Genomic DNA, 68,999 nt, shown 5'->3' with positions numbered 1-68,999 from the left:
TCATCTATCTTTAATCCAACCTCAATTAAATTAAATAAAAATTATTTTAGTTGGTTCAATTGACACCAAATATTTGATAAATAAGGTGAACTTAACATCTGTTGTTGTACTACTACTAGGTAGTACATCATAACAATAGACCTTTTATTTTCCATCAATAAAATTTAAATTATTAAAAAAATTAAATAGATGGCTCGTGATTTATTGTATACCGAGTTGATTTATTTTTTTTAACTTAAAAAACAATTTTCAAGTGTAAATAGGATGTTTTAAAGAATAAAAGAATTTCATTCACTCAAGTCATAAACCTTATTGTATACAATAAGTTTTAATTTAATTATATATAATAATAATAAAAAAACAATGACATTAAATGCATCGATTTTAATTTGGGTTAACATTCGTGCTTATAATCTAAGTTATGAAATTAAAATTATTATATATAAAAAAATTATGAAATCAAATTCTCAATAATCCAAAGTTAAAAGATGAAATTCAAAAAAAAAAATCAATTTTGAAAAAAAAAAATCCAAAGAAAAATACAAAAAGTAGTTAAAAGAATAAAGACTAAATTTGATACAAAAATAAAATGAAATAAAACAACGTAAAAGCCTAGAGTCCATTAAAATTAGCATGGAAAACTTGTGATATGGGTCAAGAGGCTAGATTAGCCTCATAGAAGCAGAATAAAAAATAAATAAAGAAGTTGATTTCTTAATAAATTTTTTATTGAAAGATAAAATTGAAAAACAAATCAGTTTAAAAAAATTAAAAAAACCAATGGCAATCTGGATTAGTATTTAATGCATGCGAGTTGGGTTATGAGATTGGGACCATTGTATTGAAAAAAATTATGAACTTAATTTTTAAATAATCTAATGTTGAAGGATGAAAATAAAAAAAGAAAGTCAATTTATAAAACAAATCCAAAAAAAAAAAAAGGCAATTAAAAGAATGATAATAAAATTTGATATAAAAATAAAATGATGTAAAAATCCTAAGCCAAACCAAGTTAGCATGAAAAATTTTCAACTTAGATTGTGAGACCGATTATCTTTATAGAAAATAAATTAAAAAAAAAACTTAGTATTCAATAAATCTAATATTAAAGGATAAAATTGAATAAACAGTCATTGTAAAAAAAAACCCAATATCAATTCGGACTAATACTTCATACTCGTGACTCAGATTATAAAATCAAGATTACTGTACAAAAAAAACATACAAAACTCAATTCTCAACAATGTTAAAGAACCAAACTAAAAAACTAAAATCAATTTCAAAAAAGAATCCAAAGCAAAAACAAATATTAAAAGAATAAGAATTAAATTTAACATAAAATAAAATTAATTAAAATAATGAGTGATGAAATTAAAAAAATCAATTAATAAATTGATATAAAAAATAACAATAAAAAATAAAAATCATATTTGATATAAAGACCAAATAAAACTAAGTGTGAATGGATGAAAATGAAAAAAAAAATAATTTTTTTTAAAACAAATAAATAACAATTAAAATAATTAGAATTACAATAAAGATAAAAAGAAAATGGGAGGACATCATTTTATTTTGCTAGACTTGAGAAAAGAAAAACAAAATGGGAGAATAAATGAGTGGAAAGAGGGGGAAAAAAGAAGAAGAAGAAAAAAATTCTATCACTTGTAAACTGTCATTTAGAAGACCACACACGCTACCCTATTGAATGCACTGTAACTTGACCCATGTGATATATTAGAAAAGTTTTTTATTTTTATTTTTATTTTTTTAAGGGTATAAAAATAAATGTAAAAACTAATTTGTCTCTGATTAATTTGATAGTCATCAATGAACTATTAGAAAAAAGAATATATGAACAGTGAGTGACTTAGCTCGTAAAGTGAATGTGGGGCAAGAGATATGCTCCATATGCGGTTTCACAAAAACTAACCTAAGATATCTGACATATTAACAAAAGATTATATTATCCTTAAAATAAGTTAATGAATCTGTTTGAGAAGGGTAAATGATTATTTAACTGCAAACTTTTATTAAAATGTGAGTGTGTGCAGTAAAAAGCAATATCTTTTAGTTTTTTTTTTTTTTTTTTAAATTGAAATTATAATGTAATTGTAATTGTTCCAACGCATATATAATTATATATCCATTATGGTGTAACTGTTCCCTATAGTTGCCAAATAGCCCAAACGTGTCAGCTATTGAATGCCCAAGCAGACACCTCTCTCTCTCTCTCTCTCTCTCTCTCTCTCTCTCTCTCTCTCTCTCTCTCCCTGTCATCATATGCGAAACCAAAAGGCCCCCTAACCGCTTGTCTACGCGTAAGCATTTTGGCAAACACCTACTGTGCAAACTCTCCTTCTGATGCCTTCACTCTCTTCTACTCAATCTTGATGAGATCCCATTTCACCCAATGAGGAATGCCTTTGTCTATCTCAAGCGTCACCGCCAACTCTCTCTTCTCTCCAATGGCACCGCCTCCACAATCATCCGAAATTTCACTTCTCAGCGCAATCAATTTCCGCATCAAAAATCGTGAGTGAATGTTGACTCGAAGAGAATTTTTAACATTTTTTAAAAGAATTTTAGAGTTTACCATCATTTCTCTCATTTTGTTCTTTATTTGTTTTGCAGGTTTTCTACGGCGTATACGAGTGTACACGGCGGAAGGCCGTCGGCGGAGTATGCGAAACTGAGGAAAGAATCACTGGAAAGTGAATTTAAACAAGCTCTTAGTTATAGCTCTAAAAAAGATTCAATAATTTATAGATTCGGTCCCTTTTTAGCTTTATATAGAGCAACTATCATTTCCTTTCATGTTTTGAAACTTACCGCCTGGCAGTTGTTCGTACACGACATCAAAAAACGTGCTGTTAAGGTATATTAATTTTGTTGTTTCTGTCTTTCTTTTATGCTTGACACGTAATAAATCACGTCACTTGCTTGTTTGATTATTTTTTTTTTTCAATTTTGATTATTTGAAAAAGAGGAAATTTATTGCAATTGGGTTATGATTTTTGTGCAGTTTCGTGAAACTTTGATCCACCTGGGACCTTTTTACGTCAAGGAAAGTGCAATTCTTTTGAATTTGTTTCTAATTCTTTTTCGTTCCGCATCTTACGTTGCCATGTGAAGTTATCATGCTAAATGCTACTGGAAATGTCATCAGTTTGTTTTCCATTCTAGGGGGTGATGAAAAAATTAGTAAGTTGTTGCTTAATTGGAAAAGTTGGCAAGCTACATGAATGTCTAGGAGCTAGCATTTGGCAGTTGTTCTTTCATATGTGGATGTGTGAAACTTTGGAACATCATCTGCATAGTGCATTGAATGGAATGAGGCGTAAATCATAATAATAATTGCAGCATAATAGTTTCTTCAGTTTTGGATCGATAGTTATTAGGATTGAAGAATTAAACAGCATAAAATTCTGTAACGGGATAGAATTGCTCTCTTATTCAATCCTTTTGAATTTACAGCTTGGACAGGCTCTGAGCACTAGACCAGATATATTGCCGACTGTGTATTGTCAAGAGCTTGCTAAACTACAGGTATGGCTTCCTTCTTCCACAAGTGATTCCATTTGTGGGTTGTATGATCTGATTTCACAACTTAGACTTTACAAATGGGATTTTGTAATTTTTTACTAATTTTCTTGGTCTTACAGTTCAAGTCCTTCTCTTATTGCTAGGATCAAATTCCACCATTTTCAACTCATGTTGCAATTAAATCAATTGAATCCCAGCTGGGTCGCCCTATTACACAAATATTTGCTGACATTAGTCCAAAGCCTATTGCTGCAGCGTCTTTGGGACAGGTGTATAAAGGTTAGATGATCTCTTCTGTTTAGTGGGAAGATTACATACCCTTATTTTAATTGTATAAAATATCAACTTACCTTTATAATTAAGAGGAGTATCTTGGTGTTTGGGAGATGATCTTTTTGTTTTGACTTTTAAGAAAGTAAACTAAATCTTTCCACTTGTTTCAAGTATTGCAGCTCATCTGCATTCTGGTGAACTCGTAGCTGTTAAAGTGCAGAGACCTGGTATGCATCTTTTATTAACTCTTGATGCCCTGTTATTCCGCATGGTTGGCGGCCAATTAAAGCGTTTTGCAAAGGCACGCAAGGATCTATTAGTAGCAGTGAATGAGATGGTGAGATATGCAAGAAAGTTCATAGAAGTACTGCGTGCATATCATACACATGAATTCCAAAAACTTTTTTGGAGTAGATTAAATTCATCTTGCTGGACCAGACTTTTTGGACCGTGAAAAAATATATCAATTTCTATTTGCCAGTTTAAAGGGTTTCATATTTTATTAGCTATTATGAAAGCACTCGCTGTACTTGGCACAATGTTAGCTTGCCTAACTGGTTAAGTCAGTCACTTGAAAGGGTTTAAGGTGACCCAGCATCAATCTGGCTCCCACCAAGCACACTAGGATTTGAGGGAGAGGGATTGAGAGGGTGGGCTATCCCTACTGTGTAGTTTGAAGCCCAATAGGCCTCCCAATGAACCCCAAAAAAATGCTGACATTCTTGAATTCAATGAAAGATCAGGCTGGGCAGCTTGGTGCTTGGAATTTTGAACACGTCTAGGAAAAAAGCTTTGATAATTCTTTTGATATGCTAACAAAGAATTTAAGTTTCAGTACTAAGGTCTGTTCTGTGTGTCTTTGAATAGATTTAGCTAATGGCCTACGTGAGGCCAGGTGTTGGGAGATGTACTATTGATACAATATTTCCTTTGTCCCCACCTTTGTAGTTCCATAATATTTAGATAATTGTAGGGTAAAGTACATCTCAGATCTAGATTACCAAGTTTTTCTGTTCTAAGTTATATGACAATAGGAAATCATAACAAGAGGAGCTTACTTTTCACTGAACAGACAAAAAGGAAATTTAAGGAGTGGCCTCCCCCCCCCCACGTTCACACAAACAAGAACACATATGGACATGAATTGCTTAGAATTTTATTCATGCTACGTATTCCTCTCAGTTTTTTATGCGCATAGCATCTTCACATTCTTTTTAATGAGGTTGTACATGCTTATGGACATCCTCAGGTCTATCTTGAATGAACAGGTCAGGCACATGTTTGATGAAATTGATTACATCCTGGAGGGGGGAAATGCTGAACGCTTTGCTTCTCTATATGGTGATGACCTATGCGTGTTCTTTCACCCTTATTACTCATGTTTAGATGATTAAGTTGACAAAGGCCATTACTAGTATGTCCTATATGACTTTCAGTGTCCTGTTTGAATTCTGAAGTTTTTAACCCTTGTATAACGACGCATTGCAATCAATCCACTGGTGAGGTATCTTCTTCATTCCAAGGTGTAAATTAACTATTGAACAACAAACCCAAAAAGCATTCCTATATTTATATTTTGCAAGTTAAATTTGAATCATGAAAAGCCAATGGTCAAATGTAGCATGTGAGGAAATTGCATTTATAACTCTTGTGCTGCCTATAAGTTCAATTATGAAAACTCATTAGTCACTCATGGTGTATGAGGTTAATTTCCATTTTCCCCCCATCAGTGAGTATTGCCATGTGTTGCCTGTTATTATACGTATCCCATGATTTTCATCTGGTGATCTAGTAACTTTCTCAAGCATGCAAATTCAGATTAATGAACTCTGCTTGTTTTCATCAGGTAATGATCCAAAAAGTCATCAAAATGCTACAATTGGTAATACTGTGAAGAATGAGAAAGAAAATTGCATTAAAGTTCCTAAAATATATTGGGAATTCACTTGCAAGGCTGTTCTTACAATGGAATGGATAGATGGAATCAAACTAACTGATCAAGCTGCCCTGGAGAGGGCATGTTTGAACAGAAGGAAACTGATTGACCTGGTAGGTTGCTATAGGGCAGTCCTAATTATTTACCTCAACAGGTCATAATGATCATCCTTTGTTCCTTGTCTGTGTTAACTAAATACCCAAGCCTTTCAGATTATGGATTAGTAGATGAACTATTAATCTTTTTATTGGTTTTATAGGGATTATACTGCTCTTTGAGGCAGTTGCTTGAGGAGGGATTTTTCCATGCTGATCCTCATCCAGGGAACCTTGTTGCTACTGACAGCGGCTCTCTCGCATATTTTGACTTTGGAATGATGGGGGATATTCCTCGCCATTACCGTGTGGGACTTATTCAAGTGGTAATGACTTCTATTAGTAATTTTCTTGTATACCAACTCTAACCTTTTGATATGCATGTAGACCTTTTACTAATCAAACTTTTCTAAGTATTCTTGTAGATAGCATATTAGTTGTTAAATATTTCCAGTCTGGACAGTTTCTGATGAATTCAAATGTGAGTTTCATTCCTTATCACAGCCATATTTTAACACGACTTGTCAATTTAAGTGATTGGCTTATCATGCTTTCATTTTTGTCACTAAAACTACCACATGCTACTTCATGTGATGTTGAAACTTCCGTGGCTTGAGAGCGCATGTACTTTTGATGAATTCTTTTGTGCAAATTTACTTGTCTTTGATATATACTGCTGCTGCTGAATGCTTCGATGCAATTTTCTATGGAATTGAGATTTTGCATTTGTTGATGCATTTGCATTTCTTTCAGCTTGTGCACTTTGTTAATCGTGACTCTCTGGGTTTGGCAAATGACTTTCTTTCTTTGGGATTTATTCCTGAAGGGATTGACATACAATCAGTTTCAGATGCACTGCAAGCATCCTTTGGTGATGGGACAAGACAATCTCGAGATTTTGAGGTTTGCACCTGTAGTCCATGTTCCCTTGTATGCATACACAAAAAAAAAAGGAAAAAAAAGGGAAGAATTTATGTAAATTTGTATGATGTTGAAGCACTGAATAGCGAGCCTCATGGCTTAATGGATTTTTAGGAATCTGCTATGCCTCTGATCTCTCTTTCTCTTGTTCTGCAAAGCTCATGTTCACCTTTTGCCTTGGTTTCAGGCCATAATGAACCAACTATATGATGTTATGTATGAATTCAACTTCTCACTTCCCCCAGACTATGCACTGGTGATAAGAGCACTTGGATCACTTGAAGGCACAGCAAAACTTCTGGACTCTAATTTCAAAGTTGTTGAAAAAGCATATCCCTTCGTAATAGGGAGGCTTTTGGCAGACTCAAATCCTGATATGAGAAGAATTTTGAGAGAACTTCTCATCTGCAATGATGGATCTATAAGATGGAATCGGCTAGAGCGCCTGGTGGGTTACTTCAGAACTCACAATTCGACAGACTTCTAATGCCATAGTGCTTGCATTGTTTATCTTATAGTGAAAGACATTCCTGCCACTATAATTTTTCCTCTTCTTTTATTTTAATAATGTTTTCAAAGGTTGATTATAATATGGAATTTAATATGGTTGATCAAATTAATGTACCTCTGCTCTGTGTAATCTCCTGAAGTCGTTTCTATCTTGTTCCAGGGGGAAGCAATATCTGAACAAGCTTCAGACTCAGCTGAAGAGTCCCCTGATTCTGAAGGAAATTCTTCAGATCCGCTGGGATGGAAATCATTTGACATGCGTGCTGTTGTTAATGCTACAGAAGATCTTTTGCTATTCATTCTATCTGAAAAAGGTGGCAGGGTGCGTGTTTTTCTTCTCCGTGATGTGATTAAAGCAGCAGATGTTTTTCTACAGGATGAAGTTGCTGGCGTGTTAAATGAGAAACCTGAAGCAAGAGAGGCATCAGACTCTGAGGTTTGTTAAAATTCACTTTGTTGCTCTAGTCTTATAATCTGGCTATTGATAGCTTAGAGAATTCATCATGCTGTAGACCCTAGAATAAATTCCTGAATGCAGTTTGAAACAGATGAATGTCGGTTGCAACTCTGTTACAAATAAACCACACGTAACTATAGGAAGTTCAATTTAGAGTTCTATTGATTGGTTAGAATATTGCATAGGAAGATTTTGTGTTGTCATGTTTGGAGAGGTTGCTATTAGGTTTTGTTATTTGCTTACTAACCTCAACTTTGCAGGTAAATGCCACGCACACGAGAGTTGCCAAGGGTTTTCACTATCTACGTCAAGCAGTAAAGCTGGCCCCAGAGTTGTGGACCGCAATGCTTATACGCATGGCATTGAAGCCTGAGGTTCATAGATTTTCCTTCGACATCATTTCAGCATTAATTACGCACTTAAGCCATAAACTTCCTGAAACTTTTTGGATTTGTATGTCTAGACATCTCCACAAGTTGGTGAGAAACCACACGTCTGATGAACTATAATATCTGATACAACCAATCTAGCAGCTCCTTTATGATCATCGTGTCTCTTATGTTTCTCAAAGTGACAAGACATGCAAGTTCTTGGCATGCAATGTAAGAACGAACCCACTCCCACAGTAGTTCTTGATGGTGAACAGACATTGAGATATCTGATTTTCCATGCTTGCTGCTGTCGGTGAGGTCGGTGAGGAGTTCAAGAGAGAGGTATTGAGTGTTGACAAAGGAAATGGAGTTCCTCCATGGCAAAATCATTCAAATATTTTCTCGTCTCTTTTTCAGTCAATAGGGGTGGGAAGAGAGTAGTTTTGATCAGAAACGAAACTTTAGAGAACCTTTAGGCCCCTGCTTATTACCTCATGACATGTCTACCTCTTCAGATTCATTTTACTTGCCGCTAGGGAACTTTAATAACCCTAATAAGAACCCTATTTGGCTAGAATAAGCTACTCCTGAAGCCATTTGGCAAGGTTCAACACGTTTCTCAATTTTTTTTAGTTTAACGTGGGTGTCTGGGCAGCTTGCGCGCACCTCGACTAATCCCACGGGCCCTGAAGTTAATGACCATGTAAGCCTCCAGTGGCCATCATATGAGCAACCTAGAGCTCGAACCTGAGACCACAGAGGGAGCAAACCTCTTAGTCCCAGGCTCTTACCACTAGGCCACCATCTAGATGGTTACACGTTTCTCAATTTTATTTTGACAGGTGAGAGTTATATGGTTGTTGCTTAATTATTAAAATAAAGTCTAGGTTTTTAGGGTGGTTTCAATGCTATAAAGCTCATTGCAAAATGATACTATGTTATCACATTTTGTGTATGTATTATTGAAAGACCTCAAATTATCAATCAAATCAAGAGATAAATAAATAAATAAATAAATTAACAACATGGTTGACATTTCATCATGCAAATTTGTCAAGACCTTTTTCTGTTGTTTTTCCTGTTTTCAAAATCATGCCATGGGGGATGGTTTGCTTTGTGCTTCCACTTTTTGAGATCTTCCTTTCTTTTGTTGCATTTATAGTTATCAAATCTCATCCGAGTATTGATATGGAAAAAGAGTTTGGATTACTTGGTAGTTCGATCGACTCGTGGGTCAATAGTTAAATATTTTATTGTGTTGATTTGGTTGGGTTTAAATCATGTCTTATTAAGTGAATTTCATCGAGTTAATATTTTATTCAATTCAATTAGAAACTTAGGCCATGCCGAGTTTTGAATTCTAGGTTTTTTACATCAACCCTATTATTTTTTAGAAAACTTGCAAAAAAAATAATCTAGTAAATTCAATATTATTTCTAACTCATCTCATGACGCAGCAACTCAAAATTGAGTTTCTTAGCTTTTAATACACTTTTAAGTGACTTCTTTGCTTATCATCCTAGCTTCAAGTTACTAACCCAAATATGCTCAAAATTAGTTTCTCATGCCATCCAACCACTCTCATTCAGAACCCCAATTAAAATTCTCAATTGAATTCTGCATCCTTTTTGGTGCAATTCTACATTATTTTTAAGAATTGCCTAATTACTTTTCATACCCTGATTTTTAATTACTTTCCAAGAGTGAAAGCAAAGTTTTTTAGAACTCAATTTAGTAATTTTTATTGAAAGAAGCTAAGAAACTTAAAGGAGAAATCTAATTGAGGAACTCGAATAGATAAGATCCTAGTTAAGAAAATTACTTTTTTGGAGACTATCGCAAGAACCAATGGATTCGAATATTTCCCATAAAGCTTACAACTTCCTTCAACCATGAAATTTTTCAAAAATAATATAGTTTCATCTGTTAGGGTAAATGAAATGAAAAGAAAAGTTGTGTATGTTAAAACTCTAATTCAAAATAAAATTGTGTTTTTTTTAAGAAAAAAATATGCCCTTTTCAAATATGTATCCATTGGTTTTAAATTAAAATAACGTTAAAAATTATGCCTTTCCTATTGATATTTTCCCCATAAATACATAAAATAAAAAGAGCATACATCCAGGGGGATTTTAGTCCTTTTACAGATTTTCTTTTTGAAATTTTAGATTTATTGAAGGCATTTTGGTTATTTTACATTGGATAATTAATTGTCTATTAAAATAGTTGTTGGTGTGTGCTTATCACATGTCACTGAAAGGTGTCTTTGTTTTTTGGGCAGCACATATTGTCGATACACGACGTCGAGCAACGGCTCCGCTCATGAATTTTGCTTTTGACATAAAGATTTTGTTTTGATTGGTTGAAATGAAAATTTTATTGGAGTCGCCATCTAGTAATTTGAGGGAACTAGAAATCCCAAATTAAACACTGGTTCCAGAGATTCGGGTACTGGGTTAGTTATGATTAAGGGAAGATAGACACCACCCTTAAAACATCCTTTCAAAAGAAAGGTTACTCTTACTTGTGTGTTTTTTATTTGATTTAAATGCTATTATATTTCGAGCTTATTTGCAATTTCGTTTTTTAAATAGTTAACGTCGGTTCCTAAAAATAGGAGACGCGTTAAAAAATGACATCAGTCCCTAAAAATAGAAGACTTGTCTAAAATATCGACGTTCAACCCTAAAAAGGAGAATTACGTCTGAGTTACCAAAAAAAAAAATTATGGACATAATCCATATTTGTTTGGTATTTAAACTTTTTTATTTGACATCGGTCCTTTTCTATAAAAAGAGACGTGTCGACAAACATCGTTCGTAGGAGATGCGTTAAAAAAAAATAACATCAGTTCCTAAGAATAAGAAACTCGCCTAAAATATTGACGTTTAACACTAAAAGGAGAATTACGTCGGGGTTATCAAAAGGAAATAATGGACATAATCCATATTTGGTATAAAAACTTTTGACATCGATCCTTTTCTAAAAAAAAGAGACGTGTCGACGAACTGTATTTGTTTATAAAATAAAAATTATTTTTGTATCGTTGAGAAATGGGTATAACCATATTAGAGATTTTTTTTTATATCGTTGAAAAATTGCTCCAGAATAGAAAAATAAAAAATAAAAAAAATCGTGAGCATCCTTATAATACTGCTCATAATTACTACCGACACAAATAACCTGGGTGACTTCCAAAATATTTCAAAATTCAATGGATGAGTTTTCAGGAGATCTATATCTGCGCAATCAGCATCCCTTTTTTTTTATATATAAATAATTTTATTCGCAACATAAGATAATGGTTCATTACAGTTTGACAACATAACAAATATAATAGACACCAGAACAGACGCTCAACTGTGACATTTTTTTGTTGAATATGAGAGAATAACCCGATGATGGCAGTGGCAGGCCCTCATGAAACCGTAATCACGCTCTCAGGTATATTATATCAACTATAAGAGTAAAACAGGATGGAAGCAGCTACACACATAAATATAATTCACGTCCTGCATGAACAGTAGGACGTGAATTATATTTCACGCCTACTGTTCATGCAGTAGGAAAGGAAGAAAAAGAAGAAGAAGATGGAAAGGAGGCTCACCTGGCTGAAGGGGTCGTGGCTGCTGTGATGAGGTGGTTCGGCTGGTGGTTACAACGGTGGAATTGGAGGAGAAGATGTCGACGGAAAAGGAAGAAAGAAGAAGAAGAAAATACGTATGGGAGGGGCTGTAGCGAGGAGAGAGAAAGCGACGGTGGCTCTTGGTGGTCGGCTGGTGGTCACGTTGGCTGCCTGTGGTGTAGATGATGGTGGAAAGACCGGTGATGAGGGTGGTGGTGGCTGAAGGCCGCGGTGGAGAGAGAAAGAAGAAATGTGCAGAAACCGGAAGAAAAACTGGTTTTTTGGCTGACTTTGGACCCGATTTTCTCCTCTCTCAGGCCATGAAATCCACCTCTATTTATAGACGGTGGAAGAGGGAAATCTTGTCTACATTGAGGAAAAATTTCAGCCTTTGATTCAGCTGGGAAGGATCCCAACCATTGGCTCAAAGTAGGTATCATGAGTTGAAAATTTGCAGACAAAAACTGATTGAGTAGGCCTCTTTAGGCTGTCACCAGTGCTAATATATTGTCATTTAGCCCAATCTGATCACATGGGGTTGTAGAAAAACTACAGAGGATCAGATTCATATAAGATTTGTTAAATTCGGTGGATATTAGGTACATTAAATGCAGCTGCAAAGTAGTCAACCAGACCAGCTGTTTCAGAGAAAAAAAAAATAAAATCTGCAGACAAAAGCTGATTGAGTAGGCCTCTTTAGGCTGTCACCAGTGCTAATATATTATCATTTAGCCCAACCTGATCACATGGGGTTGTAGAAAAACTACAGAGGATCAGATTCATATAAGATTTGTTAACTTCGGTGGACGTTAGGTACATTAAATGCAGCTGCAAAGTAGTCAACCAGACCAGCTTTTTTCAGAAAAAAATAAAGAAGATAATGAACAGTGATTTTTTGGTCAAAGTTCATTTCAGTCCTCTCTCTTTCAATTAAGCCCTAATTGACCCTAAACCTTTTTATTTAATGCAATTAGCCCCCTAATTAACTTGGTAAAAATTAAATTCGGTCTTTTAAAATTCGGATTTTCTCAATTAAACCCAAATTAAACTCCCAAACTTAATTTTTCACCAATTAAGCCCCAAATAAAATTAATTTGACCCATTTAAAGTATAATTAAGTCCTTGCACTTAATTAAATCTTTCAATTGGACCCAAATTAATTCTTAAACATAACTAAGATTTAATTCGGCCCATGATTAAATCAAATTGGCCCATTAAAAATTTAATTATGTCATTGAACTTAATTTTTGTGCAAATTCATCCAATAATCATTTAATTTGACCTTGAATTTGCATCTTTTTCTTCATTTTTTGGCACAATAAGGTACAATTAAGCCTTGAACTTCCTCCAAAATTGCGGCTTGATTCCCCGATTTCCTTTCTCCACATTGTCAGCCTTTATTTTTTGAAAAAAAAAATGATTTTTTTTTATTTTTATAAATAATAATAGAAATAAAATAACATTCAAGAAAATCTTGGTGAGTCCAAAATTGGGTTACAACACATATGATGTTTTCCAGTGATCAAAAATGTTTTTTTTGGCTATATTATTGGAAGTTTCAACATATTCTTTTTCTCTTAATGTGTTCCTTTTTTATTTCATTATTTTGTATTAATTTTTTTAAAATATTGGTTTGTAGTTATCTTTAATGTATTTTCTATTGGTTTGTCATGTTTTTATGATCTAGACTATATGTTTTATAGGCTTTTCTTGAATATATATTTTTTAAAAAATTATTTTATGTGTATTTAATTTTTGAAGATATCATTCTAATTTATCTATAATTTTCTTTTAGTTTTATATAGATGATTTATTTTTGGATAATATTTCTAATATGTTCTGCCTTACATAATATATTTTTTTTATTCAATCAATTTCACATGTGTGTTTATTTATATTATTGCTTGATTCAATAAAAAATTAATTTTAATAAACAAATTTAGTAAACACCAGGTAAAGGTTCCATGTTACGAAATCAAATGTTTTAATCTACATTTATCTCTTAATTTTTTCAGTTTTTTTTTTGTTATGGTCAATAACTTTTTTTATTTATTTAAATGTATAGTTTCAATTTTGTTTTTTAGTTATGATCAATAACTTTATTTATTTATTTAAATGTATAATTTTTGGTTTATTTAATTAATTATCTGTATAAGTTTTTCAATATATATTTAAAAACATTCATGTAAAAAAGGCATTAAAATAGTAAACATATCCAATTTTTTTATTGAAAAAAAAAATATACAAATTGCAGTGTAGCACGGAAAATTAATGCCTCATATCACAACCCATCGATCCAGGATTTTATTCTCGCTAATCTTTAAATTAAATTGTATAATAATTAATTTAGTCAAAACTCGACTAATATTTATTTTTTAAAAAAATAATATTATTTTGAATTATTAACCCAAACATTTAAGTATATATTAGGGATAAGTAAAAAAACTAAAAAATGATTAAACCAAGAAAACTGGAAAAAAATAATCGAAAAAATCGAACCATGAAAAAAAACCAATTAAAATTTTAAAAAAACTGACCGGTTCGGTTTTACAAGCTTGAAATAAAAAATCAAACCGAATCTAAATAAAAAAAAACCACAACAAATCAAAAAAACCAAATCAAACCAGTTTGAATTGGTTTTTGTTCTAAGAAAATCAAACCGAACATGGTTGGTTTGAACCGATTTCAAGTGTTTTTTTAAAAAATAAAATTTTGGTTTGATTATTAATTTTTTAATAAAAACTAAATCAAACCTAAAATAATCTCCCCTATGCAGTGAAATTTAATAAATTTGCCTCTTACAAATAATTTTTCTCTATATCCCCTCTAGGCTCTATCAATCTTTTTCCACTAGTGTTTGAGATTATTCCACAACATTATTGTAGAATCGGTAAGATTATTACATTAAATTGTTTTTTTTTTTTAAAGTCAACTTATCATTAAGGGATATGTGAGATCCAACTACTTTAAATAAGTAATTGTATTAACCACAACCATTTAACGGATAAGAAGACTTTTAATTATCCAATCAGGCAAACACTGAAAAGAAACAAAAACACTCAGCTGCACCACAGCACAAGATAGAAAAACTTACACCTTCACCTGCTTGGATGCCACGTGTGGAGTTATTGATAAAGTAGCAAATTTGGACTTGACTTAGTCTCCCTTTCCCTCACGCAACGGCTACGCGCACGAATCCCTTACCATGTACTGGAAAAACAATTAGAACTACCCTTCATCTTTTCTCGCTGTCTATATTTCTTTAAAAAAAATAAATAATTTTGATCCATTTCCTTCTCTCTCATTTTTTCCCTCTCTCTCTAAACTGAATCCTGCCTCTCTCTCTCTCTCTCTCTCTCTCTCTCTCTCTCTGTGGCGTCGTTTTGTGCTTTAACGCCTTTTAAGCGTTTCCGTTTCACTTCATGGCATTTTGTTTCTCTTCTTTCTCTCAGGTCATTATCTCACTTCATTTATTTATTTATTTTCTCTATTTTTGATCGTGTGAAATAGGACGAATTTGAGTCTAGTTTTTTTTTTTTGGAGATTTAATTGGTTAATGCAATTGTTATTGATTTTTTTTTATATATAATTTTGAAATGTAATTTGTTCTTTTTTTTTAAAAGATTTAATGTTTCTTAATTAATGTGATTCTAATTGTAATCGAAGATCAAAGCTAGATGATTTGATTTTTTTTTTAGTTTTCTATTTTTGAACAAGTAATTCCTGAGAATTCTGAGTCTTTGTTTTTTAGATTTTATGTACTTTTGATTTATCAATTAATTAACTTAATTATTATTGAATTAGATGATTTTTTTTATTCTATTTTTGAATTTGTGTGTTAATTTATGAGATTAGGTTAATAAATGTAATTTAGGTTTGATTTTGCTTGTGTTTTAAGCTATTTAAGTTTCCTAATTTTTTTGTATTTGGATTTGCAGGTTAAGTTCCTGAATTAGAAATGATTTGAGTAAATGTAAATATTAGAGGGATTAAATTATAACAGAGTGTATTATAGAGGAAAATTATTAATTCGGTCACCATCATTGTTGTTGTTGTTGTTTGTGTAATTGTGATTAAGGAGAGAAGTGTGTAGTAATTTTGTTGAAGGAATGGGGTATTTGAATTCAGTTTTATCATCTTCAAGCCAAGTTTATGCTGATGATGCACCAGTAAGCGGTGGCGGTCTCAGGTTTTTCTTAATTATACCTTCCTTGTCTTGTTAGATCCGTAATACTAATGTTTTGGTTTGGGTTGGTGCAACCAATGATGAATTGTGTGTATTTGGTAGTATGTTGTTGTTTATGACATGAGTTATTGCTTTGTTTTTGTTTTTTTGTTGATTAATATTTGATTGTAACTGGCAAGTATCTTATGAGTTCTGGCTATGAGATGCTTATATATGACTGATGATTAATGTCCAATTGTGAAACCTTTGGTTTTTTTTGTTTGAACATGTAATTTGGATTAAGATAGTCTTGAAATTAATGCATATACGAAGCCCACAAATTTGGAAAGGTGTATCATATATTCTGTTGATATTTGGTTCTTTGGGTGATTGTACAGCTGCTTGATTATTCTCTCTGATTTTTTTGCATGTCATTTTCATTGCATCGGTAACGTGTTAAATGAGAGGAATACAACTTAAATCTCAGTTTTGTCATGTTTGATATGTAACTTGCCTTGAAAAAAGCATGCTAGAAAGTCTTGATTCCCTCTTTTATGGATCTGACTTTATTAGATTTGTCGTGTTGGATATGCCAGTGTGTGGTGGAATGAGTTGTTATGTTCTTGCTCGCTCATGTACTTAACTTCTAGAATCCCACAAGGCATGTTTTATGAACTTTCCTAATTAATTATCACGTCATGTGGTTTTGACTACTTTGCCTCATACATGTGATTTAATACTATGAACAGACAGAAACAAGATGCTTTAAAATTTCGAAATGTTGCAAATAGAACTTTTAACTCGAGTATTATTGAATTTCTGTAACCAGCATTTCTTGTTACTCCAATTTTTATTTTTTTTTTAACATTAACCGAGAAGTGGCATTCATGTAAGCCATTTGTGATGCGCTACATAATTCTAAGGATCTCATTTTGCATCTCAAAGATTACTTCTTCTCCTCTTTCTCTGCCCTGATTATCTTCCTAAGTTCACAAGATTTGTCTTGATTTGAACTGTTTTCTGCAACAGTCAGAATGGAAAATTCAGTTATGGATATGCAAGCTCTCCAGGGAAGAGATCTTCCATGGAAGATTTTTATGAGACAAGAATTGATGGTGTTGATGGAGAGATAGTTGGTCTTTTTGGAGTTTTTGATGGTATTTCTCTTATGCTCTGTGTTTCTTCATGTAGATATACATAGCAAGATTACGAGGCCATTGGGAATTGCATTCCAAATGGCGTTTCACTAAATTTTGAATTTTTGTTTGCTTAAAATTAATATATTTTTTAATATTTTTGAATCGTTTTGATATGTGAATGTTGAAATTGATTTTACAAAAATGAAAAAAAAATTATTTTGATGCATTTCCGAGTGAAAAACACTTTGACAAACAACTGCTATTACACTCCCACACACTACCTTCATTTTCAGGATTGTGTAATGCAATAGAGATATGACCAGGGGAACTTTCCACTAAATGCATGATGCAGCAATGTTAGTTTGATTAGTAACTATAGCATCCTACTTGCCACTAATCTCAGTAATTGTTGGCGTGTGACAGTTATTAGCCATGCAAGCTTGTTGTCTGATGTTGTGATTCTCCATAAATACCTTTCGCAACTTCTTGGGTCCATTTTCTCCTTTACATGCCATGTTGTGCATTAGTTTCTGTCACTGACATGTTGTATCCTCAACTAAAGTAGTATCTAGAAAAAATGAGACCATCATGCTTTCACTGACATGTTGCATCCTCACTAAAGGAGTCACTAGACATAATTGAACTATCAAGTCTTAGCTCATGCTGAGGTGGTCCACACCACTTTGTTATGCCATTATTTAGGTCAATGATTAATCATGCCTTCTTCTTTTTTTTTGTATTGTTGCTAGCTAGTTGAAGCGTAATATAATCATGGCATATTCTTTGCAAGAATTTGCCTTTTCAGATTTATGAGAGATAATGAAGCAAACTTTTCTGGTATGGGTTTTCAGGTCATGGAGGTGCACGAGCTGCTGAATATGTGAAACATAACCTTTTTAGCAATCTGATCAAACATCCAAAATTTATTTCTGACACCAAATCAGCTATAGGTATCTCATTTCTTTTGTGCCGTTGTTCCTTTTTTTACAATTTTTAATTCCTCATTCGAAGAATCTGATGTTTAATTTTGAATTGCTCCCTCGTTCGGCAGTTGATGCTTACAATCACACAGACTCTGAATTTCTGAAATCAGAAAATAATCAGAACAGGGATGCTGGATCAACTGCTTCTACAGCTATTCTTGTTGGTGATCGTTTGCTTGTCGCTAATGTTGGAGATTCCAGAGCTGTCATTTGCCGGGGTGGTAACGGTGAGACTCACAATAGTTGTATAACCATTTGCAACTTCTAGGATTCTTTTCATTTTTTCAACATGTGATGCATTTTATGAAATCGCTACCACCAGTTTGCTTTTTCTTTTTTTTTTTTAAGTTGGCTATTGTCAAGAATTCCAAACAAAACTTTCAATTCATAGTCATCCAAGACTGTCTAAAGAAATGATATAGCATAAGGCTACATTGCTGTTGTCAAGAATTAGAAAGAATAATGCAGAAGCAGAAATGATGGCTGAAATAGAATCTTGGTTATATGAGTAGGTATCACTTCACTTGTTATTGGGAAGCCTCAATACAAATCAATGTGAACCTTTAAGATGTGTACAAAATCGTTCTTTGAAATTTGGAGAGCTCAATCTGTGAGCTTCAGTTATAGTCCCAGGGTGTTTTTTTTAAGAGATTAGTGCAAAAGATTTGCCCATTGTAAAGTTCTATAGCATGTGTTTGATTATTGATGGAATAAAAGTGTATGCTATGGTAAGATGTAATTTATAAAGTTCAAGAAAATTTAGTGTTGGCCTGTTAAAGCAGGAAAATGACAATGAAGCAATACAGATAGAAAGAAAACCAGATGCTCTGGGATGGAGCATTATAGATTTTTTTTTTTATTACTGGGGTGTTGACTGTTTAGTTGTTAATAATTAAGTCAACCTATCTTGCCATTTTCTCCAGCTATTGCTGTTTCCCGAGATCACAAGCCAGACCAGACTGATGAACGACAGCGGATTGAAGATGCTGGAGGATTTGTCATGTGGGCAGGTAAGGACTCCACCCAGCCTTTTGTTTTATATACTTACTGAAAGCTTTTTGGCGATAAATTCTTATGATGACTGAAAACATAATGATAGGTACTTGGAGAGTTGGTGGCGTCCTAGCTGTCTCCCGTGCATTTGGTGATAGGCTTTTGAAGCAGTATGTTGTTGCTGATCCAGAAATCCAGGTCTGATTCTTAATCTATTCAAAGAGCAAGGGATGTAGGAAGAATGGTTGACAGTATTCAAATTAAGATACATCTTAAAAGGATAAACCTTCCAAATTTTTGAATCTCATTTCTCGTGAGCACTTATACGCTAGCACCTAGATGTTTACAGTGGTGTGTTTTGGAGATAGTAATTTATCCGCAAATGCTTTAATATTGCTGAAGTGTCGTTGCATTTTAGGGTTCTCGAGCCTTGTATTGCTTTTCTCCTCTCCATCTCACTTTTGAGCATGTTTTAGCCACTGACATTCTAATGGAAACTGTAGGAGGAAAAGGTTGACAGGTCCCTTGAGTTTCTCATCCTTGCAAGTGATGGATTATGGGACGTTGTTTCAAACGAGGTTTGGAACAATCTCTTTTTGTTTCCTCTTTTATGTTTCTTTTATATCACGGGGTGTATTGGTTTCCTGTATTCGTTCTCGCAAATGATCTGGAGGAAACTGGCCTTTAATGCAATTTATTAAGGTTTTTTGCTTGTGAAAATAAAAACAAAGGATGGTGTTTTGCTGCTGCCATCACCATCTGATGCTTCATCCTTTCTCCTCAGGAAGCTGTTGAAATGATCAAGCCAGTCACGGACCCAGAGCAGGCAGCAAAGAGGTTGTTGCAGGAGGCGTACCAGAGAGGAAGTGCAGATAACATCACCTGTGTTGTCGTTCATTTCTTGGGCAATCAAGGCACTACATCTCACAGTGGCTCCGTGTGAGCGTGCTGAACTGGTGCTATGCTAGGTTTTTATTCTGACCAAAGGATAAATATGGCCAACATTAAATCATGCGGTGCAAAGCCAATCATGATAATAGCATCGTATTATTTTCAAGGATAGATAGATGATAGAAGTCAATTGGCTGCCAAAGTGTATTGCATGCTTTAGCTTACATAATCGTGTCTTTGAGGTAGCTAGAACTGTGCACTTGTGAATCTGTAAAGAGTCTGAAGTCTTATGTTTTATCCATTTCATCCGTCTGCTGTAAATGCGGTTCGATACTCATTTTCTTTCTCTTGCTAATTGAATCTCTGTTTCGGTTTTGCTCCGCTGCCCGTCTGAAGCCTCTTGCTCTTTCTCGGCCATGCGCGCGTCTTAAACCTGTTATCAATTGTCGAATTGAATGAGTTTATGCTGCCAAAAAATACCAGTTAGAGGATGCTTCTTCCTTTATGCCATGAAAAGTCTGTGATAGGCAGTTCAAAGCGAAGGAGAAAAGGCCAGTTGTTCTGTACTTGCTAGCTTAAAAATTAATTCCTCAGCTTCATTTTCCTCCCCAGCATAAAATCATTTTAATACTATTTATCCAATTTTAGTGTTTGGAAAGCTTTAAGTAACATGAATTAAAAAAAAAAGTGTGGCTTGCTTCCGAATTGACCGCTGAAATTTATTAATTTCAGTAAAACCAGCGTGGAATTGGATTCAAATAAAGCTGCCAGTGACAATAACACTTCCACCATGTTGGACCTCAGCTGGAAAGGAAAACAAAAAATAACAATAATTTAATTAATTAAGGATGACGTGAACTGAATGCTTTATAGCAAGAAGAAAAAGAGAGGACTCAGAACAGCAGTAAAGCAGGCTCGGCAAGGCAAAATCTTGCCATTACGTCCGGCGAGCGAACATATATAGTATCATCATCGTCCTCCTCTTATATGATAGCTCACAACAACTTTTATATGATAGCTCACAACAATTGACGAAAAACACACACACACACACAGAGGGTGAGAGAGAGAGAAGTTGATAAATTAAGAGAGGAAATCAGCTGCAATGGTGAAGGGCCAAGAGGAGCATGTTTAATTTATAGGCATGAAGCGTGCGTAATGCTGCTTAGTTTTATGAGATAAAGAGAGGACTCAGAACAGCAATAAAGTAGCTCGGCAAGGCAAAATCTCGCCATTACGTCCGGCGAGCGAACATATATGGTATCATCATCGCCCTCCTCTTATATGATAGCTCACAACAATTGAAGAAAAACACACACACACACACACACACACATAGAGGGTGAGAGAGAGAGAAGCTGATAAAGAGAGCAAATCAGCTGCAATGGTGAAGGGCCAAGTGGAAGCATGTTTAATTTATAGGCATAAACTTTCTAAGAGGACAGTGCCTACAGGTTTTTTAATTGCGAGCTGGAGGTCTTTTTTTTTTTTATGAATTCTTTGCCTTGCTTGCACAAGGGTTGAATAATTAATTATATATAAAGTGTACAAGCATATGAGCGTCTGCCTAATACTGGTCACAAAACGACTAATGCTATGCTTGCTAACCAAGGCATGAATAACGTGGGGGAAAAATAGTGATTTTAGCTATTAGTTGGTGAATGAACATTTCTTTTGATTAAAATATTCTTTAACCATATTTTATACATTAAAACTTAGATCTACTTTTTAGCATACCACTAGTTTGTATATCCGTATTATATTTAAATTTTTAAAATATAATAAAATATAAAAAAAAAAATTGCAGATCTCAAGAATTTTTTTAGTATTTTCATGATGACTCACATTCGCTAATTACTCCAACTACAACATGGAATATAATTAAAAAAATATATTAAAGTGTTTTATTGCTTATATAAATAGTAAAAAAACTATGAAAAACCAATCTTTTTTGGGGTGTTTTCATAGGTAATTTACACCTAGTGAGAAAATCTCTTCTTGCAACTTGCTCTAAAATTCAAACACAAACAAACTTAATTTTAAAATCTTGTATGTTTTTATGATAGAAACATTGTTTTTTTAAAAAAAAACATTTGAAATTATTTGTGTTTAAAATTATTTTGTAATATTTTTGGATCATTTTAATATATTGATGTCAAAAATAAATTTTTAAAATATAAAAATTATATATATTATTTTGTACCATGATGATAAGATGCCCTAAATGCATGTACGAACACAAACCTAGAACTTGAAATGAAAAGAATATGCTTTTCAACATCTTTATTGAATTGTACCATGATGTTTTTTCACGATTTTCGTTGTTTACAAAGGCATGGTCCCTATCTACCCACCCGTGACCATTTTAGCAGGAAAGTTGTCAAGTAGTATTAGTCGTTTCGAGCACAGATCTTGAAGTCCTGTTTAATGAGCTTATATGGCACAAAGAAGAGCTTGCAGAGCTCCGGCTAGACCTCCAAATAAGCCATTTGAACGATATTAACTCCAAATCTTATTAAGGAAAATGTTGAGCAAAATTATTACAGCTCTTCTTCGCTTTCTAGTTTTTTTTTTCTTTTGTGCACGCGCGCGCAAGTGCTTGGCTAGTGAATATGCATCGACACTCGTTATAAGGTTTTGTTCTATCCTTAGAATCGTATTAGAACAATAAAAACTAAGAGAATATTTAGGTACGGTGATGCAAATTGTGTTTTATAAAAATTTAAATTTATTTTTATTATTTTTAAATTATTTTGATATGTTGATCTCAAAATTAATTTTAAAAAATTTAAAAACAAATATTATTTTAATTCATTTAAGTATAAAAAAATACTGAAAAACAACTACAACCACATTCCCAAACAAACCTAATCATTTCATGGTTAGGGTTCAAGGGATTACTCTGCCTCCTCTTTCCATAAATTTTCTAATTTCGAGACTCAAAATTCTTAATAAAAGAAGATTTGAATCCATGACTCTTCTCATGAGTTCCAATCATAGTGGTCAAAATTTGAATATAGTTGGAAGCTCGTATAATTTTTGCATGAAGAGTCTTGGCTTCTTCTTTTTTAAATGTATTGCGGTGTGCGTTTTAATTTAATCATATTTATATTTTTTAAAGTGTTTATTTAATTCATGCACGTCATAGTTTTGCATGAATTTCATAGAAAATTCTTTTAAAATCTTAATTGAAAAAATTATAATTTATAATTTATTTTTTAAAACTGTGATTACAAAAACTATCGCTATAAATTAAATCTCATGCCTAGATCTAACCTGCTGATAAAGTATGGAAAATAATAATTGATTTGTTGCTGGTAGTTGGCAAAATGCAACTTGTCATGCCAAATGAATAGTCTAACTATTAAATTTTATAATAAATAAGAAAAAGTTGACCAATATAATCCATTCAGAATTTCATTAATTTTTTTTTAAATTTAAATGATTTATTTTAACTGTTGTTTTAATCATAAGCATGAGTTGTGGATCCATTTTTCATAAAAGTGTGACTGTAATTATATTTTAAAATATTTTTTTATGTTAAAATATATTAAAATAATATATATTTTTTATTTTTTAAAACTTATTTTTGAAATCAATAAATCAAAATAATATAAAATATATATAAAAAAAAAAAAATTTTTTTATATAACAAAATATATTTTAAATTTTTTAAAACCGTGATTTGGATCGTGCTCCAGACGTTCTTAGAAGTGATAGATAAAGCTCGAGCCATAATGCAATCATATATTTCAGGGCATTCTTTGAAATTTCGGCGAGCACTCAACACAAGCCACCAAAGAGATTGATACAATGTCCATATCAACTACAAGGAATCTGCAAATTCGGAGACTAATTTAATCACAAAGACTGTACAGAACCATCAAATCCTGATTCGCCATCTGTGAAATCAAGAGATGATTTTCTTCATCCCCAGATCTGATTACTTTATCGAGAAAATAACTTGAATCCACCCATAAGATCAGTGATTCTGATTTTGCCTCCTATAATATGAAGAAAAAACTGTTCTTCCACATGCTTAAATTACTTTTTTAATCACATCAAAACAAAAGTTTAATCCGCCAATGGCATCACTGATTTTGATCTGACCACCTTCCATGTAAGAGCCAGCCGACAACCCATCTTTCAGTTCTTCCTCGGCAATGGAATTGCCAGGAAACAGGAAGCTCATTCTTATCAAAAACAAAACTTATTAGTTATTACCACTTAAGAGCTGCACAAATTCAAGGGTCTCTAGCGCTCAGTACCATCACTACAAGATAGAAATCCATTCTACTTATATACAACACCACTGGTGGGCAACAAAGATTACAACATCAATCTCCTATACAAAAGGAGATACAAAAAAGACTTAGAATTATTGTTACAACAAGGAGGGAGTGATCACCAATGAGCTTGAAGCTCATCGGAACTCACCAGTCGTCTTGTGAGGTCGACAAATTCGAATTCTAGCTTTGTCAATCCAACAACAATATTAGGGAAAGACAAGTGAAATTAGAACGATGGAACAACACCGAATCCATAAAGACTACGATCAACCTCGACTTCAGTATCTGTACGTTTAGCGAACCTTCCTTTGATTCGTGGCCTTGTTTCGGCATAGGCTTTTCTTGAGGCGTATCGAATAGTCTTCTCGAATTTTCTGTTCTTCCTCTTCTCTCTGTACCTCAACACCCTTGCTTCACGGTCAACTGCCGATAGTTGCACTGTCTGGTTTGCTGACTCCATTCCGTTGCTCACTGATCTACTACAGTATGGGTTAGATATGTCTGTCAAGGTACTTCCACTTCCATCTGGTACCACTCCAACATCAAGAGATGAAGAAGAAACCTGCAGTGAAAGCTCATAAATTGAGGACTGGAGATTCATTACTTTATACTCTCTATAAGAAACAAAACATTCAATTAAGAAAACTTACACTGTGGCTCAAAGAGTTATAGCCATAGCCACCACCGAAAGACTTAGATCCAGTAGAGAAATCCAACTCATAGCAGCAATTATCATTGACCAAAGCAGGAGCTTGAAATCCTAGTTTGTTACGTTGCACAGGCACCACCCCATCAGTAGTCCCTGAACTGTTCTGCTCTTGCACTTCCACTTTTGGATCCACATACGGATCCAAATCCAAATACGGATCCATTTCCGAACCAAACACATACTGACCGGTATTCAGATCCATACTATCCACCCCCTTAGTAGTCCCCCCGCCCGGGTTAGGCAACAGCCACGACTCCGCCTCTGCCTCCTCCCTGCTAACATCACCACGACCACCATCCACTTCATCAAAGTACCGATCCTCCAACAAGTTCACAGGTGCCCCACCGCCGTGCACAGTGGAGGATGAGTCGAAAAAGGGAGTGATAGGGACACGCTCGTGCCGACTAGCGAGAGGGTTTGCCGAGTGGATGTCACGGTCACAGGTAACACAGAGAGCAGCTGCGTCTGCCTTGCAGGTGAAATGGGCTGGGGCTTGTTCACAGACTTCGCAGACCGAGACACGCGCGTGCCGAGAGGCAAGCTTGTTTGCCGCGTGGATTTTAGAGTCGCAGCTGATGCATAGAAAAGCTGAGTCAGCTCGACAAAACAACGTTGCTGTTGCTGACTTGCATGAGTCACAGAGCTTTGAAGCCATTGAGGAAGAAGATGAGGAGTACGAAGGCCTTAAGCTTCTCTTCTGTAGTGTTGTGCCTTCGTCGAAAAAGTAGGAAGCCTAGTTTTGTTGGATTGGTGGTGCTGTGGTAATGGTTCACTGTTGTCTATCTAGTGGGATCCAGGAGATCTAAGGATTGACAAATAGGAGATCGACATGTGGATCGATCTTAGCCAAATATAAAGGATTTCGATTGGTTTTTTTTTTACTTTTTATCCGTTTCTTTTCATCCATGGCTATTAAAATATATACAAGAAAACTATGTAATAATCATAGTTCTATGTAAACGAAAAATTCTCAAAATTTTTATTTATCAAAATAACTCATTTTATTCTTATTTGTTTTCATAATTATTAATTAACCTACTAAGAAATCCTATTAAAAATTAAATTAACTACAACTAGTTATTTTTATTGATGATTATTAATTAACCTACTAAGTTAGAAATCCTATTAAAAATAAAAATTACCGCGCTGAAGGGGTCAATTATGTGTGGAGGTAGAGCCCACGAGAGAAAGGAGTGTTTTCGGCGTTTTGTTGGCGAGCAAGAGAGGAATAGTGAAATTATTATGGGAGGAAGGAGGGTTTGAATAATGTGAGCGTGGGGGGGCCCAGAGGGGAAGGGCAAGTTGATGATGTTCGAGAGGGATCTGCAGAGAGGGACTTTGGGGTTAGCTGGCATGCCCTTTCCTATCCTCGAGTTTATGGGCAGAAAGGAGAGGGGGGAGTGTTAGCATGTATTCGGAGACTATTGTCAATAAATGAAACCGTTTGGCCGTTGGATGAGACCTTGGAGCATGTTGGAAGTTGAAATTAAAGGGAGAGAAAATAAATGGTCCGAGGAAAGGTTGCAATTGACTAGAGTACTCAGAAATTAACGTTGGGGATTGATTGTGCGAAAAATATTTTATGATTGATATTTAAAAATATTAATTTAATATTTTTTTTAAAATTAAAAATATTTTTTATAAAATAAAAAAAAATTTTAAACTCACTCCCAAGCACTCTCCATTTAAAGGAAAGTAGATGACAAGCTCTTTCTTGTAGGAACCTGTTTGAAGGTATAGTTGCAGTTGTTTTTTTAAAATATTTTTTATTTGAAAATATATTAAAATAATATTTTTTTTATTTTTAAAAAATTATTTTTAATATCAATACATCAAAATAATTTAAAAAAATAAAAAAATATTAATTTAAATTTAAAAAAAATTAATTTTTTTTAAAATATAAAAATAAACAATATCTGATATCCAAAAAAAAAAAAAACCGATGAGAAGTGGGAACAGCAAGTGATTCTAGCAATGAATGTAGTTAATAAGAAAGTGCATAAAATACTCCATGCTGCTGGGTTGTCGAGGTTCAAGTGAATCCTCTTTCCTCACGTTACCATACTGCTACTTGGACTTCGATGGGATGGATGTGAACAGATTTCGGACTGAATCTCGAATATCTTTTTTTCACTTTTATTTTTCTCCTAAGCACTTCATGTGTGCGCAACTTGCTATCTCGGTATCCTTAAGCCCACCTAAATATTAATCTGAAAAGTACGGCCACACCGCAATATCAAACTGCAACTTGTTGGATTTAAGACTTGGCCAACCTACCCTCACCTAAGCCCAAAGTAAAAAAAAAAAAAAAAAAAAAAGAAGCAACCCAGACCAGTAAATTAATTCGTTATCTGTCTAAACTAGTCAAAATTCAAATTAATTTTTTTTTTTTAAATGCAAAACATCATTTTTATTTTTATTTTAAAAAAATTATAACAATATCATTTAATTTAACCAGTTAAACCATATCAACTCAGGGTAGCTCGGTTTCATAGCTTTGATTTGCATACTCGTTCTGGCCTCAAATGGTGTAAAGAACGACAAGCATCTAGGCAAATTGATCAAAGTTTTGAAGCCAATGCCCCCTAGCGTGCAGTTTGTGTTGGTCAAATTGGATAGCCCCGGTTTACAACTCGACTCACAGCTCACGAGCTCCTCGGGAAAGAGGCCTGGCTCAATTGTTTGGAGCATTCTCTTCAACGGCAGCCACAGCCTGTGTAATGCTATTGAAGAATCACAGTAAAGAACAAAGGCCCTCCGAACTTAACAGAGACTGAATTGAGGGAACAACACAAAAATAAAGGTAGCAACCAATAGTGTATTGAGTTAAAGCAGCATACAAGAAAAATATGTATATTTGCATCACTTTCCCCAAAATCATAATGTAAGTCAGTACTTTAAGCTCCAAATGAAAGTAAGGAATTGAGAAGTCCGATCGGTACCGAGGATAATGATATTTACTGCTCCAGCATTTTTGTACATGAGATTATGCTCGTTCTGGAACTTCCTTGAACAAAGTTAGCCACCTCCTGACTTGAGAGTGTTACTCAGCCTGCAAAAGTTGATTTCCGCTTAGGCATTTATGTCAAGTAATTAATTACAAGGCACCAAACTCCAGTACCACAGAGAAAGCAATCGCATATACATTGGCACTAAAGAGAGCGGTAACCAAGTTATGGATATTGTGTGAACGCATGTGAAAGTGTGCTTGCGATGCCATGAGGCCTGAAGAGATAAGATTTTGAACCCACACTAACATTGTTTATGAAACAAAAATCTGAAAGGTTTCGAGATGTGAAGGGTGAAGAACAATATGCGATGTTGGTCCCACACATGCAAGTCCTGGGAAGGATAAATTGGTTATGGTCCTAACCTTCACTAAAGATAAAATATGCTCCTACCTAATGAGATTCACATGCTTAACAGAACATGTGATTCACAAAGAACATGTGACAAAACAATTGCTATCTACCCATGCATGAAAACTCTATAAACCAAACCAATCTTTTGTTTCATTTCCAAACCAATCACTACACACCAATCAAAATATGCATTATCAATTAGACTTGAGTAGAATGAGAAAGAAACATGGTCTTGGCAAAATGGGGTTTTCTTTTCAGGATAAAAAATAAAATAGATTGTGATGCAGGACAGCCTAGGGGCTGTTGTGAATCTGACTTTTTTGAGACTGTTAGAACATTATTAATATTGATTTGAAATGGAATTCGAAGAAGGATGTGGATAGATTCTAGGAGTCACACCCAAGGTTCTTAAGAGTCCCACCTAAGAGGAGATCGAGTGACTCAATCAAAGCAAAATGGCCGGAAATTATTTGATATTATTGTATCCTAAATTATTGAAAGACTACATTCTTATTTATAGAGTTTTGGTTGTCCAAATCCAATAAGGAAAAGGATTCCTAAATCTCCAACATAACTATTCCTATATAGAATAGGAAAACCTCATAACTTTAGCACTAATAAAATACTAAACAGAAATAAAATACTATAATTTCCAGCATATCTGAAAATTACTAAAATACCCTCACGAATTACTCAAGTCCCCAACTAAGTTTTCCATCATTAGCCACACACCAAATAAATGCGTGAGCATTGGAATCATTCTTAGATCACCTTCTAAAGGCCTTTGGGGGATGCTGCCAGCATGCCCCATCAGTTTGATCTTTGCAACATCAAATATTAACCACACTACATCTAGGTGATACCATATATGATAAACCAGCACGTAATCCTTTGAATTTAAGCGTACATGCACGTCCAGTAATTTATGATAAGAATGCTTACCAGTCCAAACCCTCAAAGAGGCCTTCACCCTTTGTGGCACAAGCTTTGAAGATGGCCCATTGGCGACTTTTTATTTTGTGCAACTCCAATGCCTCAGTCACAGCAGCATCATCAAGTGCACCAGGGAGATCCTGTTAATATAAGAAACTCCAGTGGTTGGTGACAGATTTTTTTCCCCATAGAATGGAGAAGTTATATTGAAAACTTTTGGCTTGTATTGTATAAACAAATCTGAGAGGATAAAGAAGCCTACTTTGGGATGATCAAACCAATCAATTATCTCCCATATAAATATAGGAACTACCAAAATTTATCCAAATTGCGGATGATAAAGAGAATATTCTTCACCTGCTTGTTTGCAAAAATGAGGACAGCTGCACCTTTCAACTCTTCCTCCTGCACAATGGTCCAATTTCATAAATTGGAGTTCTTAGATGCCATCAGAGCTAATGAAAATTAGTCTGTTTTCCAATAGATGTAAGCATGATAAAAATGTCCCTATTTACATGAGAAACAAGCCTGTTCAGAATATAAAAGAGCTGACAAACAAACGGATATTTCATTTATTCTCTTTCTCACTCTCTAGCTTTTAATTTTTGTGAAGAAATTATTAAACCTGATTGATAGCAACCAATAATCCCAACAACTCACTATCCCATAAATTGCACTCTCCTTTTCACATGGCGGACCAAATGAAACTGGAACCCATATTTGTTGTCCAGATATGTTGCATATTATTAGAAAAGTAACCTACTTAACTCCACAGCCTCGTACTAATAATTGTTATCTTCAGTATATCACATTAATAGTCACCAAATTTATGGAAAAAATACAAGTAACAAATCAAGAGACTAAATCTGCTGCCTTTTGCTTGTTATCTTTTTCCATTCCCCAAGCAATCAAAAGTCAACATCTACGTTGAAATTGAAGTGGGCAACCTAGACCAATGGCTATATCTGGGAGAATGTGAGCAAACATTACCAACTAAGCTAGCATTTAAATCTGTCAAAAGGGAAAAAAAAGAAAGACAAAGTTGTAACAGCATCCTTGAACTCTACAAACTAATAATAAAACAGATACTCTGTAAGTACCTCCAAAATTGAATGAAATTCTTCTTTGGCTATTCCAATTCTTTCCGTGTCACTTGAATCTACCACATAAATTACAGCTTGAGTATTTGGGAAATAACACCTCCAATATGGCCTGAAATAAACAAATAAATTCAATCACAGGGAAGGGATGGGGGAATAACAGACTACTGCATGCCAAATATCTACTATCAAGGAATCAGAATAGACACACACAAACAACTCGAGAGAGAACTAAGGATAAGTTCATGAAGGATTTTAAGATCATTGAAATTTAATTGATAGCTTTTCTGTAATTGTGCTCCTTAACGACACATATATGCTTTATGCGATATGAAAACTAAATGCACCAACATTCCTACTAAGAACACCAATCAACAGCAAAGGTGGCAAACAATTTCTACACAATGTATACTGAATTTTCTTCAAAGAAGAAGGGAGAAAAGTTACCTGATACTTGTTTGTCCACCTGTATCACCAAACCACGAAGCAATTTAATTTACATTGATTTCATAAACTTGAACAGCATAGCAAATATACTAGAAAATTACTATAGAAAACCTCCTTCATTTCATTAACCCAAAGGCAACAAAATTAGAACCGAACAGCCATTTCACACACCCTTATAGTTCAGATCCACACACTAAGACCCTTTAAAAAAAACCGTAAACATCTGCTGTGAAACAAAAATTGCTAAACAAGTTAATCACAATCAAACCCACTTAACTTGACCCCTCAACTCAATCACTCTACTGCACATTAGCTGTCAGTATCTCTTCATTACATAGTAAAACCAATTCTAAAACTATATTACTTATTGGAATAAAAATCAATTACTTACCTAAATCCCACACTTGGAACTTAATGTTGTTATACTGTACAGTTTCCACATTGAACCCAATTGCTACACCACATTTAAAAAAAATAAAAAAAAAAAATTCCATCAGATTAGCGGTAACAAAATAATAGGGAAAATCATAGCAGAAAAATTAATTCCCAACTCAAAAAAATAAAAGAAGAAGAAGAAGAAGCTCACTTGGGATCGTGGAGACTACCTCTCCCATTTGAAGCCGATCTAAATCAGAACATAAAAGGGAAAAACATCAAAACATCAAAAATAAGTAGAGGTAGAAAAACCCCACAAAAAATAGCAGAAAAAAAGAGAGGGGGACGTTACAAAGAATGGTGGTTTTGCCAGCATTGTCGAGACCGAGGACTAGGATTCGAGCTTCTTGATTACCAAATAAAGAAGAGAACATTCTACTAAACAAAAGCCCCATTTCTCTTTTCGCTGTCGTGTTTTCTTATCTTCTTTCACAGTTCGTTCGACAATTTCTTTGTACGTATCACGAATTCAATTAACTTCGCAGGTTCTTTCTTGTTCGTAAGTGCTGACTGCTGAAGCTACTTTCTTTCTTTTTTTCTTTTTGCAAGCCGGCAAAAAAAGAAACTATCTTTTAGTTTACGAGCCCAAACCATAGTGTTGTGGGCTATGAAGTTGTGGCTTCTAGCAGGCCAGATGGGCTAGAGATCAAGGATTGTTTGCGAGCGAGATTGATATGAATAGTAGTCATTAAACTTTACCCGTTAACCCCAAAAACTCATATTTCAAATTAAATAAAAAAAAAACATTGATTTAATAAAATCCTGACAAATATATTTAAATTTTTAATAATTTATTTGAATCAGTTAAACCCGATAATATGTATTATTTTAACTGGCTTGAATTAATATGATAATCTAAGAGTTAATCTATAACTTCAAAACTTAAATTATTTTTAAAATTAGTTTCTGACTAAGTTTTTTAAATACCTATAATACAAATACGTGTTTTTAACTAAGTTTTTGATGTAAAAAAATTATGTTTTTTTTTCTATGAAGAATTATCTTTTCACAAGTGAGTAGTTTGTTTGATTGATTGCAAATAAACAAACTATATTTGACAATTGTGTATATCCAAAGATTTTTTTAGTTAATAAATATAATTATTTTCATGATTATTTTTAATTTAAATGTACAATAAGATTAAAATTTTATAATTAAACTATCATAAATATAAAATACTAAGGTGACTATGATTTCATTTTTTTTTCTTTGAATAGTTATAAACTTGGTGTATTTTTCTAATAAAAAACAACCTTTATTTTCAACAAATAAACATATTTTTCAAATTTTTGATGAAATAAAATAGAAAATTAAAATTGAAGATGGAAAAGGAAAATGATTTTTTGAATATACCTACAATATTCTCCATCAAACAAATAGATAAAATATTTATACTCCAATTTCATGTATAACCCTTTTATTTATTAGTTTTTATCAACACATTGACACATGATTGCTTTGCATTGTTTTTTTATTGATATTTTTTTTTAATTTTATCCCTTAATATTTATTTGGTTAAGAATCTTTGCTTCTTTATTTTTTCAAGTTTGCTTTTAATTGGGTCATTATGATCTAATGCATCGATCTATAGATTTGGAATATTAATCCGAGTCGATTTTAGTTTTTTTTTTAAAGTATTTTTTTAGCTTTGCTATTTATGATATCATTCTAATTTCATGTACTAGATCATGTGTTTGATTTGTTCACTTAAGGTTGGTTGCCGAGTTCACAAGAGGATTTTTTTATATGTTTCTATCACTTTGACAGGTGACAATTCCTTGTATTTTTCTGATGTGTTCGGCCTTTTCATAATATTTTTTTTTATGGTGTGAGTTTATTTAGTCATTTAGATTTGTATTTTATTATTTAAGCCATGAGTTTTTTTCTGGTGGATTTTTTTTTATTTATTTAAATAAAAAAGTTTAGTAAATATAATTGAATAAATATCTTATCTTTACAGTTTCTTTTTTGGTTATTGTTAACAATGTTTTTTTTATTTATATTAATGGTTATAGATTTATTTAGTTAGATAATTGCATAGGCATTTCAAATGATAATTTTATTTTTTCATGTAAAAAAACACATTGAAGCGGCCTGTATACCCAACGCTTGTTTTTTTTTTTTTAAAAAAAAAAAATTATAACTTGCACGCCAAATTCATGATTTTAATTTTTTTTAGCTTTTTTTGTTCTTTACACTTTTTTTTTTTGCAAAAAACAATTATTTTTTTATTATTTACACTTGGCCTTTTTATATCATTCTTTTTATTATTTTATTATTTTTTTGTAAAAAAAATAATGATTTTTTTCTTTACACCTTTTGTTCTTGGAAATTTATTTTACACAAACTAATAAAATGATGTTTCATTGTAGCAATTGCAACATTTTTTTTTTTTTATTACGTTAAAAATTAACTTGAGATCTTATATATTTTTATTAATACATATGATTCTTATTATATGTAAGCGTTGATTTTATGATTCACGATTATATTTTTTACTTGATATAAAAAAACTTGCCAGTAACACTCGCATATTAATTCTTTTGCATTGGAAAACAGATTATTCGATTTGTAGTTTGATGAGTCGAATAGACATGTCAACATTATCTTTTATATCTATGACACAAATAGTTCTTTTAGACCTTTTGATTTATAATTATAAATTTTTTAAAAAATAAATTTGAAATGCTTACATATTTATTTTTTTTCAAAAAACTTTATCTGATTGTCCACAAAGCTTAGGTCACACAGAACTGTTATATTCAAAACCTTGTTGAATTCAAGGAAGGAAGGAAAGACTTTGAACAAGCAAAGATCCAAATTTGACAAAAACACACCACCCAAATGAAGGAACTTCCAATTTACTTTGCTTCTCACCTTCTCTTTACTTTATCAGCAAGTGATGTCTTTGCAATAATGACCTTCGCTTGTATGTGTAGATTATCAAGATTTCTTGCCCATTGCAGGGGAATAATAATAATAATAATAATAAGGAAAAAGGCATCCATTAAATATTAATTAAAAAAAAATGAAAGCTGGGGAGCATTTGTTAACAAAAGCGGCTTCGCATCTCCGCGCGCAGACAACCTGCTGCTAAAGCTTGCACGTTGCTTTCAACTGAGCACGGTCCAGTGAGAGAACACGACGTGTCCTCATATTCCGAAGAAAGCAACCAAAGGCAAGCCGGCTCTCTCTCATCTTTCTCGTGTCCTCTTCTAAAAGCCTGGCCCCACCCTAGCTCCCTGCCACCTATCAGTACTTCCTGTTGGAAAATTGAAAATGAATCACCTGGCCAAAGGATTTTTCTTAATTAGTTCTTCAAATGTGTACATGTTTCCGAGTTCATTTCTACGTTTTAATTCTTGTCATTAAAAAAAATTATTATTATTTTAATTTTTTAAATAATTTAATGTTAAAAATAATTTTTTTAAAAATAAAAATTTATTATCTTGATAAATTTCAAAACAAAAAACACTATAAAAAATAATAATTACCACACTTTTAAACATTCTTATATATTAATTAATACCAGGATAAATTAGTTCATGTCATTGGATTTATTATACCGATTAATGACATAATATTAGTTTTTATACTGGATTAAGAATATTAAAACAGGAGTCTTTTAGGAAGTGTATGATTATTGTTTAATTTAGAATAATAATAAAAAAGATAGCTAGACTACGAATATCATGTTTTCTTACCATTCATGAAAATTTATTTTAAAATTATATTTATATCTTCAACTTCACAAAACATCAACCAAAGATAATGGAAAGATGGACTTAATTTGCATAAAAATCGAAGAAAAATAAACATAATCCATCTTCATCACTCACCCACCACCCATTTTTTGCACTGACATTAAGGCAAGCAGCACAAATCTCATAAACAAATAGTAAATTATTCATTAATAATGTGATCGGTGGGAATAGTACATTGTACTACTTAATTTCTTGTCATTGCACCTCACCGGTAATTTGTTCCTTGGAATTTTCCGGCAGCCAAACTAAGGGAAAGGCCATCTAAAGAATATGATGACTCTTCAAGTCGTTTTTTTTCTTACTTTATTCCCTCCATTAGAACTTTTTTCATAACTGAATTAACAATCCCCTGTGCAAAAGATGATTCCTTGAGGTATCATATTCATGATATATAAAAAAATTCAATACCTTTTAAAAATTTTAAAGCACCAAGACCCACTTCAATATTTTGCATGTAGAAGCACAAAAGCTGTTCCCATTGATGCTCAAACCAATAACAAGTAATTGATTTCAAGCTCCAATTTGCCCCCATCAATGGAAGCTGGTCATTGCAGCTGGCTGTAAATGAATCAAGGAGATAATGGGAGAAGTAATTATGGAGAAAATCATGATTACTAGGCAAAATTTAGCTGTAATTAGCTTTAAAGAAGAGAACCTTCTCTGCTAATGGCTATTTCATCTCAGCAAAATTTACACTTCCCGGAGAAGTACAAGAACAAAACCACGAAAATAACAAAAGAGAAGCAATACACGAAAACTCCCTGAAAAAAGCACTCTCTTTAGTCTTTTTCCTCTTCAAATTGGATTTATTTCTTGCTCATTGGAGCTTAATTTTGTTCTTGAGCTTGCTGGTTCTCTTGCGTCTCTGTATTTTCTTCAGTTGTAGTTGTTGCTGCTTGATCATGGCTGTCACCAATCATTTCTTGATTTTTCACCTTGTCATCATGACCGGTAGGTGTACTCTCCGTCTTCGCTTCTTCTTGGTTATCAATCTTGCCTACAAAGGAAGAGGCTTTGCTGGAAACAGGAGTGGCTAAAAATGTTGGCCTCTCATTTCCAGCCATAATAACCAAAAATTTCTCTTCAAAAACCTTATTATCTGGCTTCCCTTCCTTTTCATTTCCACTTTCAAGATCATTACCTTCATTTTCACTGTCTAAACGACCAGAAATTCTCCAATAAGAGCAAGCCAAGATTAATAAAGCAAAAGCAATCAACCCCAACATAGCTGCTAAACCACCAAAGAGGTATGGCACTGGTGAGTGCCACGGTGAGCGAGGTTGGACTACTGCTGGTGGTGGTGGTGATGGTGATGGTGATGGTGAAGTAGCTGCTGCCTTTGTGGTGCGGATGGTGGTGTCAAGGTAGCTAACGTGTCTCATGTTTTGGGTTTATTTTAATGTTTTTATCTTCTTAGTAAAGAGGCTTTGGTTGGGAGGAAGAGAAGGAATCGGGTTTAGTTTGGGTAATGAACAAGGTAGGGAGTGGTATTTATAAATGTGGATGGGTTTGGGCTTTGGATAAACTACACTTTAATCCCTATAGATATACACATAATCCATACCGGTTCTTATAATTTAAAATACACATACTAATCTTATATTTATTGCAAAATTTTCAGCACATAAGTAGGCTTAGGCTTTGTTTGTTTAGATGGTGCGGTGTAGTGCAATACATGTTTTTGTCTCTATTATAAATTTAAAAGTTTTTGAATGATCAATATATATTATAATTTTATATAAATTTTACTGAAAACTCTTTCTTGAAATATTAATTAATAAAAAATAGGATAATTTATAATTTTTTTTAATTTATATTTTCAAAACACAATCACAAAAACTAGCATAACATCAAACATATTCTTACTCTCATGACTATGTAACCAATTATTTTTTAATAGATTAAAATTTAAATTTGAATGGTTGTGAGTTTTGAGTTGTAATAAAAAATATCTAAATTATCAATGAAAATTAATGGTTATAAAAAAAAATACATTCTTTTATGTTTCGAATTTATTAGCATACTTTCATCATGTATTTATGGTAATTATCAGGTTAATTAAAATTGAAAATTTTGAATTGTAAGGACTAAGATGGAGCATTTCTACATCTACAGGGGCTAAAAAATGTTTTGCTCTTCTACTTTATACTTGCGTGTCACGGATTTGGCCCACTGCGGTGACACTTTTCATGTGTATATGTGATGTATGGATGGATGTAAATGGGAGCGAGTCCCTTGAAACATGATCCTGTGTTTCTGACGGTGTATGTTTCCAATGGGTGCTTTGGTGGGGCCTAGGGTATTTTAGAGTGGACCCTACAGATCCAATTGCAATGACATGAGAGAGCAGTAGTGCCTCCATGATGATCTTTGATTTGATTAGAATATAGTGATTTATCAGTTAATTAGGTTCCTTCTACTTTTGGAAATATATTAATCTCACCATATAAGATAAACATTCTGATCGAATCTTAAAGTCGAGGCCATTTGACATGTTTGTGTCTAATTCCCAATTGCATGAACCCTAGATTTTTTTTTTTTTTAGAGGTTAGATTTAAACTTCACTTCAATGCAGTGTGATGAGATTAATATATATATATATATAATAAAAAAACTTAAATTGATATTCTCTGCAATTTAATATTTAATGGAAATTAAAATTGCTATCATAATGATTTAATGAAGAATATTTTGTTTTGTTTTTTTGTTTTTTTTTTTTTTTGTGATGATCAACAAATTTATTGAGTTTTGAGTAACACCAAGTGACAATAATTTTTTAACACCTCACAATTATATAAAATATAAATATTAAATATAAATTTGAATCATAATTATAAAACTTGATTTAACTATGATTAATTCGGTAATTTATCAATTTAAAGTTATTTGTTTTTAATTAAAATTGGATTTAGAGTTAGATTCAATTTCATGTTAAACTGATTTTTTTTAATTACAATAATATTATTTTATTATTAAAATTAAAATAATATTATTTAAATAAAAAAAATTTGAAATAGAACATTCAATTCGTATATATACATAATTGACCCGTGACTTAAATCTTATACCAAAACTTATAATAACTATTATACAAATTACTTGATATGATATCTAACGATTTTTTTCCAACTAAACTAGTTAGTATCCATGTCTATATCTAGTGGAAAACAATTCATCACATCAGAACAATATTTTTGGGTTTTCATCTGGACATTCTTCATATGTTTTGCTAAGAAAACAATTGATCGAGACAAGATACCGTCATGGATTTCACACATTACTTCCTTTCCCACTTGCGATGCAACTTATATCGGAGACAATTGTCTTCATGCATGACGATGTTATGAAGGAATATTCTTATGCATTGATCATTTTTGTGCTATGCTCTAAATATTCTTCTACTGTGCGCAGTAACATCTGTAGATTGACACAGTCCTTGTTGATCCTCTGTTTTAGATGGAAGGACTTGGTGTTCTTCTCTTTTGATAATTACAGATTTTAATTACTTTGGGTTTTAGATTTGTGATTCTTTTCGTAGAATGCTGCCCTCGAAAGATGAGATGAAAATATCATCCCAAAATGCCTCTTCTTTTTTATGAGAGCATGCACAGTAGAGGTATCATATATTTGGCTCATGATCATCTGACGTTGTGATGTTCAAGTGTGGCAGACATTTAATTTCGATTGGTTAGAATTATTAATTGGATTCATAGCATCAAATGGTATGATCCCATCACATACTTTGAAAGCAATGAGAAACTATATATTATGTCAGCCTAATACTTGTCATATCATTTAATATCTATTTTTTAAATTAATGTAGATATTTGGACCAACTTGAATGTATTTCAGTTAATCTCACGAGTTCTAAAAATTAACAACCATGTAAGTCATCAATAACCCTTAAGTTTGTGAGACTCGAATTGGTGATCTCTAGAAAGCAAATCTAGAGTGTGACCAGTTGAGCTACACCTTTCAGGGTTATTTAATATCTAATATTAATGGTTAAAATGCTTTCAAATTATTTTTTTTCATATTTAATTAGTGTGTATTGGGCATAATATTTTTGTAAAAGTGTTTTTTTAATTATATATATATATATATATATTTTTTTTTTAATTTTTGATTTAAAAACAGTTTGAAATTACTTTGAAAAAACATGTTGAACTGCTTAACTAAACACGAAGCATGAAATGATAATTTATATGGAAAAAAAAAACTTCTTCCCGTAAGAATCAACATCAAAGCAACACCTCAAGGGTGTGACTCCATTATTAATCATGCTAAACACGCAAATTGGCACTTGCACAGTTGCACTAACTATTTAGTGTGGTAGCTGTTGCTTTTCAAATAGTTTTTCATGTCGAAAAGCATGCTAATAATGTTTTTTTATTTTTAAAAATTATTTTTGATATCAGCACATCAAAACGATTCAGAAAGTACAAACCAAACTCAATTTTAGCAAAAAAAAAAAAAAAAAAATTTGAATTTTTTCGAAAAGCAGGTCACACCTCAATCCCAAACGGCCTCTAAGCCTAAAGGGTGTGGCTTCCTAGAAAATAAGAACACTTACACTTTCGGTGATCATGGGGTTTAAGCAAATCCTAAACAACAGTGATTTCTTAATCTTCTTTATTAAATAATAGATAATTAATAAGGTTGTACTTCAATCCTCCACTATCTGATGCCAGAATATATATATATATAACCCTTCTGGCTATATATAGCTTGCAATAATGCTACCATCCTCCTAAATTTAGCCATATCAGGAGAGCCAATTTCGTGCTGCTTAGGATCCATATCTTTAGCGATGCAGCTCGGCTGCGTGCCAATAATTAAGAATAAAAAATTAATTAAAAGAAAAGAATATTTTTAATTTAAATCTTACCATTTATATTTCTTAACTCATATATAAATATGCGATGAACTAGAGATTTTAAATTAGTGGGCTCTCTCGTCATCTGATTCTTAAAAATAATTATTCAGCCGTTAAAGAATGTATATATTCATTATAAAAATAAAATAAAATAAAATAAAAAAGTACTAAACTTTCGAGGCGATGAGATGTGTGCACCTATGGGGAGACCATAATCATTTCGTAAGAGATAAAATCGAATAAGCATTGTGGGTAAAGTGGTAACAATCTACTGTGAGTTTTCTCTCTGAAAAAGATACGCCATGCTCGCAAAAAATCTGCCCCATCCTGAATTAGCACAGAGAAAGGATGCACTTTTACATCCATTTTTAGTACTTTTAACTTGTGAGGAAGGTAAAACCCCTGGTAGGCTAGGGTTTGATTTGGCCTCGACTTTTCTATATATAAAGTGATGATTTTGGGATAGATATATGCGATGTATAGTTGTTGATGCAATGCAACAGGCAAAATCAGCTGATCATGTGAAGAATTTGCCACAGATCTTCAGGTGATTATGGCTCGTGCAAGAACTTGTACAATCATTATTCAAATCATATCACTATAAATATGTACAAATTCTCATCTTTCAATTCATATAAATCATCAACAAGGCTCGCAATTCTCATTTTAACCAACTTTGGCATCAAATTGTGAACATATCCCTCTAAATTTATCTAGCTAGCACTAGACGGTACAAATCCAAATTCTTTGTCATAAATAAATAAATAAATAAAATATTATTAATTTTATGTATTCATATCTAGTAATGGGTTTGATTCAGATTAATCAATTAATTTTAACATCACATTTCATCTTATTACATGCAAAATCTGTTTGGATTCAAATTAATTCACCTGGAGTCTTAAATAAATGATTCATTTAAATATTTACTAGATAAAAAATTTATGACCTTAAAAATATATTTATGATACATGTAAGAAAAGAATAGCCTATTCATCTTTATCTTACATGGGTTTTACAATTATATAGAAAATTTGCTTTAAAAGCAATATGAGATTCAGTGAGACCATTTTACAAATAATATCTCATGGATTTATTTTCTTGTTAGTAGAATATATCTTGTTTGTATTGATGAAATGGACGGATGGCTACCATAACAAAAAAAATATTCATGATGTTTCGTATCTTATCATTATATACTAACTTTTATTTATTTATTAGATATTATATGAATACAAGTTGTTTAATGCTACAAATTCCTTATCTTTTTACGCTGGACCACAAGAATTATTTGTTTTGATTGGTATCATCTTGTCAATAATTAGTATTGGTATTTGTCTAGATTTCATTTTCTCAATATCAATTGACAAGGTAGGAATTATTCCATCTAATTATTTCTATCGCTATCTTTTTTTATACATAGTTAGTATAAATAAAATAAAGAATTAAAAAACAATCATGTGATTTGATTTTTAAACAAGAAGGATCTCTCTCACCCATCAAAGAGATGCTAGTAGAACACCACAACTAGATCAACAAGCTATGGTTTCATGCAACATGGATGAATTAAGATCTCTAACGTGGTCTCCCATGTCAAGAGATACATGGCCATGGTTTAATTAGGGATATATATCGACTGATGACATGCATCGAAAATCACACGCAGTATCTGATCATGTGGGAGGCTAGCTCGGTCCCTCCTCGGGGCATTTAGTTTTGGCGTGCTGCACACATAAAATTAAGTCCTAAAAGTTCAGTATTTTCCGAGAAGATGTAAAACAGCTTAAAAGGCTGCATAAAGTTGATAAATTTTGTGTACAAAAGTCCCTCGGTGGGTTGGACTTTGGAGGATCTCCAGCTATGGTGGAGCCATAACAATGGGAAGTGTTGAAATTCGCTTATGATCGGTAGTTTCAGTACAGACACCCATGTTTCTTCTTCGTTGTGATTGGAATCGGATTCTAACTCGGTGAAAATGAACCGAATAAATTGGATACTCTGATGAAAATGCAAACACAATGAAGTGATCTTCGAACCTGATGAAATATAGGTTTCGAGATTATAATCTTTTTCGATTGGTATCTACAATGAAATAATACATTACATATATATTTTTTTCTAACATTCTAAATTCAAAACATGACTAATAACACAGAAAATAAATAAATTAGCCACGATGAATTATATATATTTATAATTTTGAAATACTGCTCGACTCGAGATATTAATTCAAATATTTATCTAATTAAGATCTAAATTCAACTACGCTTTTTTTTGAATTATTCATATAATTGATTTAATCAAATTCAAGTGATTTAGTTAGCGAATTCATTCTCAGATGATTATAATGAAATGTCAATTCAGGGAGGCAAGTCACCGAATCATATTTCTTTTTCCTCTTTGATATTTTCTCTTAAGTCTGCTCATCATGGAGGACATGCTCCATCGATGAATTGGAGAAAGACAGGTTTCCATACATGGACATGAGCTTTTAATGCCCGAGGGATTTCTCTCGAGAAGGAAAAAAAATCAAGAGTGGGAATTCACCTTCACGGCATGCTTGGATTGCGGTAAATGTTATATTTTAAAATATTTTTTATTTAAAAATATATTAAGTTAGATTTTATATTTATTTTTTTAAATTTATTTTTCACATTATTAAACCAAAAGATATAAAAATATAAAATAAATAATTAAAAAAAAACTCAAACATGATTCGACCGCACTTTCTAATCCACCCACGGACTTTTATAGCTGAACCACGTAGGGTTAAATCCATGGCTGGTCCCAATACTCTTTCTATTTTTCTGATTTAGACCCTATACCTATAACCATGTAGGGTTTAATCCATGGTTTAAGCGACGTAGTAGGGCTTAACGATGGGCGGCAACCTAAACCATGCATGTAACTCAGCAATCTTTGTGGGTTAGTGGTAAATTACAGAAGAACAATTCTGATTACATTATTAATGTTTTATCTTGAAATTAAAAGGGAAAGTATATATCCAAGAGGGAAAAAGAGCAAGGCAGGCAGGAAACAAATAAGGTGGGAAATTGCTGAGGTATATATCAAGCTTGTCCCCAATCACCATTACTTTATGCTCTGCTTGCCACCTTCCCTCAGGGGTCCATAGCCACTCCTCTCGCTTCTTCTACCTTGGCTCTCGATCCTTGGCCTCTTTCTGTGTTCTGAGATTTTTTTTAAGTTTTATTGAAGTAATAAATCATGCAAGGATCGTACAAAGAGTGATGGAGCAAGCACTTCCGACGAGTAAATGCATGGTGGGGCATTGAAAGATCAAATGTTATCCAAATTGTACAAGTGCATAGCTCCCACATCTCTCATGGTGCTGATTATTTATTTGATTTTGGTCTGTGGGTACCCATATTCCATCACCTTCCACCATGTTAAACGTACAATTGCAAGGACTGAGAAAATATCTGAAAATCCAATTTAACCTGTGTTTTTAAAAAATATCAAATTTTTTTATGTTAAAAATTAATATTTTTTTATATATTTGAATTATTTTAATATGTTAATTTTAAAAATAAAAAAAATATCATTTTAATATATTTCTAAATAAAAATTATTTTAAATTAATTATAACTACACTCTCAAACACTCAAGTCGCTTGTATTATTACTAAATTTATAATATTTTAAAAGATCAGTGCACAAAGAGGAGCAATGCTTGGTAGTTTTTCCAGTTTCGTGGAATGAATACTGAGATGCCTTTAAGGGCCCGGGTATCCACCATGAAAATTATTTAATCAGCCAATTTCATATAAATTAATCAAAGAAATTTGATACTATTATGTCTTTGATTTCTCAATTGTTTTATGATGAAATTTAATTAGTAGAAGAAACATATTATTATTTTTTTATATAGAAAAGAGAGAACGCTATCTATCTTCGTTAAACGGTATCTCACTTTCTCCTGGCATCACTTCTACTATATTTAAATCTTCTTCTTCTTTTTTTTGAAAAAAAGTGTCCAAGTATGTTTTTCGGGAGAGCCCTCAACATTTTTCAGATTTTTGAGAGGATTTTTTTTTTTTTTACATAGCTCATTCCCGTAATGTTTTATGCTCATCTTGATGCTTGATTCGTAGCTCTAATTAATTTTCATTTTTAATGTCAAATATGTACTGATGATATTCTTCTCTCCTTCCACTTGAAGCAACTTGGAGTTGAAATTGGCATGCCCCAAACTTTTATTCTTCAACTTAAATAGTGTATATATCACCTTTACTTGATCCACAAAGTACAAACGTTAGAGATCGTCAGATTCCACATACACTTTTCCTTCTCCTAATCATCATGGTTTATGTCCTAATAAGGGTTTCCTCATCATTAATGACATGTCTATATTTACCCACAAGGTTCAACATTAAGTGATTAAGATTTGTGAAGAAAACAAAAGTGATTAAGTTTTAAGAACCGATGATTTCATGTCCCATATTTGAATCACATGAGATACATAGCTTGTGAATTTCTGGTCTTTATGCACCATAAAAAAATGGAGCTTCTTCCATTTGATAGGGTAGACCATTAATGACCACCTGATATAATATATAGCAGACGTGCCTTGGCATGGCTAGTTCTAAGCTAAGAGAGACTAGTTGTGGTGCTTCCACAAAGAGATTCACAAAAATCTTACTCTCCACAATCAATACATGCTAGCTATTCTAGAAAATTAAGGGGGATTTTTATTGAATCTTGCTTGCATCCGATGAGACTACTAATTATAGGTCAAGATAATTCCCTCTATTTTTTTACCCTAATAATCATTTTCTAAACACATATTGGATGTGCTAGAAGTAGTGGTAATAAAGTGACATCCTTCTTATGTCGGGCCCTCCATGATTTCAAGTTAATTCATCAGTGGCTTGATCAAGTTCATAGCTCCTCTATTTGTTTATACTGCAACAATTATTTGAAGTCACTAAAACCTAAAGAGAAGAGATCTTCTAATAATATCATTTCCCATCATGACAAGAATTGTAATTGTTACTATTATATACTATTAGACAACATTGAATTAAGCTAGCTATTAGTAGTGGATGAGGCACTTGGATTGGGCCAAATTCACTGCATTACAGTCTCTAATCAAAAGATTTTGCCTCCAAACTAATCTCATACTTAACGAAAAGAGGCTCCATCAAAGACTTGCTGCTGGAATCTTCTGTCACAACACATAAAATGGGAGAACAAGCACTTATTCCCCCACTTGGGGTGGATCTATGACGTATTTAGAGCTCCATTTATTTACACATTAAATTATCTTTTCTATGTTCTCTGCAGATAAGGGTACTGCCCAGATAGTGTCCCACATATATCCACTTGAAGATATGTCTATATACGTGCCTTCATGTATAGGTGGATACGCACATACTCTTGTAGGCCAAATCTTTGAGTTGGCAATAAGTCCCGTCTTTTTTTATTTTCAGTATTCCCGTTGGAGTGATGAGCAATGACATTAACATGACAGTATTGTTGATTCATGCATGTGCCTCACTATAGTTCATAACCCATATAGATGAATATTGAAGAGGAATAGTTAGGTAAATATTTTGGACTTTTATTCTCATTAATTGAAATGAACTTTAATTAGGCATTAGAGCCTTCAAACCAGAGATAACAGCTTCAGATTTGGTGGATTTTTTAGATAATTTATTCACTGATTATTGGGTATTAAACAAACTATCCATATTTGGATGGATATGTTCATAATAAAATATTTATTATGTAATATACTTGTACAAATTCACTACCCGTGCATAGTATAGCAGCATTTTAAACTGAAGTAGTTGAAATTGATTGTGGAATCGACATGAACCTAGCTAGAATGATCATAGGGACTTATCCATACTGCGTGAGATTGTTTCCATACGTACAAATGGCTAAAGAACAATGGCATCAAATCTTTAGACATAAACGTAAGTTATTCCCGTATTCAGACAACAAAAAGTGCAGCTTATAGAGTGCCCCCCCCCCCCCCCCAGCACACACACACAAACACTTATAGGTGGCTATGTTGCAAGCCTTTATACATCACGGACCCTACTGTGCTATTGCTATCCGAACAAAGCTTCTCCCCACTTCCCCATGCTAGAAGCTAGAAGCTAGAGCTAGTGGATCGAGCATTTCCACATTTTACCTTCCCCTACGTTTAAATTAAGAATATTTTTTTGTATGGGGATAAAGGGATAGAAAATCACTCTTTGATTATGTTCTATAGAACTTTTGGAAGAGGGAGAAGTTTTAAGGGGGTTAGCATTAAGAAAAAAAAAAAAAAAAACAAACGTTAAACTAACTTGTGAGATGGGGGGTAAAGGTTTTTCAAGGAGAAAAAAATGTTGGACTTGGGCTTGTTTTTCCTCTGTCGACACGAGTGGTTTTGTTTTTCAATTTTATCTTGAGAAAACGCTTGACAATTGATTTGTAGTAAAATTATACTCATAAACTAGGGTTTTTTTTCTATCTACGAAAGAAAACTAGATGATATCTTGGAGACCAACCAATTCACAAGTGGCTGCCGAAGCATCATGGTGGTTTGGGGGTTAAAAAAGAGATGGAAACTTGGTTGGAACCTTGCCTTGTGAAAAGTATTTATAGTGCTTTGACCAATGAAAACAGTTGTTAAGGCATCCTAGCAAACATATACTAGGGCCTTGTTTGTTTTCTGAAAAGTAGTTTCTGGAAAATTATTTTTCAAATTTTCCTGTGTTTGTTTGTCATTAGGAAAGTTGGTCAACGGAAAACACTTTCCAGTCAATTTTAGTCAAAAAAAAAAAATTGACTTGGTTTTCAGAAAAGTGTTTTCCTTTTACCTGTGTTTGTTTTTCGGAAAGTGGTTTCCGGGAAAGCACTTTCCAAATTTTCTTGTGTTTGTTTGCCAGTAGAAAAGTTGGTCAATGGAAAACACTTTCCAGTAAAAGAAAAATTTGGCTTGGTTTTCAGGAAAGTGTTTTCCTGAAAAATTTGAGGGGAAAACACTTTCTGGAAGTTATGAAAAATTTAGAAATGTCATTATTTGCTGATTATATCAAATTTGATCCTCAAACTTTTGATTGCTATATATATTTTGTTTTGAATATTTATTTTTCAATTTCTTTTCTTAAAATTTTATTTTTATATTAACTTTGGTCCTTATTTTTATAATTGCTATTTGCTTTTTTCTTATCATTTTTTTATTGAAATTTTTTATTTATCAAATTTGATTCTCATTCTTTTGATTGTTACTTATTTTATTTCAAATAATTTATGAAATGTTGATTATTATTATTTTAATTTCTTCATTTTTTTTTAATTTTTTAGATTTGATCCCTATTATTTTGATTATTATTTGTTTTATTTGAGATAATTTATGAAATTATATTTTTTTTTTCAATTTCATTCTCATTCAACTTTTTAATTTGTAAGATTTGTTCCTTATTATTTTAATAAACTTGAGAAAAATAAAATATTAATAAGTTATTTTCCAGCTCATTTTCCATGACATAACCAAACACTAGAAAATGTTTTCCAGTTCATTTTTCATAACACTACCAAATATCGGAAAATACTTTTCCAGAATTCACTTTTCCGGAATTCACTTTTCAAAAAAAATTCACTTTACTGCAAACAAACGGAGCCTAGTTTTGTCCAGCAGCGCACCTGTATTTTAGAGCATCGATCTAGCCCCAAATGTCTTCTCTGTAGACTTTCTGCCCCATGCTCACGCCCCCCTTCTCTTAGCTTCCTTGCTGTGCCGCAACTGGTCGATATCTATTAGCTTCGACACTGGGAGACTTGATCACTCTATTTGTGGCTAGATCTCTCACGGAACTTGTGAAGAAGACCCTTTTGATGCAGGACATTGAAGAACATAAATCCTTGGAAAACAAAATACCAGTCATAATAACGATGCAGTCTTGTACTCATCATCGATCCTTGCATTTAACCTCTAAAAGGGACAGATCATATATACTTCTTAATTATCCACGAGTTGTAATGTGTTCCGAGTTTCTCAGATGGAATACCCTCGGTGCCTCCATAACAGTCATAAAACAGGCTTGCACAAGAAAACCAAGAAATTATTAACACCATGGTGAACAATAACTCCATAGCCACTGAGAGTTGGCCCCTTACCTTACCATATCCACTTCATCACCTTGACCACCAGCTTCAACCATTCGGTTTCTTGGCATTACACCTAGGTCAATACATACTCGAACCAAAGCCAAGTTGAGTGACCTACGTGGTCCAGTACTAGTCTTGTTCTTGATACCTGCACTGCTAGATGCCAACAAAAACAAGTACACATACATTCATAAAACAGTTTATGTGAGCTCAAAATAATCCTTTCTTTTCAATTTGTCTCCGTGTCTTTGTATACGGCAAACAAATTCACGAGGATCCACCAAGAACATGCAATGCAAGAGGCATTGGAAACTAGAACACGAACTAAGATTCAAGCTGAGCCCCCCCCCCAAGGAATGGATGCCAACAAATCTGACAACCTGTTTAGAATAATATGATAAACACAGCACAGCAAAAAATATTTATAAAACTCAAACACGGATGGATACATGATCAATATATCAGTTATTTACACTCTCCTGTGGAATGTTATTTGATTCAGTATTCAGTTAAATGATTCAGCATCAAATACAGATTTTTTGATACAAACCCATTTCCGAGATCACCAAATAACATCCGAACAAGATGAAGACCAAGCCCAGTTCCAGTCTTAGTCAATCTTACTATATATATATTTCCCGGAGCACAAAGCATTTTAAGCCCAAACCCAGTCCCAGTCAGTCTTATTACATTTCCTATTTCCTAACCCAAACGCAAAATTTCACATGCCTTGGTCGATATCTAATATCTTTCGATGGTTGAATTAGATCACGGGTCAATCATATTACAGATAATTTTGATATAATGATATCAAAAATAAAAAAATATAAAAAACATCATAAGTGTATATTTAATACTATAGAAACTTGTACAGATGCGGGCTTGAAGCTGTCAACTTTCCCTGGATTGGTTATGTCATTTATTCATAGGTCTGATTGTATACTATCCAGCATGCACAGTCACTTGTTATATCCTATGCCTCCTTCAGCACTCTGCCATTGCTAATAGAAATATTCACAAAATTATCAGAGGTATCGATTTGCTATACGGGTCGAAGTTATCTGCAATTTTTGTTTTGTTGTCAGTATCTTCTCCCTCTGCACCTATCCCCGTTGTTATTATGCTTTATATTTTTATACTTGCTGTGTGTCAATATATATGTTTGCTTCTTCTTAATTCGTAAAATGAATATCATTTAACTGAATTAATTTCTTACCTTCTTCCTCGGTCTAAGAGGCAATATTGTGTCTCTCTTTCATATCTACATGTTTTTTTTTGAAAAATCTTATCACTCAAGATATAAATAATTTTTACTACAAAACGAATAAAACAAAACCAGCATAAAAAAAGTTGATGTGAACTTGCAAAACGAACTCAAGTTGTGAAAATTTGATAAAATATAAAATAAACATTTGACAAATCCCAAATATACTCGTATTGATGTCTATAAATTGATGCTGTCCAAAATTTAGTGGCGACAAACATGGGCAAGATAGCGGGTTGGAAGGTTCAACAACAGCAAAACAGAGACGAAGGAGCAGAGAAGAGGAGGGAAGAGCAGCAGTTTTCTGTTTTCTGAGGCTCAGCATTACATGATGAAACGTCTGTACAGACCTGAGGAACTTGGCAGAGATCATGATTTTCCGGAAACTGTAGTCCTCTCCGTAGTTTACCCCTCTAATTACAGAAGAGTTTCAGAGACCCATCTCCCCCAGCCCTTGTAGATACGGGTGATTGTTGTGATATGTTGAACTCTCCAGAAATCTTCACCACGGTATCTCTCTATTGTCTTGATGAATGTTGAAGGCATATACCACAGAACCAGGTCTTCTATATTTTTCAGGTTTTCAATCCCATCCGGCACGGTTTCTAGCACCGTGCATGCTGTAATGTCTAGCCTCTCTAACCCAGGCATCGATCCTTTTGCTATTCTGATGCTCCGCAATCTCTCCAGTTCATGGAGACCTAGCTTCTTCAGCTTTGAAAATCCACTAGGATCACAACACAGTTCTTCCCCTGCATAAGCTTGACGGAGTTCAAGCACCACCAAACTAGGCAATTTCTGGAGGGCCTTGAGAGGATCACTTTTCAGATTAGAATATTGAAGCACTAGCTTGGAAATATACTGGAGTGAAGCTATCCATCCTGGTAAAGCCGGAAGACTACATTTGAGATATAGTCGTTGGAGATATTTTGGAGGAGATGAAAGAGAGTCAAATTGTAAGGATTCAGTATTGTTTAGTGAAACAAGATACAATGCAGTAAGGTGTTTCAACCTGTCCAAAGTATAACACAGATCCATTCCCTGCTCTTCTCTTAGCTTTAAAATGCCCAGCCTTCTCAACGAAGTTAGCTTTCCCAACTCCCTGACTAACTCATAATCTTCATTCACTTCGACGCTTCCCAATTTCTGCAGGCTCGTCAATCTTCCAATTCCTGATGGAACTCTCATTCCATGAGTGTCTGGGAAGAACAATGATGACTGGAAACTGTGTCGATAGTTACGGAGCTGGCAAAGACATGTCAATTGTGTTGTGTGATCCCAGCAGGCAAAGAAGATACAAAAGTCCTTTTCAAATCAAGTATTTCCAAGTACTTGAGCTTCCTTATGGACTCTGGAAGCTCCCTTATCATGGTCCATCTCAAACTCAAGTATCTCAAATGAATCAGTTCAATCAATTCAGGTAGGAAGCTGGAAAGGGGAGCTCGATCTAAATTCAATACTCTCAGCAGCTTGTAATTGCGAAAACCATGCTCAAAAGAATGATGTGAAGAGAAAGACAACAAAGACCACAGATAAGGAAATCTCATATCTGATTGTACTTCCCCAGAGTTTTCATGGATTGATAGACGCCGAACTTTCTCATTCCTGCCGATTCTTGTTCCGTTTGCTATCATAACAAAAGATTCTTCCCTGGATTTCATTTGAATGATTTCTCGCATTAGATCATGAACACGACATGTCTTGACCCTATTAAAATAATTCATCTCCACCACTTGGATCAAACTCCTATTCACGAGTTCATTAAGGTATTCCTCTGCTACTTCCTCCATTGTAAAGCCTGGCTTCTCTTCCACAAACCTTTCAACTATCCATAACCGGATCATCTTCATTCTTTTTATCAAATAGTCCTCTGGAAATACACTTAAATACAAATAACACTGCTTGAGGTAGTAAGGAAGATCATCATAACTTAGTTGAAGTATTCTACGTAGACTCTCAAGGTCGTTGTTACTTTTCAATTCTGTAGCTAGGCAGTCATGGACTTTCTTCCATTCCAAACCTTCATTTTTCTTCTTCGACAGAAGGCCTCCTATTGCTACGATTGCAAGTGGCAGTCCCTCACACTTCCTTAAGATATTTCGAGACATCTCTTCCAGTTCTGGAGGGCATACAGCCTTATGTTCCCCTCTAAAGGCTTTCATACAAAAGAGGGTCCAAGCTTCATTTTCTGGTAAAGCTTGGAGTTCATAAACATGACTAGTGTTCTCTATAGATTCAGCCAAGTTACTTAAACGTGTAGTGAAGATAATTCTACTACCACAGTTACAATCAGGAAATGCATACCTTATTGTTTCCCAAGCGTTTACAGTCCATACATCATCCAGAACAATGACATACCTCCTTTTCCATAGATAATTTCTTAGAGCATCAATTAATTGGAGGTCAGTCATTGATTGCAAATTATCCGGAACAGGTTCGTTTGCTGTCACCAGAAACCCCTGCAGAGCAACTCGTAGTAGCTCCGTGGCTGCAAATGATTTGGAAACTGTAACCCAAGAATGGGCATCAAAGCTTCTTCTGATGGGGTGGCTGTCATAGACTTTCTTCACGAGGGTTGTTTTTCCCAACCCACCCATTCCAACCACAGAGATACTGGAGAGCTTTTCTTCTCCTTCTACAAGCCACGAAACCAGTAGATGTTTTGGGTTCTCAATTCCCACGACATCAGCTTCATCTAAGTAAAGAGCAGCTAAACGGGGAGCATGCCATTTCTCTACGGTAGCACTGGAGGTTGATGGCATGTCTATCCTATTCAAAGAAAATGCATTTCTTCTCTCTGAAATGGCTCTCACCCTTGCTTTAATGCTTTGTAACTGGACGGCCAGCCGGTGCCGCGCACTTAATTTACGGATGGAACGACATGAATTGCGAAGATAATGGGTAAAACCACTCCCGGGAGATGGAGCAAACCGGAGCATGAACTCTTCAAGAATGTCCTCAGCATCATAAGCCACATCTCTCACTTGTTTGACCCAGGCTCTCAGTCCTTGATCACTCTCACTCCTTTCTTCCGCATCCTGAAGGAAAGATTTCATGCTGTACAAATCATCCTGTAGTTCAACGATTCCCCCTCTAACTCCTCCCAAGAACCGTGTTTCTTCCGCTACAAAGGAAGCCAGTTTCTCGAGCACCACCTGCACTGCGATCATGGCCATGGCTTCTTGCTCCAGAATCACCAATCCTGATCTCTTTTCTCTCGCCAAAAATTAAGGCCTCACATATGTGGCTGTTTTGTAGATGCGGGTGTGGTTAAACTGCAGCCACAATTTTTAACTTTTTCCTACCATAATTTTTTAATAGTAGATCCCATCATTAATTGTGATATAACAACAGTGATAAGAAGCTAGCTACTTCTTGTGATAAAAAAAAAAAAAAAAAAAAAAAAATAGATAAATGCTAACCATCTAAGTGATAGTCCAGTGATAAGAGTTTGGGATTAAGAGATTTGCTTTCTCTGTGGTCTCATGTTCAAGCCCTACATTGCTCATATGATGGCCACTGGAGGCTTACATAGTCGTTAACTTCAGGGCCCGTGGGATTAGTCGAGGTGCGCGCAAGCTGGTCCGGACACCCACGTTAAACTAAAAAAAAAAAAAAATAGATAAATACTCCATTGTTCATCTATTTTTTTCAATAAAATGCTTCACTGTTTGGCCGGACTGATCCAATTTAAAAATTAAAAATATATTAAATTAAGTTTGATCCAACAAAATAAAATTAAAAAAAATTATTTTTAATTATGTTTTATTTAAAAAATTAGTGTTAAACATTATTCAATGATTATATAAATTAGATGAAGATTGTTTGATGACGCTGCATTTACAGAATTTGATCGCAATCTCAATTTTGTTCCTGATTGTATTTTACCTGATGTTGTTGTGCTCTTAAAATTTTTGTAAAAAACTGTAATCCTTGTCGAATATATTTCATACGTGATGGAAATGTGGATAGTTTAATGGAATAATAAAAAAATATTTTATATAAAGTATTATTTATTTCATAATGTAATAGCAATAGTTAAATCTACAATATTTAAATTAAAAACCATCGATATTAATATATATATATATATATATTAATTATTTTATAACCTCAATTTTAAAAGTATTCTTAACCAAACACATTAAATTACTTTTTGTTCAATCTCAATTTCAATCACAATTTTAACCAAACACCTAATTTTTCAAACCAATCTTAACTAAAAGTACTTTTTATAAAATAATTTTTTTCAAATCACAGTTACAATAACTACTATAATACCAAATACACTAGAGATAATATATATATAATAGTTTTTTTGTTGGTTTTTTCATAGAATAATAACTAATATATCTTTTGAGGCAAAAAAATTTAATGCACAGTAGTTAGGAGCATTTTTTACCTATTTTCTTTTAAAAATTATGGTAATATAACTAAAATACCATTGAATTCAGATATAGTAAAACAACTCTATTGTCACATCACATGTGATAGCGCTTGTGTAGTTTTGATTATTTTTTAAAATATTTTTTATTTAAAAATATATTAAAATAATATATTTTTAAAATTAATTTTAAAATCAGTATATCAAATTAATTTAAAAATATCAAAAAAATATTAATTTGAAAAAAAAAAAATTTATTTAAATTTTTAAAAAATATTTTTGAAACACAAAAACAAATAAGGTAATTTCATTTTATATCTCGTGAATGTTTATTGTTAAAATTATTTTTTAAATTATTTTTACTTGAAAAAAAAATCAAATTAGTATTTTTAGATAATTATAATATGATAATATTAAAAATAAAAAATATTATTTTAATACTAAGTGTATATTTAATACCATAGAAAATAATACAATACTAATATCATACTTTATAATACTACATTGCTAATTGTTAAATATTAGTACGGCGGTTGTGGTTTGGAAAGATATTTTTTTTTTTAAAAATTATAAATTATAGTTTTGATGAAATTAGATTTAGACTATAATTTAAATGAAAAAAAAGAAGAGAAAATCGAATAACTTTTAAAATTATAATCACTATTAAAACAGCTCCGATCACATTTCATCACAATGCCAAATGGACGCAGGCAGACATGTTGTCGTTTGTCCTTTATTTTTCAATCAAACTACCGATTCTCGTAAAAAAAAAAAAAATGACATAAATTGAAGGTTGACGTCAAGCCACATATGCACCAAGACCTGCCTCCATCAAGCGCCATGTGTTCTCTTTCGCCTTGGAAGTTGGACCGTGTTCTGTTTTTGGTAGCGAAGGAAGAAGGAGAAAAACTGAAGCCGATCCTTCAAGAACCCAAAACTCTCTTATGATCAAATCACCAAAATGACTCCTCTTGCTTCACGTTTGATCCAATCAAGAACTTCCCTCTCCAAATTATAGTACGTTTCGTTTCCTTTCTTGGGTATTTTTTTCTTCTCCTGCTATGTCAAGAATTATTTATATTGATAAGTACGTAAAATTTATTTTTGTGATTTATTTTCTATTTAGGGAAAAAATGGGCTCTTTCTTTAATATTGCGTGACATTGATTTCTTGTAAGATTACATTGTGTTATTTACTTGTCACTTGAAGGGAATTTTAAGAGTTAGTGATTTCCTTAAAGACATGGGGTGCTTTTGATTTGAGAATTGTATGATTGTGAGTGTTTAGAAGCTTCTCTTTTTATTGGAAAATGCCAAAAATGAAAAAACAAAGGGGATGTTTTGGGAATTGGCAATGATCCTTGGGGCTTTTCTTCTTTTATTTGCATGCATATATTTTGCGAATGGAATAATTGATGGCAACTGAATGTATGATTTTGTTGTGTTACCAAATGTGAAGGTGTTGCATTTTCTGATTAGTTTTTTTTTTTGAATAAGTACAATTGCCGCATCAAGAAATGGGAGATATCTATCAACAGATTCTAATAAGGTTGATGAACCCTTTAAAGTTGAGGAGGCTGAGACAGTGAATGTACCTCCATCCTCGACAGAGAAGGTATGCTGGATAATGAACCATAGTTGGCGCTTTTGATATCTTCTAGTTTCTTGTTTTGCATGTTTTGATTGATATGCTAGCCAATGCAGTTGCTTGTATTGGGTGGAAATGGATTTGTTGGTTCTCATATCTGCAAAGAAGCTGTAGATCGTGGCTTAACTGTTGCTAGCCTGAGCAGGTATTGTGATCCTCTAAAGCTGTAATTTTTTTTATTGATAGTTGGTTATTCTCAGTTGATGTCTAATTGTTCATGTTCCTTTCAGGTCTGGCAGGCCATTGATACATGATTCATGGGTTAGCAATGTGATTTGGCATCAAGGTTTGCATTGTTCTATGGTGCTTTCTTTTTCTCTCCATGCTTTTGATGTCTTGATGCCTGTAAACTTTTGTTTCTAACAGTCTTCTTTATCTAGGAAGCCTACTCTCATCTTATTCATGGACGGAAGCTCTAAATGGGGTCACCTCTGTTGTATGTGATCTCCTCACTTTTCCACCAAAATAACATTTTTTTTCGTGTGCGCGCACATGTGTGCAACGGTGGTTTTGCTACACAGGATGTGATTCTTCTTCTTCTCTTTTAATGAGTGATTGCTCTTTTCTGCTAATTTGCATTTGCTTTCTAGATTTCTTGTGTAGGTGGTTTTGGTTCACAGTCTTATATGTATAAGATTAATGGAACTGCAAATATTAATGCAATTAGAGCTGCTTCAGAAAAAGGTATACTTAAAGGAAGCTAAGTTTTTTCTGCTGTTTATTTATATAGTTTGTTCTTGCGGCCTTGTGGTGATTCATAACTGATGACTTTTGCCTAAGTGTTGGAAAGCTGTTCCAAATAGAAGCCCTCAGAGGCTTAAGTCTGTTTCACAGTTGTTGTAACAGGGAATCCTAGTTCACTTGAAGTTGCTCCACCCATTGTTAGAATTTTCTTTGAGAATGGATCCTTTATGATGAATCTTCTCATATTTTGGAGTTACGAATAAATTAGGTATTCTAATGGTCATAGATGTCATGCAAAGTTGTGGTTGTGTGGATATTTGTGAATAAGCGAAGGAGAGAATTTTAGGCACTGTGTTTCTTTCTCAATTTCTTATTGTTAGTTATTTCTTCAATCATCAAGGAAGCAAATTCTAGAAGGCATTTTGATCTAGCATGGTCTTTGTTTTTTCATTTCATAGTACATCTGCAATCTAACAGCATGCTGTGTTACACTGATAGCAAAAGAAAAATTTTCAAGTTTTGTGAAATTTTATATCCTTTTACATGTTTTTGGTCCCACCAATAAGTAAACTGTTAGAGGGTAGGTGGTTCCATTTCTACCATTACCTTGTTCTTTTTGGTTTCGGTGAGGGGATGTTGTTGAACTCATAAATACCCTGGGAACTTGCATGTGGCCTACCAGCTGAGCTACCCCCCAATGTTTATTTATTTTAGTGGATTGGATTTGATAGTTGACTGCTTATTTGCTATAGGTGTTAAAAGATTTGTTTACATCTCTTCTGCCGACTTTGGCTTGGCCAATTACTTGCTGCAAGGATATTACGAGGGAAAGGTACTATTTTCATTACTTGCTGTCGAATCATGTCACTTTAATGCGAATGTCTGGCATGGCACATCTACATCTTCTGTTTTCTGGAAACAAAGACTGTTTTCTAAAGCTTCAAAAAAAAAAAAAAAACTAGTTTGTATTATACATAGATTCAGTTTGATTTCTGTAACACATATTTTGATACTAAATAGTTATATCACAAGAAGAATCAAAACTTTCAAGTGTTGTCATGATATTTACTTTTCCCCTTTCTTATCAGTCTTACCTCATTAAGCATTTTACTTGTGGTTTGTTTGAAGTAGAAAGCTGCTGAAACAGAGTTATTGACCAAGTTTGCATACGGAGGTAAAATTTTTCCTTTTCATTCTTGTTACTTGTACTCTTTCTATTCCTGTCATAGAGCTGTCCTAAAACTTTTGGATCTGGAAAGTGGTAAAATTTCCTTCAGGTGAAATGCTATTATGATTTATTGATTTCATCCTTCATATCTTGGTACTCTTTTTGTTGTATTTGATTTTCAAAAATCTTGTAGTTTAGAATACCAGTGTTTGTATTGATTAGTAATGTAGATATATGTCTCCCTTGTATCTGACAGCATATTAATATTGTATGTTATGGATTATAGTAACTCCAAATCTGATGAAATGTTTCATGTTTCCTTGTTTAGGAGTGATTCTCAGGCCTGGGTTTATTTATGGAACTCGCAATGTTGGAAGTGTTAAGTTACCTCTAGGTGTGATTGGTTCTCCATTGGAGATGGTAAGTTCTGGTGCTTCCTTCTCGTATATTTATCTAGATTACTAGGTTATCCCAAACTACACTTGAATGATATATATCCATGCTGCAGCTCTTGGCAGCTTTAGGTTTGCGAAACAACGGCATACCCTGCGATGAATTTTCAAATTCTCAATATTATTGGTCCTCATCTATGCATCTTGCAATTTTTTCCTAGTTTTAGGTCTTTAAGCACCTATGCAGACTAGTTCTTAGAACTCTTAAAGGGAATAAAAGGAGGTTGCAAGTTTGTCTATAGGAGCATTCTAAGATTGCAGTCACCAGAAATTAAGTTTCAAGGAGTGTTATGTGGCCATTTTATCATTTACATGGGAGAAATGCATGAAAATGTGATATGGAGGATTTGTAAGCTACTGTATTCAATCCTGTTATTTGGAGGTTCATTGTAATTTATGAATTGCAACCCCGCTGCAGGTTCTTCAACATGCAAAACCACTCAAACAGCTTCCCCTTGTTGGGCCCTTGTTCACCCCCCCTGTCAATGTTACTGCTGTTGCTAAAGTTGCAGTAAGGGCAGCAACCGATCCAGTTTTCCCTCCAGGCATCGTAGACGTTTACGGAATACAGCGGTATAGCCAGCAAGGGGCAGCATAGATTTGTTGATCTCTCTCTCCCTCGCTCGTGTTTACCCACCAAATATAGAGCCCGTTCATGAATATGAAGATTTCATTTGTTTTCTTCTTTGTAAATTCTCAAGATGTTAGCTGTTGGACTTGTAATATTTGGTGAACTGGAAACGAAGCAAGCATCAACGATGAAATAAAATCTGAAATCACAGAATAATGTCATCAATTCCCTAGTGCAAGATGAATCAGTTCTTGGATGATCGCTTTGTATTATCACCTTTGCTGATGCTCTCTTCTCTAAAGTGCTCAGGGCTGCATTCCTAGAAATTCTGCAAGTTCTTTGATTGCTATGTGCTCCAGCCATTTAAATTTATCTATTAAAACTATACTGTTCGTATTAATTAATAGTTATATTAAAGTTAGTATGATTTATAAAAAATATAAGTAGAACTGAAAATCATATCGATTTTAATATTAATATGTGATTTAATTTAAATTGATGAAGTGCGAGTGAACAATATTCCTTGAATATTTCCAATTCATTTTTACTTAATAGTTATGAAATATTTTGAAAAAAATATATTGGGTAATGGCTTGGGTGGGTTACTCGGCTTCACATTTCAAGATTTTTTTTAAATATTAAAATAATATATATATATATATATATTTTTTTTTAAAAGTTAAATTGAATTTTTTAAAAGTAGGGTAAGTCACCCGTTTTAATTATAAATCTAGCTCGGGTCAATTCCTGTGTTAGCATGTAACCGGGTTGACTCCTCAGCCCGGTACCCGGACTCATATTGCCACTGTAAGAATAAATATTCGGCTGTTAAGGGAGAAAAAAAGTCAATATTGGTTCTTATAAGAGGCCAAAAGGGCCAGAACAGATAAATTTGCGAAATTTACCGGCAAGACAGAGAGGCTGAATTCGAGCATACAAAATCAAAGAAGCAAAAGAAATCGGGAATCAGAGAGAACAATGAACAACACGAGCAGCAGTAACAGTCAGCAACAGCAGCAATCAAGTGAAGCAAGGCACGATGATGATGCCGCTCTCACTGAATTCCTCGCTTCTTTAATGGATTACACTCCCACTGTGAACCTCCGCCTCCACAAATTCCATCTTTTTTTAGCTTAAATTTCTTTTTTTTCTTAATTATTTTTGACACTGTGATGATTTTGGTGGTTCAGATTCCTGATGAATTAGTGGAGCATTACTTGGCTAAAAGTGGGTTTCAATGTCCTGATGTCAGATTGTAGGTACCCTTTTCTTTTTGTTCCAAAAAAAGCATAAATTAATTGGTTATTGTTGCAGCTGAAATGGGTTTGTTTTTGAATTTAAAATAATGGGTCGTGTTTTAATTAATGTGGTTTGTTTTAGGGATTTGGATTTTTTTTTTTTGACGTTTATGGGGTTTTTTGTTTCCTATTTTTTTTGCAGGGTTAGATTAGTAGCTGTTGCGACACAGAAGTTTGTTGCAGATGTTGCAACTGATGCTCTTCAGTATGTATCTGTTCAGTGTTTTTGGTTTTGATTTTAATGGATTTTAGCATTTTTATTGATTTTGATGTGTGTGTGTGGGGTGGTGGAATGGGGGAGGGGGTTAGGGTTTTTGAAGTGGAAGATCATGTCTAGGGTTCGAGCTGAAGATGGTGGCAACTGTATAGAACTATTATCTTTTTTGGGGAAATGTTAAGTAAATTATCTTGTTGCATGCTGAGATTCTGGACTTGACCCAACTTGCTAGTTCCTGGTTAAATTTGTGGTTAGAAGCTCTTGTAAAATATGATCTGTGGTATAAAAAGCATGGAATGGAAATGGTTAATTTTTTTTTTCTGAGTGCTGACAGCTGATTCAACATCTGAACTAGGAGTTAATTGAATTGTAAAGTTTCTCTGTGTTCACCAAAGGGATTGTTTAAAAGATTTCAATGTCCAAGTGATAGTGTCGTTAACGTTATGCATCGGTGCTGTAGGCAATGCAAAGCACGGCCGGCACCAGTAGTTAAAGACAAAAGGGACAAGCAGCAAAAGGTGCTACAGTAGTCCCATTGCAATCTTATGTTTGTTTATATAGACTGTTTTGCACTGGTCTTAACTTTTTGTGATTACAGGAAAAGCGCCTAATTTTGACAATGGAGGATCTGTCGAAGGCACTGAGTGAGGTAAGCCCAAAAAATTGTTCTGTCTCACTCTTTGTTTAGGTGGGCTTAGTTTCTATGTTATCCCTTGCCATAATCATATTGTATTTTCTAAGATCTCAGGATGCATGATTCCTGCCTGTGATTTAGAATTTCAGTTAACTTCAACCTGAAAATAGATGAGCATTGTCATTGATTGTTTGGAAAGTCGTGAGAGCTGGAAGATTTGAAAATAATTTTATTGAAATGACTCGGTATGATATCAATCTCATGAGATTCTTTTACCTGCCAACAAAGGACAAGTATCTTCTTCTCTCATTGCTCATTAATGTATGCCCGCCACTTTTGAAGCAATGCTGTTTTTATTTTCCACTTCGACTTGAAGTAGAATAATGGATGCTATTCAACGTATTGATTTTCTTTAACTTTAACTTGACTTATTGGGGTGATTATTTTAGTGGGCAGATAAGAATCCCTTGATTTGCTGTATAATTTATTTCACAGAACTTGTGCATGATAGAGCATAAGAAATGAAAAATGATTTTGAAAAATGCAACATAATGTCTAATGTTAATAGGACATGCATGTAATAACTGTGCAAGGGATAGTCATGTAATTGGCTTCATCTGCTTGAGAAAATTGGGACACTAACTACTAAGGTCTGCACTTAAAATCAGTTCCCACGTCCCATTTCAGTTTTCTTTGTTCTTATCAAATAATGTTGATTCTTTGTTATCATTGAATGAGCAGTATGGTGTAAACGTGAAGCACCAGGAGTATTTTGCTGATAGCCCATCGACTGGGATGGATCCTGCTTCAAGAGAAGAGTGATTTGGGCTAAATTTTTATAATAAGATTGTGAACTTAGTTTTGTATGTCAAGTCCATATACATGTCTGTATCTTCATGATAGCATCACTGCTGGTGCTAGTTTATTATCTCTTTACCTCCGGATTTTCTGTTTCTTCCTAGCTGGTTGATGCTATTCATCTTTAATCTTTGTCCATCTTCAAAAGTAAGAGGGCAAATCCCAGACTTTCCCAACGTATTCTGGAATTACAAGCTCCATCCATAAGTTTTTATGTTTGACAGAAACCCCCTCATGTTTTCAACCCTACCGAGGTTTTTGTCAAATTTATATAGTACAGGTTTGGAAACATGAGGGGGTAGCTGTCAAGCATAAAAGCATTTGGATGATGCTTGTAATTCTGCAAATACTTTAGAGAAGCATTTGTAATTCACCTCACCTCTATTACTAAATTGTGGTTTTTATCAGCTCTCTATAAGTTTTTAGCCTTAAAGTTGCTACCATGCTGTCCCAAGTCGTTTCCCATTCCCTAGCCAACTAGAAACTCTCCAAATTGAGTAGATTCTGATATTTCTATCATGGATGGTGATTAAAATCATAGTTGGACATAGGCTGACTTGAGACCTATCCAATCTAGGGGCTAGACTGGTTCAGGTCAAAGAAAAAATAAAGAAAAAAAACCTGGTCTTTAATCTATTGACATTTTTTTGATTTTTCTTCGAAATTTCAAAAGAAAATATGTTAAACTTGGGATGTTGAAAAGAATAATGCAATGGCATTTACAAAAAAGTTGCTATTTCCGTCTCCCAAATTTTCCCCGTAAACAGTTAACATTTGGGACCATAATTTTTTATCTCTGGATACTGCTCAAACTGTGGATGTAAATCAATAATTTATTATATTTTTTTTTAAAAAAAAAAAATTTATTTTTACTCTTTAATCAATCAGTTATCTAAATTAAAATACAAGTATAATGATCAAGACAATTGATTTCAAGTATGGACTTTGAATAGTTGAAAGTCGACCTGTCACACATCGTTCACAAGCAAGGAAATTTTTTTTTTTTTTTTTTTTTACGTTTCTTCTACTTAGCTTCTAGACTCTCATATCTTCCTTGCAATCACCAGCTACAGCTCGTTTGATTGCCATATCTTGAGAGAAAATTCTGACCCTTGACAAAATGAAAGAATCAAACCCTAGAGAGCAACTGGCCTCCGTCGAAATGCTGGAAGGTGAACTTGAGATAGTGATGTTCCTAGAAAACAAAGGATGCTTCCTCTAGGAGCCTAGTTAAATATATAGATTTGCTTACCCTAATCTTAGTAAGCAGCTTGTCTTGAGTAGTAGACGATAACGCATGCAAGGTTTGATGACTGTTTACCAAGAAGAGAGTTTGAAAGGAAGAGTCTGAGCCATGAACGTGTTTTTTTCTTCATTTGCGAACTCTAATGGTCTTAATCATGCAAACAAGATGAATGACTGACACAAACCTTGTCTTGAATAGTTGACAATAATACGTACAACTTTTTAAGACTGTTTACCAAGAACAAGATTGAAAAGGAAAACTCGAAGCCATGAACGTGTCCTGAAATTTAATTTGTTGACCAATCAATGATCATTAATAAGACGGTATTAAGACTTAACTGAATATTAGCTGAATTGAATTTGGGTTACGTAGGGTAAGATTTTTTTTTGGTTCCAATAAGCAATCTATCTTTATGTAAAAGCTGTTCTTTTGGCTGTAATAGCAAATGTGATGCCAATGTAGTTACAAGCTTGAGTATTCCATGGTCATTAACTACATTTAGTTTGATTCAGTCAAGGTAAACGATGATGAAACGTTGTATCTTTATAGAGCTGTGCCCTTATAAGTAAGAGTCCTTTCCTTTCTAGATTAATCCACGTTGTATCTTAGTTTTCTCATGCTCCTGTTCTTTCCCTGTGTTCATCTGCTCTAGTCATTTTGCTTTTGACTTGTCTGTTGGTTTTCTAATGCAACATATTTTCCATTAGATCCTTGTTAGCCTCCCTTTTTATCTAAAACATATAAGAAAAAGCTAAAATTGTCTTTTAGGCACACAACAAGATGAGAAAAAAGCTTTCAAATCCTGTTCCATCTTTCTTTTCTTTCTTTTTTTGAAGTTTTTCTTCATAGCCATGGGGGTGGCCCAAGACACAACATCTATCCCTGTGAATGTCGGTGTGGTTCTTGACTTGGATGATGTTTTGTATGGAAATATCGGGTTGAGTTGCATCAACATGGCCCTTTCAGACTTCTATGCCAGTCACAGTGACTACAAAACCAGACTGGTCCTCACCACCATAGACTCCAAGAGAGATGTTGTTGGTGCAGCTGCAGCAGGTTCTCTCTGCCCCCTCTCAATTTCATCAGCAGCATGCTCTAATTCTGAATCACTGTTTAATATTTTAGACCTATGATTAACCTTCTTGTGCAACAATAAATGAGGTGATCAACCTGCAAGGCTGCAACCTCTCTTTGTCTGTTCATAGGAATCCACCTAGAAACCCAGGTCTTCACAAGCCACGGCTAGTTGCTTTTAAAAGTCACCTATGTAGGCTGTGTTCTCTCTGTGTTATGATATTGTAGACTAGATATATTCTACTTCACAATGGAGGCGTTAGAACTGGTCCACTTGGTACTTCATCACTCTGCTGCACAAAGATCATTGACTTCACAGAAGTATTTAAAGTTCAAAAGGAAAAGACATGCTACAAAATCTTTGTTTGGGAACTTGTGGTTAGTGTATATAATTCAGTACCACTATATTCTTGACATCAAAATTCTTATCTTATATAAAGCACCACATGCTTTCACTAGAATTTTCCAGCAGTCTTTGTTGATTATGATAGCAAGATATCAATTATAATTGTTCTTTCTTATCCCCTTTTAAAACACAGCCCTGGATTTGATAAAAAATGTGGAAGTGCAAGCAATCATAGGGCCAACTTCATCAATGCAAGCCAGATTTGTTATTGAACTTGGAGAAAAAGCTCAGGTGCCCATCATATCATTTTCGGCATCATGTCCATCTCTTACTTCAATCAGGAGTCCATATTTTTTTCGAGCTACACAAAATGACTCGACTCAAGTGAATGCCATAGCTGCATTAGTTCAAGCCTTTGGATGGAGAGCAGCAGTTCCCATCTACGTTGACAACGAGTATGGAGAGGGAATCATTCCTTATTTGACTGATGCTTTGCAAGCAGTTGATGCTCGTGTCCCTTACCAGAGTGTCATTTCTCCATCAGCCACTGACGATCAAATTGTCAAGGAGCTTTACAAGTTGATGACAATGCAAACTAGAGTTTTCATTGTGCACATGAATCAATATCTTGGCACTCGGCTTTTTGCCAAAGCGAAAGAGATTGGAATGATGAGTGAAGGATATGTTTGGATCATGACTGATGGTCTGACTGCTGATTTATTGAGTGCACCTAATCCTTCTGTCACTGATACAATGCAAGGGGTACTGGGTATTAAACCTCATGTTCCAAGTACAAAAGAGCTCAAAGATTTTCGAGTTCGGTGGAAAAGGAAATTCCAACAAGATAATCCTGACATCATTGATGCTGAGTTGAACATATATGGACTATGGGCATATGATGCTGCAACGGCGTTGGCCTTTGCAGTTGAGAAAATGGAAAATTTTGGCTTCCAAAAGGTAAATGTTTCTAGCAATTCACCAACAGATCTTGCCACTCTTGGAGTCTCTTTAAATGGTCCAAACCTTCTTCAAGCTTTATCAAACACTAGCTTCAAAGGCCTTTCGGGAGATTACCTTTTTGTTGATGGGAAGTTACAAGCATCAGCCTTCCGGATAGTTAATGTGAATGGCAATGGAGGAAGAAAGGTTGGATTCTGGACACCAACGAAAGGACTTGTGCAAACATTGAATTCAACAACAACTAAAAGTATGAATTCGTCTTCTGTGTCTAGTATTTCAAATGTAATATGGCCTGGTGATAACATTGCTGCTCCCAAGGGTTGGGAGATTCCATCAAACGGGAAGAAGTTGAAAATTGGAGTGCCAGTGAAGGATGGCTTCAGTCAGTTTGTGTCAGTGACAAGAGATCCCAGCTCTAACACCACAACAGTCAAGGGATACAGCATAGATGTTTTTGAAGCTGTAGTGGGATCATTGCCTTACGCTCTGCCTTATGAGTACATCCCCTTTGCAAATCCTGATGGAGGAACTGCTGGAAATTATGATAGTCTGGTATATCAAGTGTACTTGCAGGTAAACGTTCTTCATCACCTTGTCTAATTACACTGCAATACATTCAACATAAAATCTGAATCTTGCTTAGGCAGAAAATGGTGAATATCTAATTTCATGGCTACTACCAACAGAACTATGATGCTGTGGTGGGAGATACAACCATCGTCTTCAACAGGTCCTTGTATGTTGATTTTACCTTGCCTTACACGGGAAAGTGGTGTCTCCATGATCGTTCCTATCATAGAAAACAAGAACAAAAATGCATGGGTTTTCTTGAGGCCTTTGACATGGGACCTTTGGGTCACAAGTTTTTGTTTCTTCATTTTCATTGGATTTGTGGTCTGGGTTCTTGAACACAGAATAAATGAAGATTTTCGAGGCCCTCCTTCACATCACATTGGCACTAGCTTTTGGTTTTCCTTCTCAACCATGATTTTCGCTCAACGTAATTTCCTCTCCTCTTTTAAATTTATTGTCTCCTTCTCTAACATATACGTTACTGATATCTCAAGGTTATACTGCAGGGGAGAGAGTGGTTAGCAACCTGTCTAGAGTAGTGCTTATCATATGGTGTTTCGTTGTGCTGATCTTGACACAAAGTTATACTGCCAGTTTAACAAGCCTACTCACCGTCCAGCGGCTACAGCCTAAAGTTACTGATGTAAATGAGCTCATTAAGAAGGGGGAGTATGTTGGCTACCAGGAAGGTTCTTTTGTTCCGGGAATCTTGTTAGAGTTGGGTTTTGACAAGTCAAAGCTCGTGATGTATAATTCAGCTGAAGAATGTGATGAACTTTTCTCCAAAGGAAGTGGAAATGGTGGTATTGCAGCTGCTTTTGATGAAGCACCATATATGAAGCTCTATCTGTCGAAGTATTGCTCCAAATATACCATGATTGATCCCACATTTAAAATGGCTGGTTTTGCCTTTGTAAGTTCACTTCTCTATCTCCATTTTTCTCAGTGGCTCATGTAAGTGCATAGTTTCATATGTCCATATACTTTCAGGTCTTCCCTAAAGGTTCTCCTCTAGTACCTGATGTATCAAGGGCAATTCTAAATGTGACTGAAGAAGATAAAATGAAGCAAATCGCGGATGCGTGGTTTGGAAAAGAAAGCAGTTGTCCAGATTCCAGCACCTTAATTTCATCAAATAGCCTTAGCCTCAAGAGTTTCGGAGGATTATTTTTAATTGCTGGAATAGCTTCCCTTTCAGCTCTATTAATCTTCACAGTCAAGTTTGTTTACCAGGAAAGGAGAGTCTTGAGTCCTGATGATCCCAGAGATTCAATGTGGCGCAGAATACAAAATTTGTTCATAATTTTCAACGAAAGGGACCTAACAGCTCATACATTCAGAAAAAATGAAGTCAATGACAGAAGTGGTATTAATCCGCCTTATGCGGGCGAGCCAAGTCCATTAGCCAATTCAGTCCACACAGAATTTCCTGGAGATCCACCCTCTTCAGAGTGTGATTCAACTCCCAATAGGCAAGAATCTCAAGAGTTCGTAATAGATATCGATCAGTTTAACAACCCATTTGAAGAGAGACGAACAGCTTTTGACATGGCCTGTAGATTACAAAATTGATTGCTTCAAACTTGTGACACGAGTAGGTATAGTGCTTGCAGCGTTGAAAAGTAAATGTACTTGGGGTAAATACTAGAGTGCTGATGATTTGAGTTTGAACATCGGTGCAATGCAGATGGCTTTCAGAACAAATGGATCCGATGACATAGCGAATCCCATGTAATTAGAATGATATCTAGTCTCATCTCACTCTATATTTTATATTTAGATCAAACAATCTTACCTTTGCTTGAACTAGAATAGTCTGCCATTAGCATTATATCTTGATCTTTCTTTTGCATTCATTCCTCTTGAAAGATGTTTCTCATTCCCCTATCAACTTAAGCAGAAGGCCTCGCCATTCATGGTCGATAATTTGCAGTCTGTAACTATATGCCAAAGACAGAATCTGGCACTCTGACAAAAACTGAAACAATCGTTCTATGAGAACAGTGGATATCTATCTGATGCAGGAATCAAGCTTAGAGTGTGTTTGTGAGTGTTTTTCAAAAGTGTTTCTGAAAAATTTTGATTTTTTTTGCTTTGAATGAATATATTTTTGATGTTCTAATATTAAAAATGATTTAAAAAAAATAAAAAAATTATTAATATACTTTTTAAAATAAAAAATACTTTAAAAAATAATCACAACCACATTTCCAAACACATTCTTAATCAGTCAAGCTGGCTACAGGAAATGGGAACCGGACCCTGCATTAAGGACACCCCCCCTGCTGATTATCCTCGTAGGACTATCGTCTTAGTTGTTTCAACGGTAAGGACATCGTCAATCAGGCCATAGGTCGTGCAGCGAGACCTGTTGATATTGGAGCAAAAGGTAGACACAGCAACCTCAATATCAGGCAACCTTGATATAAACGCAGCGAGATATAAGGGAGGCTGATCACTGATTTTGTCATAGATTATTAAGGGCTTTTTTGTTTTATTTTTGATGGTTTGTCTATAATATTTTTGATTTTTGTATCATAATATTCAATTATAAATATTTTTAATTTAATATTAATAAATATTATATAGTAAAACAAATGTATGATATTCCTGATTATGGTGCCAATAAATAAATCAATAAACTAAATTTAAAACAAAATGTATATATATTTTTTAAAATATATTTAATGCTAAATTTATATTTCCCAATAAAAATTCACAGATAAAATAATATATAGTGAAGTACCTTATAAAAACTTGAGGACTTATAAATAAATTCAAAAGGTCGTTAAATGTTTTAGAATTTTCTAATATGAAAAAGGAATTCAGTTGATCAAATATTAAACTAAAAAAAATATGGAGCCAGCTGGGCTGAGGCACAGCCCAACTTTGTTTTTCTTTTTTAATTTTTTTTTATCTTTAAACTGGGTTTAGCCCCGTCACCGGTCAAGCCAGCTACCCGATTGGCTGAGGCATAAAGCATGCGTGAATTTTATTTCACGCGTGCATGAGTGCGAAGGTAATTAAATTACCTTCGCACAGTGTCAATGATGGCAATTCTCGTTCTTCTGTTCCTTTGCTCCTGGGTTTCTCTTAATTTCTCCTGTTCCCCTGTTTTTTGTTTTTGTTCCCTCCTCTCCGTTCTGTTCTTCTTCTGTGTAAGCCCCTTGTGTTTGTTCCCTGTTATTTGTTCGTTCTTCTCTCTGAGAAAAAGCCCCGGTTCCCTCTGTTTTTGTTTTCAGCCTCTCTGTTTGTTTCGTCTGTCTGTCCTCCTTCACCGTTTTTCGTGTTTTTTTGCCTCCCTGGTTAGTGGCCTTCTCTGGGTTTTATAAGGCCAGAGAACGCCTCGAAGCTTGGTAACGGCATGCATCTTGAGAGCGAGGGATTGCAGCCGTGAGACGTGCCCCATGACTGAAACAGTTTTAGTGACTTTACTGCTGAAACGGTTTCTGAAGAAGAAGGCAATGAATATTTTTTTTTTCCTGAAACGGCTCCGTTTTCCCAATTCAAATGGCTATTTTTGATTTGGTCATTGGAGTTTTACAATATTGAAATCAAGCCCCTGAATAAATTATAAATAGACCCCTGAAGTTTAGCGTTATTTACAAGACAATCCTTGTTTTGTCTGAATTATTCAGCTGACTCTAAACTTTGATATTTCTTTAATTAAGCCTCTAATTTTA

General features: G+C 33.9%; 8 protein-coding genes, 1 long non-coding RNA gene and 1 pseudogene across 10 annotated transcripts; 5 read left to right on the top strand and 5 right to left on the bottom strand.

Moving 5' to 3' along the window:
• The first annotated feature begins 2,218 nt into the window (after positions 1-2,218).
• Positions 2,219-8,282, top strand: LOC118051165 (uncharacterized). Its single transcript, XM_035061733.2, has 13 exons — positions 2,219-2,532; positions 2,632-2,875; positions 3,023-3,064; positions 3,475-3,546; positions 3,687-3,822; positions 3,996-4,153; positions 5,085-5,157; positions 5,663-5,865; positions 6,012-6,173; positions 6,601-6,750; positions 6,956-7,216; positions 7,439-7,714; positions 7,996-8,282. Exons 1-13 carry the CDS (start codon positions 2,411-2,413, stop codon positions 8,242-8,244), a joined length of 2,148 nt encoding a protein of 715 aa, XP_034917624.1. The 5' UTR covers positions 2,219-2,410; the 3' UTR covers positions 8,245-8,282.
• A 6,732-nt stretch (positions 8,283-15,014) lies between these two features.
• On the top strand, positions 15,015-20,282 carry LOC118051166 (probable protein phosphatase 2C 59). The gene is made up of 9 exons (XM_035061734.2): positions 15,015-15,183; positions 15,670-15,920; positions 16,926-17,053; positions 17,887-17,985; positions 18,087-18,245; positions 18,942-19,028; positions 19,118-19,209; positions 19,515-19,589; positions 19,796-20,282. Exons 2-9 carry the CDS (start codon positions 15,841-15,843, stop codon positions 19,952-19,954), a joined length of 879 nt encoding a protein of 292 aa, XP_034917625.1. The 5' UTR covers positions 15,015-15,183; positions 15,670-15,840; the 3' UTR covers positions 19,955-20,282.
• Positions 19,680-21,385, bottom strand: LOC118051167 (uncharacterized). Its single transcript, XR_004687998.2, has 2 exons — positions 20,128-21,385; positions 19,680-19,988 (listed from the first exon to the last, which is right to left on the bottom strand). It is a non-coding gene; the product is annotated as an uncharacterized lncRNA (long non-coding RNA).
• A 2,795-nt stretch (positions 21,386-24,180) lies between these two features.
• Positions 24,181-25,639, bottom strand: LOC118051168 (zinc finger protein CONSTANS-LIKE 4). The gene is made up of 2 exons (XM_035061736.2): positions 24,842-25,639; positions 24,181-24,753 (listed from the first exon to the last, which is right to left on the bottom strand). Exons 1-2 carry the CDS (start codon positions 25,553-25,555, stop codon positions 24,418-24,420), a joined length of 1,050 nt encoding a protein of 349 aa, XP_034917627.1. The 5' UTR covers positions 25,556-25,639; the 3' UTR covers positions 24,181-24,417.
• Positions 25,640-27,640: 2,001 nt separating this feature from the next.
• On the bottom strand, positions 27,641-31,723 carry LOC118051169 (ADP-ribosylation factor 1). Its single transcript, XM_035061737.2, has 8 exons — positions 31,470-31,723; positions 31,329-31,367; positions 31,134-31,196; positions 30,743-30,761; positions 30,296-30,407; positions 29,553-29,600; positions 29,205-29,335; positions 27,641-27,952 (listed from the first exon to the last, which is right to left on the bottom strand). The coding sequence occupies exons 1-8, from the start codon at positions 31,570-31,572 to the stop codon at positions 27,919-27,921; spliced, it is 549 nt and encodes a 182-aa protein (XP_034917628.1). The 5' UTR covers positions 31,573-31,723; the 3' UTR covers positions 27,641-27,918.
• Positions 31,724-34,137: 2,414 nt separating this feature from the next.
• LOC118051170 (protein GLUTAMINE DUMPER 2) lies at positions 34,138-36,405 on the bottom strand. Its single transcript, XM_035061738.2, has 3 exons — positions 35,597-36,405; positions 35,350-35,499; positions 34,138-34,465 (listed from the first exon to the last, which is right to left on the bottom strand). Exon 1 carries the CDS (start codon positions 36,321-36,323, stop codon positions 35,769-35,771), a length of 555 nt encoding a protein of 184 aa, XP_034917629.1. The 5' UTR covers positions 36,324-36,405; the 3' UTR covers positions 34,138-34,465; positions 35,350-35,499; positions 35,597-35,768.
• Positions 36,406-49,282: 12,877 nt separating this feature from the next.
• On the bottom strand, positions 49,283-52,483 carry LOC118051171 (disease resistance protein RPM1-like; annotated as a pseudogene).
• Positions 52,484-54,397: 1,914 nt separating this feature from the next.
• Positions 54,398-58,335, top strand: LOC118051172 (uncharacterized protein At1g32220, chloroplastic). Of its 2 annotated transcripts, none has more exons than XM_035061739.2 (10): positions 54,398-54,605; positions 55,085-55,202; positions 55,283-55,380; positions 55,466-55,521; positions 55,616-55,671; positions 55,826-55,919; positions 56,672-56,751; positions 57,051-57,093; positions 57,416-57,507; positions 57,958-58,335. In XM_035061739.2, the coding sequence occupies exons 1-10, from the start codon at positions 54,550-54,552 to the stop codon at positions 58,135-58,137; spliced, it is 873 nt and encodes a 290-aa protein (XP_034917630.1). In that variant the 5' UTR covers positions 54,398-54,549; the 3' UTR covers positions 58,138-58,335. The 2 variants fall into 2 exon arrangements, with proteins under 2 accessions (XP_034917630.1, XP_034917631.1); XM_035061740.2 differs by having other exon boundaries at positions 54,400-54,605; positions 55,292-55,380.
• Positions 58,336-58,945: 610 nt separating this feature from the next.
• On the top strand, positions 58,946-61,214 carry LOC118051174 (transcription initiation factor TFIID subunit 10). The gene is made up of 6 exons (XM_035061741.2): positions 58,946-59,205; positions 59,301-59,365; positions 59,551-59,613; positions 60,086-60,143; positions 60,224-60,274; positions 61,001-61,214. Exons 1-6 carry the CDS (start codon positions 59,089-59,091, stop codon positions 61,079-61,081), a joined length of 435 nt encoding a protein of 144 aa, XP_034917632.1. The 5' UTR covers positions 58,946-59,088; the 3' UTR covers positions 61,082-61,214.
• Positions 61,215-62,766: 1,552 nt separating this feature from the next.
• On the top strand, positions 62,767-67,066 carry LOC118051295 (glutamate receptor 2.8-like). The gene is given in 6 exon segments (XM_073406054.1): positions 62,767-63,419; positions 63,977-65,316; positions 65,430-65,507; positions 65,509-65,743; positions 65,823-66,229; positions 66,307-67,066. Coding segments are annotated over 6 exon segments (2,847 nt in total). The 5' UTR covers positions 62,767-63,214; the 3' UTR covers positions 66,889-67,066.
• Positions 67,067-68,999: the final 1,933 nt, after the last annotated feature.

Source organism: Populus alba, chromosome 18 (genome assembly GCF_005239225.2).
Source record: "Populus alba chromosome 18, ASM523922v2, whole genome shotgun sequence".
In the NCBI taxonomy this organism is placed as follows: Eukaryota; Viridiplantae; Streptophyta; class Magnoliopsida; order Malpighiales; family Salicaceae; genus Populus; species Populus alba.
The sequence above is the reverse complement of the archived record's forward strand: the minus strand, read 5'-3'. Positions and strand labels throughout refer to the sequence as shown.

Coding starts and splice junctions, on each gene's coding strand:
- LOC118051170 (XM_035061738.2), bottom strand. CDS start 36,323: ATGAGACACGTTAGCTACCTTGACACCACCATCCGCACCACAAAGGCA.
- LOC118051168 (XM_035061736.2), bottom strand. CDS start 25,555: ATGGCTTCAAAGCTCTGTGACTCATGCAAGTCAGCAACAGCAACGTTG. Junction 24,754..24,841: donor ATAACTCTTTGAGCCACAGT/GTAAGTTTTCTT, acceptor CTTTCACTGCAG/GTTTCTTCTTCATCTCTTGA.
- LOC118051174 (XM_035061741.2), top strand. CDS start 59,089: ATGAACAACACGAGCAGCAGTAACAGTCAGCAACAGCAGCAATCAAGT. Junction 60,144..60,223: donor AAAGGGACAAGCAGCAAAAG/GTGCTACAGTAG, acceptor TTGTGATTACAG/GAAAAGCGCCTAATTTTGAC. Junction 60,275..61,000: donor TGTCGAAGGCACTGAGTGAG/GTAAGCCCAAAA, acceptor TTGAATGAGCAG/TATGGTGTAAACGTGAAGCA.
- LOC118051165 (XM_035061733.2), top strand. CDS start 2,411: ATGAGGAATGCCTTTGTCTATCTCAAGCGTCACCGCCAACTCTCTCTT. Junction 2,533..2,631: donor CAATTTCCGCATCAAAAATC/GTGAGTGAATGT, acceptor TTTGTTTTGCAG/GTTTTCTACGGCGTATACGA. Junction 7,217..7,438: donor GGAATCGGCTAGAGCGCCTG/GTGGGTTACTTC, acceptor ATCTTGTTCCAG/GGGGAAGCAATATCTGAACA.
- LOC118051169 (XM_035061737.2), bottom strand. CDS start 31,572: ATGGGGCTTTTGTTTAGTAGAATGTTCTCTTCTTTATTTGGTAATCAA. Junction 31,368..31,469: donor TGGCAAAACCACCATTCTTT/GTAACGTCCCCC, acceptor GTTCTGATTTAG/ATCGGCTTCAAATGGGAGAG. Junction 31,197..31,328: donor GGTAGTCTCCACGATCCCAA/GTGAGCTTCTTC, acceptor AATGTGGTGTAG/CAATTGGGTTCAATGTGGAA.
- LOC118051166 (XM_035061734.2), top strand. CDS start 15,841: ATGGGGTATTTGAATTCAGTTTTATCATCTTCAAGCCAAGTTTATGCT. Junction 18,246..18,941: donor CATTTGCCGGGGTGGTAACG/GTGAGACTCACA, acceptor CATTTTCTCCAG/CTATTGCTGTTTCCCGAGAT. Junction 19,590..19,795: donor GGGACGTTGTTTCAAACGAG/GTTTGGAACAAT, acceptor CTTTCTCCTCAG/GAAGCTGTTGAAATGATCAA.
- LOC118051172 (XM_035061739.2), top strand. CDS start 54,550: ATGACTCCTCTTGCTTCACGTTTGATCCAATCAAGAACTTCCCTCTCC. Junction 55,381..55,465: donor ACTGTTGCTAGCCTGAGCAG/GTATTGTGATCC, acceptor TGTTCCTTTCAG/GTCTGGCAGGCCATTGATAC. Junction 57,508..57,957: donor TTGGTTCTCCATTGGAGATG/GTAAGTTCTGGT, acceptor ACCCCGCTGCAG/GTTCTTCAACATGCAAAACC.